General features: G+C 45.9%; 1 pseudogene; it reads left to right on the top strand.

Annotated features, from left to right (window-relative positions):
* The first annotated feature begins 40915 nt into the window (after positions 1–40915).
* On the top strand, positions 40916–53644 carry LOC141258513 (cingulin-like; annotated as a pseudogene).
* The last annotated feature ends 18445 nt before the right edge of the window (positions 53645–72089 follow it).

Below are 72089 nucleotides of genomic sequence, written 5' to 3'. Positions count from 1 at the left end.
CCCTTAGTCATTCTTGGACAATGTCGGTCTACTTCTGGGAAGTCTTGTTGTGGTGGCAGATAATCACAGGGTAGTAGTAAATTCTGATGGACTATTCTGGTTTTCTTGTCTCCTATTTCCAATCGGATTTCATACACTGGGCTGTCATCAGCTTTCCTTCTTACGACCACATACACCTTGTCTTCCCAGTACAAAGTTTTCCTGGACCGCCTTTCTCACGTATGTTCTTGACTAGCACCCGGCTTCCCGTTGCCAATTCTGCTCCATAACATTTTTGATCATAGTACTCCTTACTCTTGGTCTGTCCTTGCGTAACCACTTTGGATGCTATGTTGTATGCCTCTGCCATTCATTCCTTCCATTTCCAAATGTACTCCGGATACGTTCTGTAAGTCTCTGACACCGGAGTATCGAACATGATGTCGATTGGCGATCATCCATATAATAGGAAGAAAGGTGAGTAACCTGTTGCATCGCTCTTTGTACAGTTATAGACATGTACCACTTTTGACAGAGAACTCTTCTAGTCTTTCTTCTCATCAGCTGTTAAAGTGCAACATCGACAATAATGTCCAGTAAAAACGTTCCACTCGTCCATTACCCTCTGGGTGATAGGGCGTTGTGTGGGATCTCTGAATTCTACAGTACTTTCCTAACTTGGCAAAGAGCTGGTTCTCAAATTCTCTTCCTTGTTCATGGTGTAACCTCATAGGGAGCCCAAACCTCAAAGCAAATCATTGAAGATCTTCTCTGCTGTTGTTCGACCCAATTTATTGGTGATGGCATAAGCTTGAGCAAATCGAGTGAAATGGTCCATCACCACCAAGATGTATTCGTAACCACCCTTGCACGTCTCGAGATGTAGAAAGTCTATTGAGACCATGTCAAATGGATACATAGTTTGGATGTTGCCCATAGGTGCCCGGGTTGATGTGTTGGGATGTTTATCTTTCAGACACCCACACTCCCTGGTCACGTACCTCTCAATATCTCTCTGCATGTACGGCCAGAAGAAACGTTCATGGATCAAATTTGTTATCCTTTCCACTCCCAGGTGTCCCATTTTTTCATGGAGTTCTTTGAAGACAAACCTACGGAATACTCTGGGTAGTACCAACTGCCGGTTTTGTCCTCCTTTACGATACAGGATACCATCTTCACTGAGTTAGAGCTTCATCCATTCTTTAATTAAAACAGATACTGCTGGTGACTCATTGTCTTTCTCCTGTTTACTTGGAAACCTATTTTGGTCCACATAAAGTAGTATTATACCAATTATCTGATCTTCCCATTGTGCTCTATGGATTTTCCCTTTTGGTAATTGGTGAATACACCGGGGGTGATCTTGTTCTCTTGCTTTTATGGTGGTTTCCACCATCAACGGACCCCACAATGGTGTGTGTTCCTCCTGATAAGTTTGTAATGCTTGGGTAGTGGTCTCAATTGCTTCCAGACTGACTTCCTCTGAGCATTCTTGCACAAACTCTTAAGACTCTAGTGGCATTCTTGACAATCCGTCAGCATCCGCATTGCATTTTCCTGGCCTGTTCTTGATGCTGAAATTGAAGTAAGCTAGTTCAGCGACCCATCTCTGACCCGTTGCATTCAGCTTGGCTGTAGTAAGGACATAGGTCAAAGGGTTGTTGTCAGTGTATGCCTAAAACTCTTTGTTGAAGTAGATATAATCTCTAAATCGTTCACAGATAGCCCATTTCAGTGCCAGGAACTCCAATTTTCCTTAATGTAGATGGTAATTCTTCTCGGCATCTGTCAATATTTTAGAACCGTAACCGATGACACTCAATTTTCCATCTTGATGCTGATACAGGGCAGCTCCCAGTCCAACTTGAGAAGCATCACAATGAAGAACAAATGGTAAACTGAAATCAGGATATCCCAAGATGGGTGGTTTTACCAGGTAGTCTACTAGTTCTTCCAATACCTCCTGATGGTCTGCTGTCCAGAGAATGGGCTGTTGGGACAAAACGGCGTTGTTTCTTTTAAGCCCGGTCCTACCCACATTCTTCTTTTTCTCCATGGGCGTTGTCGTCTCTGTCTCCCCCCCCAAGAGGAGGTATAGTGGGGCGGCAATCCTGGAGAATTTCCGAATGTAAGTACGAAAGTAGGAGAGGAATCCTAATATCTGCCTCTGCCCCCGACGGTAGAGGGCCGCTTGTCTTTTAAGGCCAGTACTGGAGCGATTTCTGGGGGGTCCATGGTATATCCTTCACCAGACACAATTTTCCCTTGAAATCAGACTTGCCTTTTGAACAGTTCACACTTCTTTGGGGTCAAATTAACTCCGTGTTGTTGATATCGTTGTAATACGGTCCTCACATGTTCAACATGCTCCCAGAAGGTTTTGCTGTGTACCACATTGTCATCCAAATACCGCTGGCAGATATCGTCCCTCTATCCTTCTAAACATGTCTCCATGCTCCTCTGGAATTCTGCTGGAGCTGAACTGAGCCCAAATGGTATGCGGATCCACTCATATAATCCTCACGGTGTAATGAATACTGTCAAGGGTCTACTGGACTCTTCCACAAACCCTTGGTGGTATGCCTTACCCTGATCGAGGACAGAGAACCAGGTGCTTCCTGATAGGCTATCCAGCATATCTTGGATCTTTGGTATGGGGTGTCGATCAGGTACTAATTTCGGTTTAGTTCCCGGTAATCACAACAGAGTCTCAACGTACCGTCCTTCTTCCTAACACAGACAATAGGAGAGGAACAAGACGACTTCGACTTTTGGACCCAACCTCTGTTGATGAGATCTTGTAAATATTCTTTCACTTCACGATGTAATGGTTTTGGCACAGACATGTAACTTCTGGTTACTGGGGTTGTGTCTTTAAAATTGATTTTCAAATGCAAAGATGGGATACAGCCTATATCAGAGTCATCTTTGGAGAACGCATGACACTCTTCTCTCAGCATTTGTTTTGCTACTGCTAGATCTTCAGCACACAGGTGTTCCAGGGGTACTGGGGATCCCATGACCCCAAGATGGGTTGCGCAATTTCCTCCCCTGGGCAACTCCTGTTCCTTGGTGGGGAGACTGAATTCACTGTAAACCCGTGGGCTGGTCTCACACTGGCTGGATATACCATTTTAACGGTTTCAATGTGACCTGACACCATCTTTGGATCCAGTCTAATTTCGTGTTTCATAGTATTCATCATCGGTACTGTCACTCGAGCAAACCTACCAGTAGGAATCGTAAGCACAGTTTCACCTTGAACTAGGCCTTCCGGAAGTTCTGAGGAGTCTTTTGGCAAGAACAGTCTTTTCTGGAGTTTTCTTCCCTGCTCTACCCAGACTCCACACCTCAACCCCACTATTTGGTTTGCAGGGATGATGGTTGGCGCAAGCCTACCTTGACTCTTTTAGGTCCATAGTATTCTGTGCTTTCTTTACTCTATGAATCATGTTTTCCGCCACGGCGTTGGATATGGTGAGCGATGTGGTCATTGCATCCATCACCAACGCCCCTGTCTTGTGCTTCGTGATGACCTCACTATAACCCAGGATAGGATCCTCTGCCATGTTCTGATCACTGATCACGTTGAGTTGGAAAGTCACTTCCACCCAGCCTATGGTTGATGGCTTTGCCGTGGAGTTTCACTGGTGCCAAGAGTTCTTTTAGTGACCAAAGGCAAGTGTGTGGCAGGTAGCGCCTTCTCCATTCTTCATTTAAAAGGCTCGCTTGGGCTCCTGTGTCCCACAGTGCCTTTACTAGGAGTCCATCTAGCTGGCACTGTATAAAGCACCTTTCACCGATTAGGCTGATGAGGCTATCTTTACTGACTGAGGAATCCTCCTCCCAGCAGTACATCGTTTGACCTCCGCACTGGGCATTAAGTAACTGATGCCCCTGTCTCTCTTGCAGCTGTTTTAGACGGGAACACACTTGAGGATAGTACTGACGCAGATGTTTTACCTCATGCGCCATTCTGGGGTTTGGTGAGATTTGTATTTGCTTCTGGGGCCTCCTCTGTGTCGCAATTACCAGTTGCCCTTCACTGGCAACCTCCTGTCTATTAACCCAAACGACCGTGACCATTGGCATTCCTTGGCATAATGTATTTCCTCACCACATCTTAGACAGTGGACACACACCGTATTCTGATTTGATGAACGGCACACTTCACAAGTCGGGTATCTTCTGTTTTGGAACCCACTCCTGGGTCTGAGGGATACCGGTTCTGGCCTGGAACGAATCAACTTTTTCACCTCAGTTAACTCGGCTCGCAGTTCTCCTATTACTTTCTCCCAGTCAGCGCTGGCAGGCCTCTCTTTTGTTGGTGATTTAAGGTTCCCTCTCGGAGGTGGCACTGGAGGATTTTTTATGATGATCCGAGTACGGGCCACCAATGTTACATGCACGCCACTAGGTTCAGATAGGGGCAAGACAGGTTACATAAATTCTTTGGAATACTGGGGGAACCGTTACTCACGGCGACCATAGACCATGTGCTGCAGCTTCTCTCAGGCACACAGGGGTATTGACCATTAGGCACAGACACGTAGGTTGTTTCACTTGCTGACCAGACACACTTGACAAGAGTCATAAACGGTAGAACAGTAGCATTTAATAAGAAGCCGCACAGCCAGTGCAAGTTATGTCTTATAAGCAACAGGCTGCAGTGACAAACAGTACAGTTTCCTTAGCAACACAACAGTTCACAGTCTTCCCAGTAGTACAGGACAGCACAGTCCTAATGCAAAGGCACATTAATGAACACAGCATTCTTTACAGCATAGTGAGATGGAGGAGGGGGGAGGGTTTGCTGAGGGAGAAGATCCCTGTGACACCATTTATTCCAGTCCTTATCTTTCCACCTGACAATTCTCTGCACTGCTAATTCAGGAACTCTACCAGACCTGTGCTTAGCTTCACTCCTCACTTGAATCCTTTTCACTTGCAGGGGCGCTTCTGTGAGATACAAAACACACACGCCACCTTTCTCTTCGGCTCCAGCCAGACAGAAAACAACTTCCCCACAATCCCCTGGGGCTCTGCCAAAACACTCCCCTTCTCCTGTGACTGTGTTAACCCCTCTAGTTGCTGGATGCTTCTGGAGCACAACACTTCCTGTCTCATGTGCTTGTGTTACTTCTAATAGTTGCTGAATGCTTTTAAAGCAACAGCACTACTTCTGCATGTCACACTCTGCAACAGCACTACTTCTGCATGTCACACTTAGTCTGTGCCCGTTCTTTAGGCCACGGCCCCACTATCAGTATTTTGGTCAGTATTCAGTCAGTATTTTTTCTCAGGAGTTGGAGCCAAAACCAGGAGTGGGTGATAAATGCAGAATTGGTGCACTTGTTTCCATTTTACCTTTTCTCTGATTGTTCCTCACCTGGTTTTGGCTCCCACACCTATGAAAAAATACTGACTGGATACTGACCAAATACTGATAGTGGGGCCGTGGCCTTACTTTTATCATGGCCAACTAATACGTTTTAAAGGCTGCATAGGCTAAAATGCTATTTGATACCCACAAAAATTAGACGGTAATTTAATTTCTTTCTTCTACTAATAATTTTACATTTTTGTTACCATATAATTTATGAGATTGCGACCTGGGGGCATCTATGTCATTTACTGAAAGTTTGTAAAACACATAATAAATATGGTGCAAGTCACGAAAGAGGTGGAGTTTTTTTTGCTAACTGATTCAGAATTATGCCACGTTTAAGTTAATTAATCTCTTTATTGTATTGGGAAATTATTCTGGATGCAGTGATTTTGCTTGAAATTTCTTATAAATTTGCAAAATAGATACAAAAGTTTATACAACTGGGAGCTTCCCTATAAATTAATTTTGGGATAATATTACATTGTAAATGTATCAGAGTTAAAGATGATCAATCCCTTCTTGAATTTCTCCAAATTTCTCCAATAATTTCTTTAAAATCCCCAGATTTTCTGCAGTTTTATGAAATTATGCTACTACTCCTGATTCCAAGCATATTTTACAACTGTCCCTCTATTGATACCCTGCGCATATAATTACAGGAAACTGCTTGAGTTAGTTAGCTGTGCTTAACTGTTTTATAAGGTACACACGCCACCCAGTGGAAGAAATGGAAATCTGCATGAAGAAGATGTATAATCTAGGTATTATTCCTTAATACAAATAGAACAGACTGAGATAACTTAAACAGAGTATAAGTAATTTAATAAGTAATTTAAATATTTTGTGTACCACATTGTAAAAATTAGTGGAAAAACGTTCTCATTTGCATTTTTTTTTTTTTTAGAAAAAAATCGCTAATTTCCTGTGTAAGAAATACAATACAAAAAATTATTATTCATAAAATAATTAACTATTAAATTTTTGTATATATTCAATGAAAATTAAAATTATGCCAGAAAAATACGATAATACTAATGACTAGATTTTGTGATGTGTTGCATATATGCCAACACTGCAATTAAAACCTTAAAGGGGTGGTCCACTTTCAGTAAAATGGTCCCAAAACTGTGTATATAAACCAACAAACTCAGTATTCACTCTCCCTGGGTCCAGCGCCAGCTTCCTGCTGCTGTGATCCTGGTGTTGTGACTAGAACGGTGACATCACATCAACCATGCGCATCTCTGCTCTAGCCACTCACTAAGGTCAGTGCTCATTTAGAGATTGACGGCACATGATGCTGAGCTCAGTGTATGCTCCGCTTTGCCCTGAATGGCTATAGAGAAAAAGAGAGGAGGAAATTTGACCATAAAGTCCCAATACATCAAAACTGGTGAGAAATAATCATATTTTATTGGAATAAGGTGACAGCAAATGGACAACAAAACAATGACATTAATATTAGAACAATATAAAAGCAAGGGGCGTACACCCAGGGAGTATATTAACTGATGTCCAGAAGGAAGTGATTAAATCAGACAGAATAATTGAGTCTATATATGTATTGAGCTAATAGAAAATTGCATAATTATGTAAAACACATATAGATTAGACTAACATATGAACAAAAAAATATATATACTATGTAAGATGCTAATGTGGAAATTGTAGCCCCATAATACGCCAAAAGTGTATAAAGTGCTAGTGCATGTTAGTACATACTGTATAGAATCTAGTGTAGGACAAAATTCTTTTAATAAAATATGCTACTGGCTTTATCAAGTATATATCATTATTAGTGATGAGCGAGCATGCTCGATACTACTCGGTACTCGCCCGAGCATCTCAGTACTCGAGATGCTCGGAGCTCGCCGAGTACTTTCGAGATGCTTTTGTGGTAGCTCGGGTCCACGTCCTGCATGTCTGGCAATATTTAGAGCACCAATCATGCAGGGATTGTCAGCCACTCACTGTAATGCCGCAGCCATGGTGGTTGTGGCATTGCAGTGATTGCCCAAATACATGGGAACATTGCTCACAGTGAAACATAAAAAGCCGGCAATTCATCAGGGGCATACACCGGTACCCGACAATTTAGAACAGAAAGAATAGAGCACCTCACATAGATTAGATATATAGAAACATGTCAGTCACATATATAATAAGTACAGTGACAGTGTTGGTTACTGTACTTGTCATTTAGTGTTAAAATAAAGGATTTATTTTAAAAAAAATTGGCGTGGGGTTCCCCATAATTTTAGTCTCTAGCGGAGGTTAAGCAGATGGCTGGGGCAGATGTTTGAAGCATGGGAATACCTAGCCTTTATTAGCTATTAAAATGGAAGACCTAAAAAAAATGACGTGGGGGTCCCCCTTATTTTAATAGCTAGCAAAGGCTAGGCAGACAGCTGGGGGCTGATATTAATAGCCCAGGAAGGGTGCCATGAATATTGGCCCCCTCCCAGGCTAGAAACACCAGCCGTCAGCCGCCCCAGAAATGGCGCATCCATAGGATGTGCCAATTCTGGCACTTAGCCTAGCTCTTCCTACTGCCCTGTAGCGGTGGCAGTGGGGTAATAGGGTTGGGGTTGATGTCAGCTTATAATGCCAGCTGACATCAAGCCCAGGTTAGTAATGGAGAGGCGTCTATAAGACACCCCCATTACTAACCCCATAGTCAAAGTTAAAAAAAACACAACACCCAGAATAAAGTTCTTTAATTGAAATAAAGACACATTCCTTTAATGTTCTAAATTAGACTCTACTTACCGTCACGCCCATTCCAGCTGAAGCCGATGATCTCCTGCAATAAAAATAAAATAATAAACCAACCTCATCTTTACCTTTCCATGGTTCCCAGGACAGCTTCAGCTCTGCTACATTGACATGACAGGCTGGAGCGCAGCAGAACGCTGCCATCCAGCTTGCCATGCCGCAGACCCTGAGAAGCTCCTCAGTGAAGCTCCTCAGTGTCTGGCTGTGACGGCATCCAGATGAGCCAAGTTCATGTCCAATGAACTCAGCTCACCTCATGCACGTCACTGACAGCGTGGGAGAATTCTCCTGCGCTCACCGCTTGAGCAGGAGAATTCTCCCATTCTGGGATGGCATTGAGATGACAGGCTGGATCACAGCAGAGCGCTGCCATCCAGCTTGTCATCCTTCAGAGACACTGCAGAGCACAGGCATGCTTGCGCTCTGCAGTGTCTTTGAAGGATGACAAGCTGGATGGTAGTGCTCTGCTGCAATCCAGCGCTTCAGAGACACTGCAGGTAGCAATTCAGAGACACTGCAGAGCGCAAGCATGCCTGTGCTCTGCAGTGTCTCTGAAGGATGACAAGCTGAGTGGCAGCGCTCTGCCGCGATCCAGCCTGTCATCTCAATGCCATCCCAGCGTGGGAGAATTCTCCTGCTCAAGCGGTGAGCCCAGGAGAATTCTCCCACGCTGTCAGTGATGCGCATGAGGTGAGCTGAGTTCATTGGACATGAACTCAGCTCATCTGGATGCGGTCACAGCCAGACACTGCGGAGCTTCACTTAGGAGCTTCTCAATGTCTGCGGCATGGCAAGCTAGATGGCAGCGTTCTGATGCGCTCCAGCCTGTCATGTCAATGTAGCAGAGCTGAAGCTGTCCTGGGAACCATGAAAGGGTAAGGATGAGGTTGGTTTATTATTTTACTTTTATTGCAGGAAATCGTTGGCTTCAGCTGGAATGGGCGTGACGGTAAGTATGGTTTAATTTAGAACATTAAAGGAATATGTCTTTATTTCAATTAAAGGACTTTATTCTGGGTGTTTGTGTTTTTTTAGCTTCGACTATGGGGTTAGTAATGGGGGTGTCTTATAGATGCCTCTCCATTACTAACCTGGGCTTGATGTCAGCTGGCATTATAAGCTGACATCAACCCCAACCCTATTACCCCACTGCCACCGCTACAGGGCAGTGGGAAGAGCGAGGCTAAGTGCCAGAATTGGCACATCCTATGGATGCGCCATTTCTGGGGTGGCTCACGGCTGGTGTTTCTAGCCTGGGAGGGGGCCAATATTCATGGCACCCTTCCTGGGCTAGCTGTCTGCCTAGCCTTTGCTAGCTATTAATATAGGGGGGACCCCAAATTATTTTTTTTGGGGTCCCCCATTTTAATAGCTAGTAAAGGCTAGGTATTCAGCTGGGGGCTGATATCAGTAGCCTAGGAATCTCCGTGGGTATTACCCCCTTCCCAGGCTTCAAACATCTGCCCCAGCCATCTGCTTAACCTCCGCTAGAGACTAAAATTACGGGGAACCCCAGGCCAATTTTTTTTCTAATAAATCCTTTATTTCAACAATAAATGACAAGTACAGTAACCAACACTGTCACTTTACTTATTATATATGTGACTGGCATGTTTCTATCTATCTAATCTATGTGTGATGCTCTATTCTTTCTGTTCTAAATTGTCGGGTACCGATGATGAATTACCGGCCAGCTTTTTTAAAGAGACCGGTGCATGAAAACACTTTTATTTTTTTTAAATAAATCCTTTATTTTAACTCTAAATGACAAGTACAGTAACCAACACTGTCACTGTACTTAGAAACATGTCAGTCACATAATATCTATCTAATCTATGTGTGATGCTCTTTTCTTTCTGTTCTAAATTGTTGGGTACCGGAGTATGCCGCTGCTGAATTGATGGCTTTTTTAAAGGGAAGGGTGCATGAAAATCGGAGGGCTCTAGCGTGTTCCAAGTGCCCTGCAATTATTTTCATGTACCCTTCTATATACCCAGCCTGCCTGTCTGCCTATATATTCTGCCTGCCTGAACTTTAATTGAGCACTGTTCCCATCGATTTGGGCAATTTTTGACCTTCTGCAGACAGCCGGGAGAGACCGCCAGAAAAATGCTTGAGTTTCCCATAGACTTACATTGGGCTCATTGCTCGGGTCGAGCATCCGAGTATTCCAATGTGCTCGACCTGAGCTTCGAGCACCCGAGCATTTTAGTGCTCGCTCATCACTAATCATTATATATATCATTATATTGCTCAAAAAAATAAAGGGAACACTTAAACAACAGAAGATAACTCCAAGTACATCAAACTTCTGTGAAATCAAACTGTCCACTTACGAAGCAACACTGATTGACAATCAATTTCACATGCTGTTGTACAAATGGAATAGACAATAGATGGAAATTATTGGCAATTATCAAGACACTCTCAATAAAGAAGTGGTTCTGCAGGTGGGGACCACAGACCACATCTCAGTACCAATGCTTTCTGGCTGATGTTTTGGTCACTTTTGAATGTTGCTTGTGCTTTCACACTCGTGGTAGCATGAGACCAACTCTACAATCCACAGACGTTGCTCAGAGAGTGCAGCTCATCCATGATGGCACATCAATGCGAGCTGTGGCAAGAAGGTTTGCTGTGTCTGTTAGCGTAGTGTCCAGAGGCTGGAGACACTACCAGGAGACAGGCCAGTACACCAGGAGACATGGAGGGGGCCTTAGGAGGGCAACAACTCAGCAACAGGACCGCTACCTCCGCCTTTGTGCAAGGAGGAACAGGAGGAGCACTGCCAGAGCCCTGCAAAATGACCTACAGGAGGCCACAAATGTGCATGTGTCTTCACAAATGTTTAGAAACCGACTCCATGAGGGTGGTATGAGGGCCCAACATCCTCAGATGGGGGTTGTGCTCACAGCCCAACACCCTGCAGGACGCTTGGCATTTGCCATAGAACACCAGGATTGGCAAAGTCGCCACTGGCGCCCTGTGCTCTTCACAGATGAAAGCAGGTTCACACTGAGCACATGTGACAGACATGACAGAGTCTGGAGACGCCGTAGAGAGCGATCTGCTGCCTGCAACATCCTTCAACATGACCGGTTTGGCAGTGGGTCAGTAATGGTGTGTGGTGGCATTTCTTTGGAGGGCAGCACAGCCCTCCATGTGCTCGACAGAGGTAGCCTGACTACCATTAGGTACCAAGATGAGATCCTCAGATCCCTTGTGAGACCATATGCTGGTGCGGTTGGCCCTGGGTTCCTCCTAATGCAGGACAATGTCAGATCTCATGTGGCTGGAGTGTGTCAGCAGTTCCTGCAAGATGAAGGCATTGAAGCTATGGACTTTCCCGCCCGTTCCCCAGACCTGAATCCGATTGAGCACATCTTGGACATCATGGATCTCTCCGTCCACCAATGTCAAGTTGCACCACAGACTGTCCAGGAGTCGGCGGATGCTTTAGTCCAGGTCTGGGAGGAGATCCCACAGGAGACCATCCGCAACCTCATCAGGAGCATGCCCAGGCATTGTAGGGAGGTCATACAGGCACATGGTGGCCACACACAATACTGAGCCTCATTTTGACTTGTTTTAAGGACATTACATCAAAGTTTGTTCAGCCTTTAGTGTGTTTTTCCACTTTATTTTTGGGGGTGACTCCAAATCCAGGCCTCCATTGGTTAATAAATTTGATTTCCATTGATGATTTTTGTGTGATTTTGTTGTCAGCACATTCAACTTTGTACAGAACAAAGTATTCAATGAGAATATTTCATTCATTCAGCTCTATGATGTGTTATTTGAGTGTTCCCTTTATTTTTTTGAGCAGTGTATTTCATTATAAAAGTAAGGAAAGCATATGTATAAATATGGCAAGTGGCAAGGGACGGAAAAGTGGACGTGATGGTGATGGTGCTTGCAGAGGTCAAGGCAGAGGCTGTGGGCAAGCTGAAATTGTGCCACAACAAACAACCACATCTCATCACCCGACCTTCCTGTCCCAATTGCTAGGGGACCGTAACACACCACTATTGAAACCAGTGCAATATTAAAAGGTTGTTTGCTGGATAGTAGATAATGCTTCCAGTCACTTTGCCACCACCACTACCACCCTGTCTTCCACATGATCAAGTCTCAGTAGCCGTGAGTCTGGACCGCATATTCCTCACCCTGATACTCCTTCCTCCCACCATGCCGAGTGCCCAGAGACAACTGATCCCACACTTGGACACTCAGAAGAGCTGTTCACTTTTCCATTTGTAGAATCGGGCCTCTCGCCTGGCCAGCTTCAAGCGAGTCAAGAGAACACGTGTAGTGATGCCCAAATATTTGACCAGCCACGGTCATACAAAGGTAATGGTGGGAAAGTGCAATTACTGTCGCAGAGGTGGATGATGATGAGACACAATTATCAGAAGTTCAGGAGGAGGGCTAAGGTGCGGAAGTGGAAGACAAGGGGGTGGACGATGAAGTCACTGACCTAACCTTGCAAAGTGACATGCAGAGTGAGGACAGCAGCACACAGGGGGAGAGAGGCATAGCACCACAATAGGCAAGACCAAGAAGTGTGGTGGCCACAGATATACAGATACAAGGAGGGCAACCTTTCCCGGAACATCAACACGATGGAAGTTGCCAGAACAACTGTTAGCTTTTTCCGAGTCTTGTTGTTTTTTTAAAGACTCTGCAGATAACCCCAAAAAGGCCATTTGCACCATATGCCATGCCAGCATCAGTAGGGGTAGCAAAAATAGCAGCCTGACCACCAGCAGCATGATCAGGCACATGGCAGCAAAGCACCCGACTAAGTGGGCCTAACCCCAGGGTCCAGAAACAGTGACTGCAGTGGACACCACTGCTTGTTCCGCTGTTGTGCGTGCACGTTAATCCCTTTTCCATGGCGCATGCGAAGATACCTCCCGCCCTGCACCTGTCATTGCACACTCTCAACTAGCACGATGAGCAACCACGTCCTTGTCCCAGTGCAGCTTTCAGTTTTCCCTACCCCAGTCCTTGGAATGCAGCGCAAATACACAGGCAACACTACTAAACTCTCACATTTTGAGAATGCTTGAGCTTGAAATGTTGCCTTTTAGGCTTGTGGAGATGGAAGCTTTCTGCAACCTGATGGTGGCGTCCGTCCCTTGTACTCAGTCCCCAGCCACCACTATTTCTCCCGGTGTGCCATACCCGCATTACGCGAACATGTGTCCCAGAACATTAGCCGTGCCCTTAACAACACAGTTACTGGGAAGGTCCACCTAACCACAGACACGTGGACAAGTGCTTGTGGGCAGGGACGGTACATCTCACTGATGGCACACTGGAAGCCGGAACCCAGTCAAACCTTGGGATGGAACACGTCCTCCCGACGCCAAGGATTGTGGGCCCTGGGTCAATCAGGGTTGCCCCCACATTCTACAGCTCCTCCAACTCCACCTCCTCTTCAGCCTCCATCTCCAAAATGACCCCATCAGTCACAAGGTGGAAACACTGCAGCACTGTCTCGGCCAAGCGGCAACAGGCTGTGCTGAAGCTAATATGCTTAGGTCACAAACCGCACAATGCTGAAGAGTTGTGGACAGCTCTGAAAGAGCAGGCAGATCTGTGGCTGACACCACTGAACCTACAGCAAGGAATGGTCGTGGTTGGAACCTGGTGGCATCTTACACACTTACCATGCCTGGCCCATGTGCTTAACCTCGTTGTTCGGTGGTTTCTCAAAACCTACCCGGAACTGCCGGATCTGCTTTTCAAAGTACGCCACATGTGTGCCCATTTTAGAAAGTCAGCTACAGCTTTCGCCTCCCTTGCCCTCCTTCAGCAGCATTTGCAGCTTCCAGCTCACCAACTGGTGTGCGATTATCCCACGCATTGGAACTCAACGTACCTGATGTTGGGAAGGATTTGTGAGCAGCAGAGGGCAGTTATTGACTACCAGCATCAATATGGCTATCGGTATTCAGGTCAGACTTTACACATAAGACCTCAGGAGTGGGCATGGATGTCAGACATCTGTGCCATCCTCCAAAGCTTTGAGGACTCCATCAAGATGGTGAGCTGCGATGATGCCATATATAGCATCACCATCCCGCTTCTCTGTCTTCTGAAACGCTCTCTTCTCACAATTATAGAGGAGGTATTGCAGGCGGAGTATGATGAGATGGAGAAAAGAACTATACAGGGTGATTCTATACAGCCCTGCCTCATCTCATCCCAACGTGGATTGGGTGACAATGAGGAAGAGGGGGAGGAGGAAGATCAAGAGCTAGTTTCCTGCCCTATAGATGGTACTAACCTCACAACTGTAATACAGTCTATTCAGCGCGGATGGCCTGAGGAGAGGGAGGTGGAGGAGGAGTAGGAGGATGAGGAGGAGAGCATGGTCAGTCATCCTCTTGATGAGGACACGGAAGTCTTGCCTGTTAGCAGTCTGGCACACATGTCTGAGTTTATGTTAAGCTTCATTTCCAGTGATCCTCGCGTTCTCCAAATTTTGGGTGACAGTCATTACTGGTTTGCTGACACTTCTAGACCCACGCTACAAGGAGAAATTTCTATATCTTATTCCCACTGTGGACAGGTCTGCTAAAATGGGGCAGTACTAGAAGGCACTTGTTGCGGAATTATTAAAAAAATTCCCATCTGAAAATGCTGGCGACAGAAGTCACCATTCGTTGGGCAACCAAGGAGTAAGACGAGAGAGACACAAATGCAATCCAGCAGAGGCAGGGGAACACTGTCAAAGTTCTGGGACAGTTTTCTCAGACCCTCCCATCGCACAGGCCTTGAGGCGCAGGGTACTCTATCAAGGAGGGAAAAGTTTCAGAAGATTTTGAGGGAGTACCTTGACGACTGTACCAATGTCCTCCGTGATTCCTCTGTACCTTATAATTATTGGGTATCCAAGCTGGACATGTGGCATGAACTGGTTCTCTACGCCTTGGAGGTCATGACCTGCCTTGCCTCTAGCATTTTGTCAGAGCGGGTTTTTAGTGCTGCTGGTGGAATTATAATTGATTGGCACATCTGCCTATCAACTGAAAATGCTATCAGGCTGACTCTTATAAAAATGAACAAGTGCTGGAATGGGCCAGACTTCTCAACATCACCGAATGATAGCAGAATAGCGTAAACTCAAATACAGTGTTTTTTTTTCTGGGAGGTCTGTTCCCATGCACCTTTTCACACCCAGACATGGGTATACGCTTCCTGATTTTGTCTATTTGCTCTCGTCCTCCTCCTCCTCATTCTCATCTTCCACCATTATATCAACAGGGTGACCGTGATGCAACACCCACATAATTTTTTTAAGGATGTTTATTATGCCCTAGGAAATGTTTGTTATACAATATGTTCATGTCTACCCCTCATGGGTAAATGTTTGTAGTTACAAGTATACTGTTACAAGTATAGGAGACCCGCTCCTTTCTCATGGGAACATTTTTTTAATGAAGCCCTCCTCTACATCTCTTCCAAGGGGCATTGGAGTTCCTCCAAATTTGTGGTAGCCCTTGCATTCACTGCATAATCAATGACAGTATAGGACACCCACTTCCTAATAATGGGAACATTGTTTTCATGAGGCCCTCCTCTACGTCTTTTGCAAGAGGCATTGGAGTGCGTCCAAATTTTGGCAACCGTTGCATTCACGGCATACACAAGAACAGTTTGGGAGAACCGCTCCTTGCTAATGGGAACATTTCATTACTGAGGCCCACCTCTATGTGTCTTTAAATTGATATTGGTGTTTTTCCCAAATTTAGGCAGCTGTTGTACTCACTGTAAACGCTATAACTGTACAGCAGAACCGCTCCTCTCTAATGGGAACATGTCGTTACTGAGGCCCACCTTTATGCGTCTTTAAATTGGTATTAGGATTTTTCCCAAATTTAGGCAGCCGTTGAACTCACTGCATACGCTATAACTGTATAGCATAACTGCTCCTTTTCAATGGGAACATTTTGTTACTGAGGTCCACCTCTATGTGTCTTTGAGTTGTGTAATGCAGCGGCTTGCTGCATTACTAAAATGTCCAGGGGGTGTGTTCTGGCTGACCACGTACCTCCTCTTTAGGAGGTACGTGACATCATCACAGTTCCTGTGTGCGCAGAAGGATATATAAATCCTGCTGGTTTTGAAACAGTGGAGAGGCAAGAGGCCTGATCCCTGTGTCTGGGACACCATTAGCCTGAAGAGGCAAGAGGCCTGATCCCTGTGTCTGGGACACCATTAGTCTGGAGAGGCAAGAGGCCTGATCCCTGTGTCTTGGACACCATTAGCCTGGAGAGGCAAGAGGCCTGATCCCTGTGTCTGGGACATCATTAGCCTTGGAGAGTCAAGAGGCCTGATCCCTGTGTCTGGGACTCCATTAGCCCTGGAAGGCACGTGGCCTGGAGACTAGAGATGAGCGTTGTTCTACTCGAACTGTTCGCCAATCTCAAATTCGAGCTGTTTTGGGCGGTGTTCGAGCCGTTCGGCGAACACGAACAATTTGAGAAAAATTCGGCTGTTCGAGGTTATGTTCGATAACTGTTCGTGCACCAAAATCATAACTGGATTTTTTCTCAGTAATGATGAAAATTAATGTTAATACGCAGTTTGAGTGTACAGCGGGGTGGGGGGAGGGGCAGGGGATGGATCTTTGCAGGAACAATGAAGATCTCCATTTTTTTTTCTCTTTCCCACATTTACAGTGGGGAGGTGCAATCTGTCAGCCTATCAGCAGCGCACACACGGAGCGAAGTGCTTTTTTTCACACAAGCAAGGGCATGTGTCATTGGCAGTGTATGTCACATGTCCTTGCCCTATAAGACCAAGCCATTTTCCCCGTCGCCACCATTTTCTCACTGCTGCAGCTGCGTGTTAGACGGCACCGCTGTTGCTGTGTGCGCTATACCTTGTTAATTTCAAGCCAATTTTCGCACAAATATACAGATAGCTTGGGAGTAGGGAATAGTTGTGATTGCAGTCCTTTTAAGGACTAGGTTACAGCATTTCCTACGACTTTTATCAGGGAGGTCTGTGCTCTTAAATAGATCGGTTGTGGGAGTAAAGACTAATTGTAATTGCAGTCCTTTTCAGGACTAGGTTACATGAGTTCCTATCAGTTTTTGCCAGGCAGGTCTGTGCCAGTGCTGTGCAAGTTTTTTTCACAGCATTTGGCTGAATCTAGCAAAGCTAATCCTTTTTGGCCTATTGCAGAGTGTGTTAGTCAGTGGAGTAGCCTATCTGTGTTGCAAGATATACCACCTGTGTATAGAATACCAATTTTTTTACTGCACCTAGTGAAGTAAAATCTTTTGGGCATAGCATCATTTTATTAGTCCATCTATACTGACCTCCATCAGGTTGCAAATTAAAACTAATTTTTATCTGCATCTACAGTACCTCTGAAAAAATATTTGGGCTTCTAGCAGTGTGTGGGACTTGTTCTATTAGTCCATCTATACTGACCTCCATCAGGTTGCAAACTGAATATATTTTTTTCTGCATCTACCTCTGAAAAAATATTGGGCTTTTAGCTGTGTGTGGGTCTTGTTCTATTAATCCATCTATACTGACCTCCATCAGGTTGCAAACTGAATATATTTTTTTCTGCATCTATCTCTGAAAAAATATTTGGCCTTCTAGTAGTGTGTCGGACTTTCTCTATTAGTCCATCTATACTGACCTCCATCAGGTTGCAAATTAAAACTAATTTTTATCTGCATCTACAGTACCTCTGAAAAAATATTTGGGCTTCTAGCAGTGTGTGGGACTTGTTCTATTAGTCCATCTATACTGACTTCCATCAGGTTGCAAACTGAATATATTTTTTTCTGCATCTACCTCTGAAAAAATATTGGGCTTCTAGCTGTGTGTGGGTCTTGTTCTATTAATCCATCTATACTGACCTCCATCAGGTTGCAAACTGAATATATTTTTTTCTGCATCTACCTCTGAAAAAATATTTGGCCTTCTAGTAGTGTGTCGGACTTTCTCTATTAGTCCATCTATACTGACTTCCATCAGGTTGCAAATTAAAACTAATTTTTATCTGCATCTACAGTACCTCTGAAAAAATATTTGGGCTTCTAGCAGTGTGTGGGACTTGTTCTATTAGTCCATCTATACTGACCTCCATCAGGTTGCAAACTGAATATAGTTTTTTCTGCATCTACCTCTGAAAAAATATTGGGCTTCTAGCTGTGTGTGGGTTTTGTTCTATTAATCCATCTATACTGACCTCCATCAGGTTGCAAACTGAATATATTTTTTTCTGCATCTACCTCTGAAAAAATATTTGGCCTTCTAGTAGTGTGTCGGACTTTCTCTATTAGTCCATCTATACTGACCTCCATCAGGTTGCAAACTGAATATAATTTTTTTCTGCATCTAGCTCTGAAAAAATATTTGGCCTTCTAGTAGTGTGTCGGACTTTCTCTATTAGTCCACCTATACTGACCTCCATCAGGTTGCAAATTAAAACTAATTTTTATCTGCATCTACAGTACCTCTGAAAAAATATTTGGGCTTCTAGCAGTGTGTGGGACTTGTTCTATTAGTCCATCTATACTGACCTCCATCAGGTTGCAAATTAAAACTAATTTTTATCTGCATCTACAGTACCTCTGAAAAAATATTTGGGCTTCTAGCTGTGTGTGGGACTTGTTGTATTAGTCCATCTATACTGACCTCCATCAGGTTGCAAACTGAATATATTTTTTTCTGCATCTACCTCTGAAAAAATATTTGGCCTTCTAGTAGTGTGTCGGACTTTCTCTATTAGTCCACCTATACTGACCTCCATCAGGTTGCAAATTAAAAATAATTTTTATCTGCATCTACAGTACCTCTGAAAAAATATTTGGGCTTCTAGCTGTGTGCGGGACTTGTTGTATTAGTCCATCTATACTGACCTCCATCAGGTTGCAAACTGAATATATTTTTTTCTGCATCTACCTCTGAAAAAATATTTGGCCTTCTAGTAGTGTGTCGGACTTTCTCTATTAGTCCATCTATACTGACCTCCATCAGGTTGCAAATTAAAACTAATTTTTATCTGCATCTACAGTACCTCTGAAAAAATATTTGGGCTTCTAGCAGTGTGTGGGACTTGTTCTATTAGTCCATCTATACTGACCTCCATCAGGTTGCAAACTGAATATATTTTTTTCTGCATCTACCTCTGAAAAAATATTGGGCTTCTAGCTGTGTGTGGGTCTTGTTCTATTAATCCATCTATACTGACCTCCATCAGGTTGCAAACTGAATATATTTTTTTCTGCATCTACCTCTGAAAAAATATTTGGCCTTCTAGTAGTGTGTCGGACTTTCTCTATTAGTCCATCTATACTGACCTCCATCAGGTTGCAAATTAAATCTAATTTTTATCTGCATCTACAGTACCTCTGAAAAAATATTGGGCTTCTAGCTGTGTGTGGGTCTTGTTCTATTAATCCATCTATACTGACCTCCATCAGGTTGCAAACTGAATATATTTTTTTCTGCATCTACCTCTGAAAAAATATTTGGCCTTCTAGTAGTGTGTCGGACTTTCTCTATTAGTCCATCTATACTGACCTCCATCAGGTTGCAAATTAAAACTAATTTTTATCTGCATCTACAGTACCTCTGAAAAAATATTTGGGCTTCTAGCAGTGTGTGGGACTTGTTCTATTAGTCCATCTATACTGACCTCCATCAGGTTGCAAACTGAATATAGTTTTTTCTGCATCTACCTCTGAAAAAATATTGGGCTTCTAGCTGTGTGTGGGTCTTGTTCTATTAATCCATCTATACTGACCTCCATCAGGTTGCAAACTGAATATATTTTTTTCTGCATCTACCTCTGAAAAAATATTTGGCCTTCTAGTAGTGTGTCGGACTTTCTCTATTAGTCCATCTATACTGACCTCCATCAGGTTGCAAACTGAATATAATTTTTTTCTGCATCTAGCTCTGAAAAAATATTTGGCCTTCTAGTAGTGTGTCGGACTTTCTCTATTAGTCCATCTATACTGACCTCCATCAGGTTGCAAATTAAAACTAATTTTTATCTGCATCTACAGTACCTCTGAAAAAATATTTGGGCTTCTAGCAGTGTGTGGGACTTGTTCTATTAGTCCATCTATACTGACCTCCATCAGGTTGCAAACTGAATATATTTTTTTCTGCATCTAGCTCTGAAAAAATATTTGGCCTTCTAGTAGTGTGTCGGATTTTTTAGTCCATCTATACTGACCTCCATCAGGTTGCAAATTAAAACTAATTTTTATCTGCATCTACAGTACCTCTGAAAAAATATTTGGGCTTCTAGCTGTGTGTGGGACTTGTTGTATTAGTCCATCTATACTGACCTCCATCAGGTTGCAAACTGAATATATTTTTTTCTGCATCTACCTCTGAAAAAATATTTGGCCTTCTAGTAGTGTGTCGGACTTTCTCTATTAGTCCACCTATACTGACCTCCATCAGGTTGCAAATTAAAAATAATTTTTATCTGCATCTACAGTACCTCTGAAAAAATATTTGGGCTTCTAGCTGTGTGCGGGACTTGTTGTATTAGTCCATCTATACTGACCTCCATCAGGTTGCAAACTGAATATATTTTTTTCTGCATCTACCTCTGAAAAAATATTTGGCCTTCTAGTAGTGTGTCGGACTTTCTCTATTAGTCCATCTATACTGACCTCCATCAGGTTGCAAATTAAAACTAATTTTTATCTGCATCTACAGTACCTCTGAAAAAATATTTGGTCTTCTAGCAGTGTGTGGGACTTGTTCTATTAGTCCATCTATACTGACCTCCATCAGGTTGCAAACTGAATATATTTTTTTCTGCATCTACCTCTGAAAAAATATTGGGCTTCTAGCTGTGTGTGGGTCTTGTTCTATTAATCCATCTATACTGACCTCCATCAGGTTGCAAACTGAATATATTTTTTTCTGCATCTACCTCTGAAAAAATATTTGGCCTTCTAGTAGTGTGTCGGACTTTCTCTATTAGTCCATCTATACTGACCTCCATCAGGTTGCAAATTAAAACTAATTTTTATCTGCATCTACGGTACCTCTGAAAAAATATTTGGGCTTCTAGCAGTGTGTGGGACTTGTTCTATTAGTCCATCTATACTGACCTCCATCAGGTTGCAAACTGAATATAGTTTTTTCTGCATCTACCTCTGAAAAAATATTGGGCTTCTAGCTGTGTGTGGGTCTTGTTCTATTAATCCATCTATACTGACCTCCATCAGGTTGCAAACTGAATATATTTTTTTCTGCATCTACCTCTGAAAAAATATTTGGCCTTCTAGTAGTGTGTCGGACTTTCTCTATTAGTCCATCTATACTGACCTCCATCAGGTTGCAAACTGAATATAATTTTTTTCTGCATCTAGCTCTGAAAAAATATTTGGCCTTCTAGTAGTGTGTCGGACTTTCTCTATTAGTCCATCTATACTGACCTCCATCAGGTTGCAAATTAAAACTAATTTTTATTTGCATCTACAGTACCTCTGAAAAAATATTTGGGCTTCTAGCAGTGTGTGGGACTTGTTCTATTAGTCCATCTATACTGACCTCCATCAGGTTGCAAACTGAATATAGTTTTTTCTGCATCTACCTCTGAAAAAATATTGGGCTTCTAGCTGTGTGTGGGTCTTGTTCTATTAATCCATCTATACTGACCTCCATCAGGTTGCAAACTGAATATAATTTTTTTCTGCATCTAGCTCTGAAAAAATATTTGGCCTTCTAGTATTGTGTCGGACTTTCTCTATTAGTCCATCTATACTGACCTCCATCAGGTTGCAAATTAAAACTAATTTTTATCTGCATCTACAGTACCTCTGAAAAAATATTTGGGCTTCTAGCTGTGTGTGGGACTTGTTGTATTAGTCCATCTATACTGACCTCCATCAGGTTGCAAACTGAATATATTTTTTTCTGCATCTACCTCTGAAAAAATATTTGGCCTTCTAGTAGTGTGTCGGACTTTCTCTATTAGTCCATCTATACTGACCTCCATCAGGTTGCAAATTAAAAATAATTTTTATCTGCATCTACAGTACCTCTGAAAAAATATTTGGGCTTCTAGCTGTGTGCGGGACTTGTATTAGTCCATCTATACTGACCTCCATCAGGTTGCAAACTGAATATATTTTTTTCTGCATCTACCTCTGAAAAAATATTTGGCCTTCTAGTAGTGTGTCGGACTTTCTCTATTAGTCCATCTATACTGACCTCCATCAGGTTGCAAATTAAAACTAATTTTTATCTGCATCTACAGTACCTCTGAAAAAATATTTGGGCTTCTAGCAGTGTGTGGGACTTGTTCTATTAGTCCATCTATACTGACCTCCATCAGGTTGCAAACTGAATATATTTTTTTCTGCATCTACCTCTGAAAAAATATTGGGCTTCTAGCTGTGTGTGGGTCTTGTTCTATTAATCCATCTATACTGACCTCCATCAGGTTGCAAACTGAATATATTTTTTTCTGCATCTACCTCTGAAAAAATATTTGGCCTTCTAGTAGTGTGTCGGACTTTCTCTATTAGTCCATCTATACTGACCTCCATCAGGTTGCAAATTAAAACTAATTTTTATCTGCATCTACAGTACCTCTGAAAAAATATTTGGGCTTCTAGCAGTGTGTGGGACTTGTTCTATTAGTCCATCTATACTGACCTCCATCAGGTTGCAAACTGAATATATTTTTTTCTGCATCTACCTCTGAAAAAATATTGGGCTTCTAGCTGTGTGTGGGTCTTGTTCTATTAATCCATCTATACTGACCTCCATCAGGTTGCAAACTGAATATATTTTTTTCTGCATCTACCTCTGAAAAAATATTTGGCCTTCTAGTAGTGTGTCGGACTTTCTCCATTAGTCCATCTATACTGACCTCCATCAGGTTGCAAATTAAAACTAATTTTTATCTGCATCTACAGTACCTCTGAAAAAATATTTGGGCTTCTAGCAGTGTGTGGGACTTATTCTATTAGTCCATCTATACTGACCTCCATCAGGTTGCAAACTGAATATAGTTTTTTCTGCATCTACCTCTGAAAAAATATTGGGCTTCTAGCTGTGTGTGGGTCTTGTTCTATTAATCCATCTATACTGACCTCCATCAGGTTGCAAACTGAATATATTTTTTCTGCATCTACCTCTGAAAAAATATTTGGCCTTCTAGTAGTGTGTCGGACTTTCTCTATTAGTCCATCTATACTGACCTCCATCAGGTTGCAAATTCAAAATAATTTTTTTCTGCATCTAACCCAGCCAATAGTTTTGGCCTAATACCACAGTTTGGCCACTCAGCTCTGCTCGGTTACCATCCATTGTTTTTTTGTGCAAACAACTCCAGAGTTGGGAATTAGTTAACCACCAAAATGAGTGGAAAAAGGCCTGCTGCTGGTGGAAAGGGGAATAGGCGTGTTGGGAAGGGGAAAAAAGGTTGTGTCCGTGGGGTAGGTGTTAAAGCAACAGTAACATCTGCAGAAGAAAGACCATCTTCCAGCCAAACTAAAATGTCTACTTCTTTTAGCGGACAATGTGATAAGATCCCTTTCTTACGGCCACGCCAATCGCTACAAATTCCAGATGAGGCACAAAAACAGCAGGTGCTTCAACGGATATCAAGTGCTCCTTTAAGTGGGCTCTCCTCCACATCAACTTCAACATCACAAATACTCCAGTCCTCAAAGGTGTCACCCAAATCGCACTTGCTTCCTCACAGCTCCCAAATCTCCAGCTGCCCGTCTGAGTATGAGGTAGAACAGATGGTTGAGTCTGCAGAGCTGTTTACTCATACTATAGCCTGGGAATCAGAGGTCGACTCCAGCGCTTCTGTGAATCCAGACGAGGAAATGATCTGCACTGATGCCCAGAATCTTTATGAGTCGGATCCAGGACCAGACGCAGAAGGTTCTGACCATAATGTAGACCCTCATTCCCAAACTGTAACTCCTGTTGGTGGAGACAATGAGGAAGACGATGATAAGACTCAAATACCTGATTGGAGCGACAACTTTAGTTTTTTGTCAGGGCAGGAACAGGTTGGCTCTGAGGACGACGGGTGTGATAACGCACAGGGTGATGATGATGAGGTCGGAGATCCCACTTACTGTCAACCCACAGTCAGCCAAGAGATGAGGTCAGCAGAGGAGGTGGAGGAAGATGCTAGTGACGACGAGGTCAGGTTGCGCCTTCCTGGACAGAGACGTAGTACTGGAAGCACGTCAACAACTGCATCCTCAAACACAACTCTGCCTCTCACCACAAGTCGTGGTGGCTCTTCAGGTCGCATGGGTGCTAAGCCTTGCATAGCCTGGGCATTTTTTCAGATCGATAAAGATGACCCAACTCGTGTTATCTGTAACATTTGTCAGCAAAAGCTAAGTAGAGGCCAAAAAATACATAGTTTGAGTACTTCATGCATGAACCGGCACATGGACATGAAGCATAAGTTGCAGTGGGAAGCTCAGTGTGCTACAATGCGGCCTAGCCGGCCGGGCCAACCACCGTCTGCCATATCTTGTGCATCCGCGGCCTCTTCATCCTCTGTGACTGGGGGGACAGCAGTCACATCTGTTTTGGGGCACAGACCTGCCACCTCTTTACCCGCAACAGCCAGCGTGATTGTCAGGTCATCATTTTCTTTGGAGGTGGTAACACTAGCTGGTGTTGAGCGCTGTCCGACATTGATAGCACCACCTTTGGATGAAGGCAACCTAACATGTCCGCCTGCATCTTCCTCACAGACCGGCAGTTTGCCGGGGACACCCTTATCAACCCCGTCTAAGCACAATAGCCAGCCCTCGGTCCCTCAGATGTGGACAAGTAAAAGACCATTTCCTCCTAGCCATGAGAAAGCTAAGAGGTTGAATTTCACCATCTGCAAGCTCTTGGCTACAGAAATGCTGCCTTTCCGCCTGGTGGACACAGAGGATTTTCGAGACCTTATGTCCGTCGCAGTGCCCCAGTACCAGATGCCCAGTCGGCACTACTTCTCAAAGAAAGGTGTGCTTGCGCTCCACCAGCATGTCGCACACAACATCACCGCTTCTTTGAGAAACTCTGTGTGTGACAGGGTGCATTTCACCACAGACACTTGGACGAGTAGGCATGGACAGGGGCGTTACATGTCGCTGACTGGGCACTGATTAACTATGGTGACAGCAGGACAAGGGGCTGCTGTCCAAGTCTTGCCATCCCCACGAGTTGTGCGTCAATCCTCTTTATGTCAAAGTTCCTCCACTGCTTCTGCCTCCTCAACCTCCTCTCGGTCTTCCACCTGCACCCAAAGCCTGTCTGGTCATGCCACAAGCTTTCTAACTGCGCAGAAGGGATCCTGCACACCTCCTTACTATGCTGGCAGTAGGGCTCAACGTCATCAGGCGGTTTTTACATTGAAATGTCTGGGAAATGTGAGTCACACAGCTGAGGAGTTGTGGTCAGCTCTGGAGAACCAATTTCATGAATGGTTGTCTCCACTGGACCTGAAACCAGGGAAGGCCGTGTGCGACAATGCTGCAAACCTGGGTGCGGCCCTTCGCCGGGGCAATGTCACACACGTGCCTTGTATGGCTCACGTGTTGAACCTGGTTGTCCAGCAATTCTTAGCCCACTATCCCAGACTAGATGGCCTTCTGCAGAGGGCACGGTCGCTGTGTGCTCACTTCCGCCGTTCGCATCCCGCAGCTCAGCGACTTACATCTCTACAGAAGTCGTTGGGCCTGCCACTTCACCGGCTAAAATGCGATGTGCCTACCCGGTGGAATTCAACTCTGCACATGTTGCAGCGACTGTGGCAGCACCGACAAGCCCTGGTGCAATACGTTCTGACGTATAGCCTGGGCCAACGAGATTCAGAGGTGGGGCAAATCACGCTATAGGAGTGGTCTCAGATCAGGAACCTATGCACCCTTCTGCACAGTTTTGAAATGGCGACGAAGATGTTTAGTGCTGACGATGCCATTATCAGCATGACTATTCCGGTGATTTACATGCTGGAGCACATGTTAAACAGAATTCGGAGTCAGGTGGTGGCACAAGAGGAGGTGGAGGAAGTAGAGGAGGAGGAGTTGTATGCGGAAGGGCTAACATCTGCAAGGTCCAGAAGGTCGGCAGCACCAAGGCGGCAGGCATGTGAGGGTGGGGGAGATGGTTTTACCAGGGCGCATGGTAGCAGCCAAACTAGTGAGGAAGGTGCAGGAGCCCAGGAAGAAGTGGAGGACGAACTGATGGAAGACTCATCAGATGAGGGAGACCTTGATCACATTTCTGTTGTGCGAGGTTGGGGGGAGAGGACAGAGGAAGGAAGCATGATTGTTACCTCGCCACCAACACAACAGGGACTTGGTGCTCCTGGATGCGCAACACACATGAGTGCCTTCTTGCTGCACTACCTGCAACATGACCCTCGAATTGTGAGAATTAGAAATAATCCTGACTACTGGGTTGCCACACTGTTAGATCCCCGGTACAAAAGTAAATTTGCAGAAATTATTCCTGCCATAGAAAGGGATGCACGCATGCAGGAGTATCAGCAGAGACTGTTGCAGAATCTTACATGTGCTTTTCCACAAAATACCAGTGGTGCACGTAGTGAATCTCACAGTTCCAACTTGCCAACCGTGGGACCGTCAAGTGTTCAGCACTCAAACCGTAACAGAACCACAGTATCTGCTGGTAACATCAATTTTGCGGAATCATTTCACCACTTTTTTAGCCCATCATTTGCAAGGCCACAGGAGACAAGAAGTCTGACACATAGTCAACGCCTAGAGACGATGGTACAGGAGTATCTCCAAGTAAACATTGAAGCCACGACTGTGTCACTGGACCCTTGCTCTTTTTGGGCTTCCAATCTGGATAAATGGCCGGAGCTAGCCACTTACGCCTTGGAGATCTTGTCATGCCCCACAGCCAGCGTTCTGTCTGAACGTGTGTTCAGCGCTGCTGGTGGTGTGCTGACAGATAAGCGCACGCGGCTCTCCACTGATAATGTAGACAGACTCACGTTCATAAAGATGAACAAATCATGGATCCGAAACGACTTTTCTATCCCTGTGTCATCCTGGGGAGAGTAAAAGCTTGATGATTGGTTAAAATCACCCTACCAAACGTTTTAAGCTTTCAAATTACTAATCATGTTTATCTGTATCTTGACTGGAAAATAATTTGGGCTTTGTAGCAGTGTGCAGCACTGATCCTATTAGGCCATCTATAATAAGCTCCACCAGATTTAAAATTAAAAATAATTTTTAGCTGCATCTAGCCCGGAAAATAATTTTGGGGCTCCGAGATGCGCAAGACACATAAGTGCCTTCTTGCTGCACTACCTGCAGCATGACCCTCATATTGTCAGAATTCGAAGTAATCATGACTACTGGGTTGCCACACTCTTAGATCCCCCAAACTTTTCGATCAACCTTTTCATTTTAATAAAGACCAAAAAAATGGTCATTTTTGAAATTATAAGCATTAGCAGGTTGTTAGAAACTGAAATCAAACAGTTTTCAACTCAAAACTTTATTCTAGGTGATGTTACATTTTCACATAGGACCCCTTGTTCGAAAGGAGCTTCTGAACTCTCTCGTCCATTGAATTTGTCAGGTTTTGGATGGTTTCTGCTTCAATTGTTTTGCATGAGGACAGAATACCCTCCCAGAGCTGTTGCTTAGATGTGAACTGCCTCCCGCCATCATAGACACTCCTTTTAATGATGCTCCAAAGGTTCTGAATGGGGTAGAGGTCAGGGGAGCATGGGGGTCACACCATAACTTTGTCCCCTTTTATGCCCATATCAGCCAGAGATGCAGATGTTTTATGTGCAGCATGAGATGGTGCATTGTCATGCAGAAAAATGATCTTGCTGTGAAATACACGGTTCTTCTTCTTGAACCATGGCAGGAAGTGCTGTTTGAGAAAATCCACATACATTATGGAGTTCATCTTTAGCGCCTTCAGGGATCCTAAAGGGGCCGACAATCTCTCTCCCCATGATTCCAGCCCAAAACATTACTCCACCTCCTCCTTGTTGGCGCTGTAGCCGTGTTTGCGTGGGGTGTCCATCAACCAGCCATCCTCCACTCCATCCATCTGGACCATCGAGCGCTGCACGGCACTCATCCGTGAACAAAACAGTTTTGAAATCAGTCTTCATGTAATGTTTGGCCCACTGGAGCCGTTTCTGCTTGTGTGAAGTGGATAGAGGAGGTCGACAGGATGGCGTATGCACAGCTGCAAACCTCTGAAGGACCCTGCATCTTGTTGTTCGGGGGACGTTGGAGGCACAAGCAGCTTCAAATACTTGTCTGCTGCTATGACAAGGCTTTTTTGCAGCTGCTCTTTCAACCTGACGTAATTGCCTGTAGGAAAGAGTCCTCAATTTGCCCTTATCAGCACGCACACGTGTGTACTGTGAATCAGCTACATACTTCTTGATTGCCAAGACACTTCATCCTGATCATCGCACAATGTTGATTGTAGTCATGCCTTGACCTAAACACTCCACAATTTGTTGCTTCTCAGCAGCCGACACATCCTTTTTCTTTCCCATTTTGGCAGAAAATGTAGGCTGCTTAATAATGTGAGAGAGCCTTCTTAAGTAGTCTTGCCTTTCATTGGACACACCTGCCAAACTAATTAGCACAGGTGTCTGCAATTGCTTACAGTGATATAAAGAGCCCTGACACACATCACCATCAATGAGTTTAACTGACAAACAAACAAATTCTTCCCTTATCACTCCTAAACACTTTTTGCATAATAATTTGGAACGCGGTGTACATGTGCTTTTCCACAAAACACCAGCGGTTCACGTAGTGAATCTTACAGTTCTAACTTGCCAACCGTGGTCTGTATGGAATTGTTCAATAAAGGGCCCAAAATTAAGATAACATAGATGGGAGAGGTCTCTATGAATAGGAATTCCTAAGTATTTGATACCCTGTGAGGGCCAGGCAAAGGGAAAGTTGGACTGGATGGAATCCTATATGGATTTGGGGAGGGAGACATCGAGGGCCTCAGACTTCGCTGCATTGATTTTAAAATTTTACCATGTAACAAAGTGATCTATTTCAGCCATAACAGCATGGATGGATATATGTGATTGAGTGATATATACTAGGACATCATCAGCAAATAGAGAGCACTTGTACTCGGTGCCTCCCACCTCAATCCACCTAATATTGGGGTTATGGCGAATTGATGAGAGCAGGTGCTCCGTCACTAGGATGTATAAGAGAGGGGACAGAGGACATCCCTGCCTTGTCCCATTGGTGATTGTGAAAGGTGATGAAAATGTTCTGACGCACCCCCTCGGCCTTGGGACACCCGGAGCCGGACCCTTTTTGGTGGATGCTGGTGGTTGTAGTCTTCGTGGCGGCGACCCGGTTCCGTGGCTCAGGGCGGTCAAACCAGTGGCGGAACTATTTATGTGGTTTTGATGTTTAAATGTCCGACTACACCACCCGTGGATTGCGGTCAGAGTGAACCGCCGCTACAGGGCAGACCGCTGAGGCTGGTGTTGTGGGTGCAGCAGAGCGTAGCATAACTCCCCACGGGAGGAGTATAGCCTCAGGGCAGTGTATGCGGAGGATGGGGGTGATGGTGCAGGGCAGCAGCAGTAACGACACGGAGTCAGTGATGCAGTCCAGGGCCTTTACTCACAGTTCTTATTATCCAGACCACGTCTGCAGGTAACGGCTGCCCACGTCGTACTGTGCTCACCAGGTGAGGGGCTCAGACAACTCCCAGATAACTTTGGAGCACTTCACAGGACCCCCTTTGTGTGTACTTTGTCTGGCCTTTCTTACCAACACTTCTGTCCGGCTCCCTCGGGCCTCCTCTTGGTAAACTTGGCGCCAGTTTCCCTGACCCTATGTGGTGCCTTCCTAGCGGGTGTAGCGAGGGGCTGCGCCACATAAAATGTCAGAGCCTCCGGTTTCTAGCTGAGGGTCGTTTCCTGCCTCCACTAGTTCGGGGACCGGTCTCCCCCTTTGGCCTGACCCCTCCACGCAGGTGGATTCGGGCGTGCGGTGGCGACTCGCCCGTCCGCACCCCTGGGATCCCTTCATTCCTCGTTCCTGGAGCCTTCTCCGCTCCTCTTCCTTCCTTCTCCCTCTTCCAGGCCTGGGCCTCTGTTACTAGGCCCGCCTCCGGAGCAGAGCTCATGCAGAGCCCCTGCTCCCTGCCACTTCTGCTCAGACTTCTCTGCACTGAACTAAGATGGTGCCCACCTTTTATACTCCCTTCTCAATGCACCCAGGAACTGCTTCCTCCCTGCTCCTGCACTACAGGGTTCCCCTTCCTCAGTGTTCCCTCCCCCCACTCCAGCCAGGGACAGGGACTGTCGTGCCCATCTCAGGGGCATATTGGTCGCCCTGCCCCACGGCAATGTGGTGTAATGCATGCAGGTGTCGGGTCCTGATCCACACTCCATCCTTACCTGAGAGTGAGATATCACACCTCTGGGTGAGGTGCAATACGTCTGTAGCAACCGAGCCCTCAGGGTGCTACAGTTCCATTTATCTTCAGCCTAGGTGACGTATTGCGATACAGGGACGTGATTTTGGCTATAAAAGGGTCCCCTAGACCCCTACCCCAAGCTTTTTAAGAGAATCATATATGGCGTGCCAGGAGACTCTATGGAATGCTTTCTCAGCATCCAACGAGAGTATCTAATTACAAATTTTTAACTGCATCTAGCCCAGGAAATACTTTGTGCCTAGTAGCAGTGTCTGCTAGTCAGCGGATTATCCCGGCTGTTAAGCAAGCTACACCACCTGTTGTTTAGACACTTAATTTTTTCAAAGGAAATGCTTCGGGACCATGGGATACTCAGTGAAGAGCATCAGGAGGCACCCCAAGGCATAGGGGCTGGGACTGGCAGTAGGATGCCTTGCGGTGGACAGCCGAGCTCGATCCTTATAAAAGCTTTTTAACTGCAGCAGCTTTAGTGGACGCTACTGGAGCTGGAATTACGCGGCTGCTGGCATGAGACTTGCCCTCCAATAGATCCTTGTAAATGGATTTAAAGTGTATTCATTCAAATTAGAGAGACAATTTAAATTAAAAAGCTTAGAGCTGCCTCCACCACAGGGGGGCTCGCTCGACCCACCAGCGGACAGGCACCAGTATTGGGAGAGGGGGGCTGGCCATCAGGGTTCACTGCGGCTCTGGCACAAACCCGGCGACACGGAGGTGGCACGGGCAGGAGCGGACTGGCCGTGTCGGCTTCTCACTTTTTGGATTTTAGAAGGGCATGACATGCCTATATCTGTGTCTCCCCCTCCTTTTACTCCTCCACCTCTTTTATTTTCGCATGACTATATGTACTTGTCACTTTTCCATGTGTTAGTTGTGTCTTCTGAGCAGTTTGTCAGCTTTTGGACACCTTTGAAGGTGTTTTCTATGTGTTTCTATTTGTTTTTGTTTGCCTGCCATTGGTTTTAACGGTGTTCGAAGGTGTTCGACGAACCGAACCGAACTCGAACACTACGGGGGTGGCTCAACACTACTGGAGACCATGTCTGGTGAGCCTTAAACCACAGCTTTGGCAGAACAGAGCTGATAGAAGCAGCCAAGACCCGGCAAAGGTAAAAGCGGTGCGTTATATAGACATTGATGTTGTTGCCTTGCTGAAGTCTGTTTCTGAAGCCAAGCAGGCATAGCTGCCACTGAAAAGGCTCTAGGATATTACATGTGTAACATTCCTGCGAGCCACTGAGATGGACTATGTTATAAGCAGTTTATGATGTGTAATAAACTGCTGGACTTCATATTACCAGAAAACGTTGCATGTCTGCTTTAATTGACCCAGTGAAGTGAGTGCCCCTCAACATGATCAATAGCGCTACCTTACAGTTGGTTGGAGAATGCGGGCAGCTACAGCCTGGTTGTAAGGGGTAATGGCATAGGACAATGGACGTGGATGCAAGCATCTGGCTGTAACTCGCGGGGTTGCGAAATTTTTTGTCGCACTCAAACCTGGTTTGCTGTGGCTCGGCGGGGCCACGAAGATTAAAGCATCTGGGTGCAACTCGGCCGGGTTACGAAAATTGTCGTCGCACTCAAACTTGGTTTGTTGTGGCTTGGTGGGGCCACGAAAATTTTCTGGGGAGAGCGGTGTGAAGTGTCTCGTGACTATGAATGGAGCAGAAATCACCAGACGGAATGGAGAAGTGGTGGGATGATCAGCTGCAAATGTTCTGCAGCAAAATGGAGTATCCTGAAGAAATGCAGGAGCTGATAAAGATGGCTCTGAAGGGAGCAGAAAATGAGACTGAAGCTATTGAGCGATTGAAGGTGACGCGCCCCCAGGGCCGTGGGGTACTCGGCAGCTGGGCCTCTGCTTGCGGGGGGATATCACGGTGGCTGACCCGCTCCATGGCCCAGGGCGGTCACCCAAAACAGGGATTATTTATAGGGGATTTGTAAAGTGTTCGTGACGCCACCTGTGGAATGCAGCTAAAGGGAGCCGCCACTGGAGAGCAGTCCTCTGAGGCAGATGTTAGGGCAGCTTATGATGGAACGGCTCCCCACAGGTGGGGCGGGCCTCAGGGCAGCGTGGGGTAATGGATTGTGGTACAGGGGAGAGACGGTCAGGGCGGTTCAGGAAGAAATGACGGACACTCACACGGGGGTTCGCTTCGGTACCTTTACTGGTGTAGCTGCAGGTATGGTCCAGGGTACTCGGTAGGCAGGGTGCACTTTTGGACTCTCCCCAATGAGCGGGTATAGGGCCTCCTGATCCGTTGCTTCCACTTGCTAAGCTTCTGACCTGCCTGGAGCTAGGCCTGGCTTAATTACTGTCTCTCTCTCTTGCACCTGCTGACCTAGTGGTAGGGCCTTCTCTTGGAGATCACTCTCCCTGGACGCTGGGGCCTCCTTGACTCCTAGCCCTGGTACAGTAGTCAGTGTTGGTCGGCCTGGGACTTCTAGTCCTCCAGGTATCCGGTGGTCCCTACTGGGTATAATGGGTCCCTGTAGGCACGGACCCGGTGTCCGGTGTATATTTCGGGGTGAGCCTGGAACGCTCCTCTGCCCCCTCAGCTCCTCTCTCCTTTCCTCTTTGCCGTCGGCCGCACTCAGGGCCCTCACTACGGCAGCAGCAGACGAGCTGCGTCTTCGCTGCTCTCAGCGTCAGCACGCTCTCTGACTAGACACTAAACTAAACTCAACTAAGCTGCCTGGCTCCATCCTCCATATATATATCCCTAACGGGCTCACTCTTCTGGTGTGAGGTGGTTGGGTGGAGGTGTGTGAATGTGTGAGGGCCTCTTGTGGAGAAGTCCATCCATGCACCCTACTGGGTTCTGTGGCACCTGTGCGTAGCAGGGCGCCACATTCCCCCTTAGTACAATTCAGTACTCCTGGACTGAAGCATTTTTTTCAAAACAGGTAGCAACAATAGCAACAATGAATAACAGCAATAACAATTATAATAACAATAGAGTTACAGTAAGTCCTGTAACCTGGCGTCCATTTCACCGAAGAAAGAACATGAGGGACCCGCCTGAAAACCCTCAACGTAGGCCCTGGGCGTGGCTACAGGGCATAAGTGATCCTGGTGCTGGACCACGTCTTCGGCCACACCAAACAGGTTTTTGTTCTGTGGTCACTGAAGGGGCACTCCAGGGAGTGCAACTATGTATAGGAACAGTTTTTGGGCTGCTCACAGTCCTGAGCCTACGAGTCTTTATACCCTTACGGGTAACTAAATAAACACATGTATTTAATTTCAGTTTACATGATAAACAATAGTAGGCAATACCCAACTGGGTAACTATTTACACTGCAGGTATTTCTAACTTATTCCTTGTACCTGGCATGGACCTGACATTTTGTACTGCGTGTTGACCTACGTAGTACTGGGGTGTTTGTTGATGTTTGTGTTTGCACTGTCTGCTACCCTGTCAGATCTACATGTGGGTAAATTGTAGAACTGTCTTAACCTCTCGATTGAACTGGCAAGTACACTGGCTGCTGGGCCTACTGGCTCTGCTTCTACTGGTGATCCTTCTTCCGGGGATTCTTCCTGAGCAGGCTCTTCTGGGGCACTTACAGGTCTTACTTGCAGTGGAGGGTCTTCTGGCTGCTGGTAGAAGTGCATCACGGGTATTATTACAGCTCCATCCAGTTGAGGCCAATCTGCCGGGAAATCTCCTAAGATAGTATGGAGTACATCTTCTTTGGGTTCTTCAGTCACTATAAGAGGTACTTCTTCCCGTGGCTTCAATAGACCTGGGCACAACTTCAAGTGGTCTCTTGAAACTGTTACAGCTGTCTTATCTCCATCTTTACTGACTAGACAGGTTTTTCTATTATCGAACCTGGAATCCAACACAGTGCAAGGCTCTCTTTCCCACTGGTCGTCAAGCTTGTGGTTTCTTCTCTTTCGCTTCAGCACAACTTCTCCAAGTGTTAAGGGTTCTGCGGGTGCACTCTTGCTGTACTGTGCTTCCTGCTTATCTCTCACCCTATTTAGACTGTCTTCGACACAGGCCTGTACTCTCTTGTACTGCTCCTGTAGAGTCGTATCCCAGTCTTCAGTGGACATATCTGCTTCTGGCTCTACCACTCCAAGCTCCAGGTCCATGGGCAACTTTCTGGGTCTTGCTTTCATGAGGTACGCTGGAGTACAATTGGTGGAACTCACAGGTATGTGATTGTACAGATCTACCAGGTCAGGTAGTCTGTCTGGCCACTGATTCCTTTCTTCTAGAGGTAAGGTCTTCAGCAGGTCTATGATGATATTGTTCATTTTTTCACATAGACCATTAGTTTGAGGATGGTACGGCGTAGTCCGAATCTTCTTACACCCGTACAGATGGCAAAACTCTTTGAACAGCTCAGCTTCAAAGGCAGGGCCTTGATCCGTCAGCACCTTATCCGGGTATCCATGGGGCCTGCAGTAGTATGCTTGGAACGTCCTTGCCGCAGTTTCTGCAGTCAGACCCTTGACGGGTGCTACCACCAGGAACCGGGAGTAGTGATCCACCATGGTCAGAGCATAAGAGTAGCCTGACCTGCTGGGTGACAGCTTGACGTGATCCAGTGCGACGATCTCCAGGGGCTGGGTTGTCTTGATGGACTGCAAGGGTGCTTTCTGGCTGCTGTAGTCTTTTCTTCTGAGGCTACAGGGTCCACAATCCCGGCACCGGCTCTCTATGGAACTCCGTATTCCAACCCAATAAAACCGACTCTTCAGGAGGGTTTCCAGCTTCTTCCAGCCAAAGTGCCCTGCTCGATCGTGGTAGGCCTCCAACACCATCTGGATGTCTGTCCTGGGCACTACGATCTGCCATATCATCTCATGGGTCCTGGGGTTAACATACCTTCGGCACAGCTTCTCTCTATAGATGAACAGCCGGCTTCTCTCATTCCACAGTTGCTTGGCTTGTGGAGAAGCGTCCTTCTCCAGGTAGGAACCTTCCTGCGCTATCAGTTCTTTGATACGGCTTACAACCGGGTCGCTGTCCTGGGTCTCCTTCCAACTGTGATGAGTTAAAGGGTTTAGTGTCTTACCACGATACCTCCTGGAGGTACGCTGCTCGTGGACCATCCCATTTCTATGGAAGGCAGGTAGCTCAATCTCCTCCAGGTCATCCACTTCTTCTTCAGTGTCCGACTGGTGAGGCATTCTGGATAGGGCATCGGCGTTGGCGTTCTTGTGGCCTGCCCGGTGCTTGATGGTAAACTGATAGTTTGACAGTCGGGCCATCCAACGCTGTTCCATGGCTCCCAACTTGGCAGTCTCTAGGTGTGTCAACGGGTTGTTGTCAGTATAGGCCGTGAACTTAATGGAGGCCAGGTAGTGCTTGAATCGTTCAGTGATGGCCCAGACCAAGGCCAGGAGCTCCAACTTGAAGGAGCTATAGTTGTCTGGGTTCCTATCCATAGGACGGAGCTTCCTGCTGGCATAGGCAATCACCTTCTCTTTGCCATACTGCTTCTGGCTTAACACAGCTCCTAGTCCCTCATTGCTGGCATCAGTGTACAGAAGGAAAGGTTGGCTGTAGTGAGGGTAGGCCAGGATTTCTTCTCCGGTCAGAATCTCTTTCATCACTGCAAGGGACTCAGCCTGCTCTTTACCCCACTGAAAGGGGGGGGGTTTGCCTCAGTTGGACTGTCCTACCAGGAGATCTTGCAAAGGCGCTGCCTTCTTCGTGTAGTCCTTTACAAACCTCCAGTAATACCCGACCAGTCCCAGAAACTGACGTACCTCCTTGAGATTGATCGGTTCTGGCAATTTCTGGATGGCAGTGACCTTCTCCGGGTCCGGTGCTACTCCTTCTGGACTGACGATGTGCCCCAGGTACTGAACCTTCTGTTTGAGCAGGTGACACTTGGAAGGCTTCAATTTCATCCCATACCGGGACAATGCTTCAAATACCTCTGCCAGGTGCTGAAAATGGTCCTCATACGTCTTGAAGTACACTATTATGTCATCCAGGTATAGCAGCACGGTCTCGAAGTTACGGTGTCTCAAACAGCACTCCATCAATCTCTGGAACGTTCCAGAGGTGTTGCAGAGTCCGAACGGCATACTGTTGAACTCGCAGAGTCCCATCGGGGTAGTGAAGGCCGTCTTCTCCCGATCCTCCTCAGCAACTGCTACTTGCCAGTACCCACTAGTGAGGTCAAGGGTAGAGAAGTAATTTGCATACTTTAGTGCAGCCAGGGATTCCTCTATATGGGGCAAAGGGTATGCATCTTTATCAGTTATGCGGTTTACCTGTCTGTAATCTACACACATCCTCATGCTTCCATCCTTTTTCCTGACCAGGACCAGGGGAGCTGCCCTGGGGCTACAGCTATCTCTTATTACCCCTGCTTTCTTCATGTCATGCAACATTTCCTTCGCTTTCTGGTAGTGTGCTGGTGGTATGGGCCTGTAACGTTCTTTGATGGGTGGATGGTCACCTGTGGGTATATGGTGTTGTACCCCTTTAATCCTCCCAAAATCAACTGGGTGTTTGCTGAATACCTGTTCGTATTCCTGGACCACCCTGTGTACACCTTGTTTTTGATGGACAGGAGTGGTGTCAGTCCCAACATAGAGCTATTGACACCAATCTCCCACCTGGGTTTCTGAGTCATTATCCTCCACTGTGTCTGATGAGGATAAAGACTCTACTATGTGTATGGCGTCATCGTTCACAGTATACAATCTGGCAACAGTGGCATATCTAGGTAATTTAACTTCCTCCTCCCCACAATTTAGGAGACGTATGGGTACCCTTCCTTTGCGCACATCAACTACCCCTCTAGCAGTTAAGAGTGTAGGTCTGTGCTCTGAGCTAATGGGCTCCGCTACCGCCTGGTAGTTCTGTCCCTTGAGACCTATTGCTGCCCCTCATCAAATCAGCATCTCACTCATTGGGGGAATCACAATGGGTATCGGGTCTGTCACCTGTACATTACCAATCTCACCACCTGTTAGCTTTACCTGTTGCTGGTACAGGAGGGCTCGAATCTCTCTCTGGAGCACCATCCTCTGCCCTGGCTTGGCAGTGTCAGCAATCTGTTGGAGCAAAAACAACATTTCTCCCAAACAGTTACCAACAATATTCGTACCAAGTATCATATACAAGTCTGTATCACCAGGGTTAGCTTCTACTACAATCAGTCCTTGGTCCTTTAGTTCTGCTCTCCCCACCTTCACTGTCACGTCCTTAACCCCGACTAGGTTAAGAGGAAGGCCGTTAGAGGCATACACAGAGAGGTTCAGGGCTGGCAGGCGGAGTTCATCTACTGACCAGTACCTTTTGTAGAGGACATCAGGTATGATGGTTACCTGTGAGCCGGTGTCCAGTAACGCAGGTGTAGCAATGCCGTCCAGCACGATGGACAGAAAAGGCCTCCCTCCTACGAACCGATGGTACCAGCTTGATGGGCCTGGTTGATTTACTCCTGGGTGTTGGCCCTCGGCCCCAGGGTTTGCTCATTTAAAGGACAGTTCCGCGCTGTGTGGCCTGCCTTGTGGCAACGGTAGCAGAAGAAGTCTCCTGGAGGGCAGCGTTGGTCCTCCCACGGGGTGGCGTTGTCCTCCTCTGGGGTGGCGTTGTCCTCCTTCTTCTCCTCATCCAGGGGACATCCTCAGAGCTATCGGCGAGTAGGATCCTTCCTTCCGGCTCGGGCTCCGTCCGTAGCTGTAGGGTGCTCAGGACAGTGGCCAAGGTTTTACTTAACTGGCGCACTTCAGAGTGCAAGCTTTCCACCTCGCTATGGGGCACTGTTTGCATTTTTGTTTCAGCCGTCACTGAAGGAGAAGTGGGTGCTGCGGGCACTGGGGTGGCCCCACCCTGGTAACGCTGGAAAGCAGTCAGTGATGTTTCCATGGGCTTTAGACCCATAATAGCCATGTCCTTGAGGGTGTCAAAGGTGGCGTCTTGAATGATCTAAAGCCCACCACCGTACAGTTCTGCTCTCCTCCTGGGACCTCAACCCCCGGATGAACTGTTCCGTCAGCATTTAATTTTTATCTTGTATGCTGGCTGGACTAACCTGTTTCAGGGCCCGCAGGGCTTCCTGTAGGCGCCAGGCATAGTCCCGGATACTGTCGTCAGGTTTCTGGACACAATGGTAGAACCTCATCCGGAGATCTGTCTCAGTGCGGTTTTCAAACACAGTTTACAGTCTCTTAAAGATAGTGGATACTGATTCCTGGTCTGCGGCTGGCCAGGTTTCAACTTCCCGCTCTGCGGCACCAGTCAATTGTCCCAGCACAACAGCGGCTCTCTGCTTACCAGTCAAAGAATACATGTCCAGTACACCGCATATTTTTCTCTTGAACCCAGACAGGGTGTCTGGTTTGCCATCATACTGGGGAAGCCATTTCGCTCCAGGGATATACGGCAGGGCCATGGGTATCAATGGAGTCACTTGTGCAGCGCCAGGTCAAGTTGAGCATCAGGAAAATTAACCAGTGCTCCGGTGGCTTGCTGGTCATGGGCCATGATTGCGCCCCCCTAGTAGACCGTAGCCCCCCTTCTTCACTTTTTTTTATCAGGTAGGCCACAGCTCCGCGGCGACGGTCTTCTTCCAGGACCTTGTGTCGCTTGCGTCTGACGTCAGAGCGTCCACTGGACTCCTTAGAGGACCTGACGCTTCCTGGTTTGACGTCAAGTGTGGGGCGTGTCCTGGGCTTCGCGCGCTTTTCAGTCATGCCTGTCGGGTTCCCGCGGTTACGCCCCTCTTCTTCCCGTGCGGCGACTGGAAAATGGCGGACAATGGCGGGAAACCTCGGGAATGGGGGGAAATCTTCACCACAGTAAGTGCTACAGTCTTTTAAGGCGCACAGTACCCGGTGGCAACGGGCACGGGATGCTGTTTGTGATGCCAGAAGGATGACGCGCCCCCAGGGCCGTGGGGTACTCGGCAGCCGGGCCTCTGGTTGCTGGGGGACATTACGGTGGCTGACCCGGTCCGTGGCCCAGGGCGGTCACCCAAAAGGGGGATTATTTATAGGGGATTTGTAAAGTGTTCGTGACGCCACCTGTGGAATGCAGCTAAAGGGAGCCGCCGCTGGGGAGCTGTCCTCTGAGGCAGATGTTAGGGCAGCTTATGATGGAACGGCTCCCCACAGGTGGAGCGGGCCTCAGGGCAGCGTGGGGTAATGGATGGTGGTACAGGGGAGAGATGGCCAGGGCGGTTCAGGAAGAAATGACGGACACTCACACGGGGGTTCGCTTCGGTACCTCTACTGGTGTAGCTGCAGGTATGGTCCAGGGTACTCGGTAGGCAGGGTGCACTTCTGGACTCTCCCAAGTGAGCGGGTATAGGGCCTCTTAATCCGTTGCTTCCACTTGCTAAGCTTCTGACCTGCCTGGAGCTAGGCCTGGCTTAATTACTGTCTCTCTCTCTTGCACCTGCTGACCTGGTGGTAGGGCCTTCTCTTGGAGATCACTCTCCCTGGACGCTGGGGCCTCCTTGACTCCTAGCCCTGGTTCAGTAGTCAGCGTTGGTCGGCCTGGGACTTGTAGTCCTCCAGGTATCCGGTGGTCTCTACTGGGTATAAACGGTCCCTGTAGGCGTGGACCCGGTGTCCAGTGTATATTTTGGGGTGAGCCTAGTACGCTCCTCTGCCCCCTCAACTCCTCTCTCCTTTCCTCTTTGCCGTCGGCCGCACTCAGGGCCCTCACTATGGCAGCAGCAGACGAGCTGCGTCTTCGCTGCTCTCAGCGTCAGCATGCTCTCTAACTAGACACTAAACTAAACTCAACTAAGCTGCCTGGCTCCACCCTCCATATATATATCCCTAACGGACTCCCTCTGCTGGTGTGAGGTGGTAGGGTGGAGGTGTGTGAATGTGTGAGGGCCTCGTGTGGAGAAGTCCATCCATGCATCCTACTGGGTTGTGTGGCACCTGTACGTAGCAGAGCGCCACAAAAGTGCTTGTTGCAGCAGCAGCAGGACGTGGTACAGGAACGGCGGGAGATGTTGGCACGTTACAGAATGGTGGCAGCGGATCATTCTTTGAGTTCTCCTGTGGTGCTGGCACTATCGCAGAGTGCCCAGGGAGGTAGAAAGAGATGTTGTGAGCTGGGTCCTTAGACTATCGCGTGTTTTTTTTTTTTAAAACCCCCCTATAGGTGTGGTTATCCAAAGGGGGCGGAGTCTCAAAAGAGAGTGGAGCATAGAAAACCAAGATTGGTTACTGGTCGTGGGTTGGTACCGCCTGAAAATGACAATTCGACTGTTGATAACTGGGTAGCTCCAGTAGAAGGGGTTGACATCAAAGTGGGAGGTGACTTGTTGGTTCACAACACCATGGGGAGTGACACAGACCCCACAGATGACGGTGACAGTACGAAAGTAGAAAAAGATTATAAACAACAGCCAACATATCAAGTAGCCAAAGAACCGGGTTAGAATCCCGGATAACTGGGCCTTACCCAGACAGCCTACTCACAACATATATAAAACCAAAAAGAAACTTGGAGTATAATTGGCTTACAAAAGAAGATTGTTTATTAATACATTAATAGATAAATATACAGTACAGAGATTCATTTTAAATATCATAAGTATAGGAGAGGGGGAAAAAAGTGCAAAGTGCCGAAACCAAGCCCCCCAAAAGTCCACTGCATCCCATCCCAAATACTGAAGAGGTTGCGGCCATCAAAGAATCCACGTCACACATCAGGAATACAAGTATAGAGTGTTCCTAAAGATTTTAAGCCACACTCACCACTACAGTAGTCTGAATGGATGTGGGAAAACCCCACTTACCAAGTGGGAAACAGTATGTACTCACCGAAAAGTGGATGGGAACGCAAGGAGGGCAAGGAAAACCCCTCGGGGCCGCCTTCTCTACCTAGCCCCCCTTCAGAGTGGGGTTGTACCAGAGAGGGTGCGTTATATTTCAAACTATAACAGGCAATGGGGGGAGATGCGGGAAATATTCGCCAAACACTGGGGGGTTCTTGGTACGGAGCCCTCCCTGCGTGACTGCCTTGGAGGATACCCGTTGATGACGGCCCGACGGGCAAAAAACCTCAGTGACCTGCTTGTGTCAAGCCACTATATCCCTCTTCCACAAAATCCTTTTGGGTCCCGTGGACCCACAGTGGGTTGTTATCCATGTGGCCATTGTATGGCCTGCACGAATGTTGTGTGCAGTGCTTCCTTTCTCTCCTCTGATGGCTCCCGTGAATTCAAAATTCTAAAGTATGTTTCGTGTGGTTCGACTCACGTTATATACTATGCAACCTGTGGCTGCCAACTAATTTATGTTGGTTTGACCACAAGAGAGCTCAGGGTGAAAGTTCGGGAGCACGTGCGAGACATTTGTGGTGCAAATAAGGTCGCTGACCCCCCAGGAGCTGAGGACGCTCCCGAGTCATTTTCATAAGTGTCACAGCTGCGACCCCAGTTCTCTGAGGGTAAGCGGCATAGATATTTTACACTTGGGCTCCCAGGGTGGGAATGGCAAAGATTTTGGCCCAAAAAGAGGCCAGATGGATTTCAACCCTAGATACGATGTCTCCACGGGGCCTGAATGAGAGCTTGGTTTTCTCATCATTTCTGTAGTGATGGAATGTTCTCCTACTCCTCTGGGAGCCCCTATACATCTAATGGCTAGCATGATGCTTTTTGTGCTTTTACTGTAACTCCCCCCCCCCCCTTCTTTTGGGTTCTTTTAAATTACATTGGTTTTAAACATGTTTCTCCACTTTCCTTTTTTCCTTATAGAGTTTGCGGGCCCGATGTCTCAATATTCTGGTATTTTCCTCTGCCCCTGGAGGGTTTTCATGTGGACCACATGGGTGCCTTGGATGCTCCGGTGTAGTGTCATTCTGGATGAATATATGGAAATTCCTATGGACACTATAGTTATACACAGTGATATACTTATATATATGTATTATTGAAACGTGTTATTTCTGTATGTATGTTCTGATTATACCTTGGGGGGTAATGGTGGTTAGCCATTCCTACCCTCTGTAGGGCCAGACTGGATGGGCCTTTACATCTAGGAGTACTGATGAGGTGCAGTGACTGCTGCGCGCATGTGCCACGGCTTCCCGGTCCCGGACGTTGATGCCGCTGTCAGCATCCTCCTTGCGCTAACTCCAGACACTTCCATGTTTGGGATGACATGCCGGGGGGCGTGATGGCTGGGGTCCACGCTCAGGATGTCGGCACTACCGCGCATGCGCCACCGCAGGTCCTGCTTGTTCACTCTTGATACCTTCTGGTCACATGACTGGTCATGTGACCAACTTGGGGCATATATATTAAGATCCTACAAACTCCTATGCACACTTCCTCTTGAGAAAGCTGTCCTGTGACAGCGAACGTGTGTCAAGGTGCGCCTGCTACCTTGTGGCTCCCCCCTTCCTTGCGTTCCCATCCACATTACGGTGAGTACATACTGTTTCCCACTTGGTAAGTGGGGTTTTCCCACATCCATTCAGGCCACTACTGTAGTGGTGAGTGTGGCTTGAAATCTTTAGGAACACTCTATACTTGCATTCCTGATGTGTGATGTGGATTCTTTGATGGCCGCAACCTCCTCAGTATTTGGGATGGGATGCAGTGGACTTTTGGGGGCCTTGGTTTAGGCACTTTGCACTTTACCCCCCCTCCTATACTTATAATATTTAAAATGAATCTCTGTACTGTATATTTATCTATTAATAAATAGTGTTGAGCGAGCATGCTCGACACTGCTCGTTACTCGCCCGAGCATCACGCTACTCAGGATGTTCGGCGAGCACTGAGCATTTCAAGTTTACTCGGGCGGGAGCTCGGGTCTCCGCCCTGCACATTTGGCGCTCTTTACAGAGCTAATGAACATGCAGGGATTGCCAGCCAGTCACTGTAATGCCGCAGTCATGTTGTTTGTGGGAATTACAGTGATTGGTTGGCCACACAGCGTCACCCCGAGTATTTAAAACCGGGCGCCGCCATCTTGGACACAGTTGCTCCGGATCAGCCAGTGTAGGCAAAGTGCTGCTGAGTTAGGGAGAGATATATAGTGCGAAATAGGTAGTGTAGGGTCTCTAAAGGCTGCCAAATCAAACAAACAGTCCTTCTCAGGACTAATATCCATCCCAGAAATCAGGCAGGCAGGCTGTATAGGAGCAAACTCTGCATTACAGTCCTGTGTGCTCCTGTTGGTCAAATTGCTAGACTTATCACCCCGGTCTCAGGGGCCAGGAAATTTTTTTTTTTTTCATCTACGTCCTGTATTTTTTTTAATTTCCTCAGTCAGACTGTCCAAATACGCGTCTAATCAACCATTTGGTATTCCCCCCCCCCCACCCCCAAAAAATTGAGTGTGTCTGTGACTGTTCAGACACCAATATATCTGTTTAAAAGAGTCTGGTGTAGGCCAGAAAAATAGAACTGTGGTTTTGCAGTTCCACGGGTCAAATCTCTGTGTTATCCTGTTTTTGGCATTTTTTGCCATAAAAAAACTGTAATAGTGTCTCCCTGACTGGTCAGACACCTATATATCTGTTTAAAAGAGTCTGGTGGATGCCACATAACTATAACTGTGGTTTTGCAGTTCCACGGGTCAAAGCTCTGTATTATCCTGCTTTTGGCATTTTTTGGCGTAAAAAAAATCTGTAATGCTGTCTCCCTGACTGGTCAGACACCAATATATCTGTTTAAAAGATTCTGGTGTACGCCACATAACTATAACTGTGGTTTTGCAGTTCCACGGATCAAATCTCTGTATTATCTTGCTTTTTGCCGGAAAAAAAAACTGTAATAGTGTCTCCCTGACTGGTCAAACACCAATATATCTCTTTAAAAGAGTCTGGTGTATGCCAGAAAAATAAAACTGTGGTTTTGCAGTTCCACGGGTCAAATCTCTGTATTATCCTGTTTTTGGCATTTTTTGCCATAAAAAAAACTGTAATAGTGTCTCCCTGACTGGTCAGACACCAATATATCTGTTTAAAAGAGTCTGGTGTACGCCACATAACTATAACTGTGGTTTTCCAGTTCCACGGGTCAAATCTCTGTATTATCCTGCTTTTGGCATTTTTTGCCATAAAAAAGACTGTAATAGTGTCTCCCTGACTGGTCAGACACCAATATATCTGTTTAAAAGAGTCTGGTGTACGCCACATAACTATAACTGTGGTTTTGCAGTTCCATGGGTCAAAGCTCTGTATTATCCTGCTTTTGGCATTTTTTGCCGTAAAAAAAATCTGTAGTAGTGTCTCCCTGACTGGTCAGACACCAATATATCTCTTTAAAAGAGTCTGGAGTAGGCCAGAAAAATAGAACTGTGGTTTTGCAGTTCCACAGGTCAAATCTCTGTATTATCCTGCTTTTGGCATTTTTTGCCGTAAAAAAAAACTGTAATAGTTTCTCCCTGATTGGTCAGACACCAATATATCTGTTAAAAGAGTCTGGTGTACGCCACATAACTGTAACTGTGGTTTTGCAGTTCCACGGGTCAAATCTCTGCATTATCCTGCTTTTTGGCATTTTTGCCATAAAAAAAAACTGTAATAGTGTCTCCCTATCTGTTCAGACACCAATATATCTGTTTAAAAGAGTCTGGTGTACGCCACATAACTATAACTGTGGTTTTGCAGTTCCATGGGTCAAATCTCTGTATTATCCACTTTTGGGTCTTTTTTACAAAAAAAAAAACAGTGTGTCGCTGACTGTTCAGCCCCAAATATATCTATTTAAAAAAGTCTGGTATACGCCAGTAAATTAGAACTGTGGTTTTGCAGTTCCACGGTTCAAATCTCTGTATTATCCAGCTTTTGGCCTGTTTACGTAAGAAAAAACAGTAATAGTGTCTCCCTGTCTTTTCAGTCACAAATATATCTGTTTAAAAGATTCTGGTGTAGGCCAGACAAATAGAACTGTGGTTTTCCTCTTCCACGGTTCTAATCTACTTTTTATTACCCTTTTTCCATTGATAGTGCGAGTGTAAGCTATTTTACTTCATTTACAATGGGCAAGGCGCGTGGCAAGGGACGTGGAACTAGACGTTCTGGTGATGGTGTGTGTAGAGGACGGGGCCGTGGCCAAGGTGAAAATGTGCCACAACCAACAGCCACATCTTCTCGCTCCCACTTCTTGACCGAATTACTAGGGAAGCACACTACATTTCCAGTATTGCGTAACTGATCAGTGTGGACAGGTTATTAATTGGATAGCAGATAATACTTCCAGTTACCTGGGCACCACCACCTCCGGTCTGTCTTCCACACGGTCAAGTTTTAGTAGCCGTGAGTCTCGACCGCATACTCCTCTTCACCCTGATGCTCCTTTCTCACACCATGCCGAGTGTCGTCAGACAGCAACTGATCCCACATTGGACATTCTGAAGAGCTGTTCACTGGTCCATTTCCATATTTGTGCCCCTCGCCTGCTCCGCTTGAAGTGGTGGAAGAGGAGATCCCATGTAGCGATGCCCAAATATTTGAACAGCCACGGCCACAGAAAGTCGACGCTGGCAATTTGTTACAAGAGGTGGACGATGACGAGACCCAATTGCCACGAAGTGAGGAGGAGGATCGTGATGCGCAAGTGGAAGAGGAGGAGGTGGTGGATGATCTAGTAACTTTCCCAACGTGGCAGGCAGGAGGACACACAGAGCGAGGCCAGCAGCACACAGGGGGAGGGAGGGAGAGTACCCCAACAGGGAGGAATAAGCAGTGTGGTGGCCGCACTCGGAAGGTGGGCAAAAGTTCCCCGTAACACCAACACGAGGGACGTTGCCAGTACAACTTGTAGGTCTTCCAGAGTCTGGAATTTTTTTAAAGACTCTGCTGATAACCCCAAAAAGGCCATTTGTACCACCTGCCATGCAGGCATCAGCAGGGGTGACAAAACTACCAGCCTGACCACAACCAGCATGATCAGGCACATGGCAGTAAAGCACCCGACTTTGTGGGGCGAACCCCAGGGTCCGCGACCAGTGTCAGCGGGTGTCACCACTGCTTCTTTCGCTGATGTGCGTGTGATAGAACCCCCTGTTGTGTGTGCAAGGCAATCCCCAGTCCATACTGCATGCAAAGATGCCCCCTCCTCTCAGTCTTCACTTGTTATGGCAGTTTCTCAAGAAACAGCATCAACGTCCACGTCCCACAGCAGCGTTCAATTGTCCATATCCCAGAGCTTTGAACGAAAGTTCAAATTCGCAGCCAACGGCCCACAGGCCACAGTCCTAAATTCGCACATTTCACGACTGCTTGCGTTGGAAATGCTGCCTTTTAGGCTGGTGAAGACGGAATCCTTCCGCAACCTTATGGCGGTGGCTGTCCCCAGCCGACACTATTTTGCCCGGTGTGTCATCCCCGCACTACACAAGCACGTGTCCCAAAACATCTGCCGTGCCCTCAACAATGCAGTTACTGGGAGTGTCCACCTGACAACAGACACGTGGACAAGTGCTTTTGGCCAGGGACGGTACATCTCCCTGACGGCACACTGGGTAAACATAGTGGAATCCGGGAACCAGTCGGACCTTGGGACGGAACACATCCTCCCCACACCGAGGATTGCGGGCCCTATGTCAGTCAGAGTTGCCCCCACAGTGTACAGCTCCTGTGCATCATCCTCCTCCTCCTCCTCATGTTCAGCCTCCATCTCAGATATCACCATATCAGTTACAAGCTGGAAGCACTGCAGTACTACCTCAGCCAAGCGGCAACAGGCTGTACTGAAACTCATAAGCTTAGGTGATAAACCTCACACTGCTTGTGAGTTGTGGACAGCTGTGAAAGAGCAGGCAGATCTGTGACTGAGACCGCTGAACCTACATCCAGGCATGATCGTGTGTGACAATGGCTGTAACCTGGTGGAGGCTCTGAGGCAAGGCGAGATCATACACGTACCATGCCTGGCTCATGTGCTTTACCTCGTGGTTCAACGATTTCTTAAATCATACCCCGAGTTGCCAGATCTGCTCATCAGAGTACGACTCCTGTCAGTTCATTTTTGCAAGTTGGCTACAGCTTCCGCCGTCCTTGGTGTGTTGCGGCAGCGTTTGCAGCTTCCGGCACACTGACTGGTGTGTGATGTCCCCACACGTTGGAACTCTACTCTCCACATGTTGCAAAGGATTTGTGAGCAGAAGAGAGCAGTTCTGGAGTACCAGCTGCAACAAGGCCGTCGATATTCACTTCAGACTCCACACATAAGACCTCAGGAGTGGACCTGGATTTCTGACATATGTACCATCCTGACAAACTTTGAGGAGTCCACAAAGATTGTGAGTGGCGATGATGCCATCATTAGCATCAGCATCCCACTTGTCTGTCTTTTGCAACACTCTCTGCAGAGAATTAAAGAGGAGGCATTGCAGCCAGAGTATGATGAGATGGATTAAGAAGCCGTAGCAGGCGATTACACACAGCCCAGCCTCATCTCATCCCAATGTGCATTGGACGACAGTGAGGGAGAGGAGGAGGAGGAGGAAGAACAGGAGCTGGTATCATGCACTGTAGACGGTAGTACCTGTACACTGTCATACCGTCGGTTCAGCGTGGGTGGCCTGAGGACAGGGGGGAGGAGGAGGAGGAGAGCATGGTCAGTCGTCATCTTGGTGAGGACACGGAAGTCTTGCCCGTTACCAGTCTGGCACGCATGGCTGACTTTATGTTACGCTGCCTTAACCGTGACCCTCATGTTGTCAAAATGTTGGGTGACAGTCATTACTGGTTGATGACACTTTTAGACCCCTGCTACAAGGAGAACTTTCACTCTCTTATTCCTGAGGTGGAGAGGTCTACAAAAATGGGGCAGTACCAGAAGGCCCTTGCTGCAGAATTGTTAAAAAAATTCCCATCTGAATACGCTAGCAGCAGAGGTCACAGTTCGTTGCCCAACAAAGGTATATGGGCGAGAGAGATGCAACTCCAATCCAGCAGCTGCAGGGGAACACTGTCAATGTTCTGGGACAGTTTTATGAGACCCGCCCAGCTTACAGGCCCTGAGGTGCGGGGTACTCTCACAAGGAGTGGAAAGTTTCAAAAGATGGTGAGGGAGTACCTTGTCGATCATACCAGCGTCCTCCGTGATTCCTCTGTGTCTTTTAATTTTTGGGTATCCAAGCTGGATACTTGGAATGAACTCGCTCTGTATGCCTTGGAGGTCCTGGCCTGCCCAGCCACTAGCGTGTTATCGGAGCATGTTGTTAGTGCCACTGGGGGAATTATAACAGATAAGCGCATTTGCCTGTCAACTGACAATGTTGACCAGCTGACCCTTATCAAAATGAACATGGGCTGGATTGGGCCAGACTTCTCATCACCACCAAATGACAGCAGAGCAACATAAAGTCAAATCCACTGTGTTATTTCGGGAGGTGTATTCCCATGCACCGCTTCACACCCACACATGGGTATACGCTTCCTCATTTCGGCTGCATTTTGCTCTTCTCCTTATCCTCAGCCTCCACCACCACTATACCACTAGGGTGACCTTGGTCCGTGTTGCCAGCATTGCAAGTTCCTCCGTCCTAATTTTTGGCAGCTTTTGCTTGGAAGGCATAGGCAAAGACTATGGGAGACCCACTCCCCAATAATGGGAATAATGTTTTTAAGATGCTGTACTGCATGGCTCTTGTTTGCCAGCATTTCAAGTTCCTCCGTCCTAATTTTTGGCAGCTTTTGCTTGGAAGGCATAGGCAAAGACTATGGGAGGCCCACTCTCCAATAATGGGAATAATGTTTCTAAGATGCTGTACTGCATGGCTCTTCCAAGGGGCATTTAAACCATCTTGTTAAGTTACTGCAACCTCCACATCTCTTCCAAGGGGCATTAAAACCATCTTGTTAAGCTACTGCGACCTCCACCACTTTTCCCAGGGGCATTGAAGTTGTCTTTTTATTCCACTACTACCTCCACGTCTCTTCCAAGGGGCATTAAGACTGTCTTGTTAAGTTACTGCGGCCTCCACCACTTTTCCAAGGGGCATTGATATTGTCTTTTTATTCCACTGCGACCTCCACCATTCTTCCAACGGGCATTGCATTTCCTCCTAATTTTAGTCAGCTCTTGCTTTTCAATGCATAGGCGAACACTAAGGCAGACCCACTCCCCAATAATGGGTAGAAGGTTTTTAGCATGCTGTAATCCACGTCTGTTTCAAGGGGCATTGCAGTTCCTCATAATTTTTGGAAAGCCTTCCATTCACTGCTTAGGTCAACAGTGCACAGGAGACCTAGTTGCTATAAATGGAAGAAACGGTTTAGTTAAGGCCCTCTGACCTCCATGTCACTTCCAAGGGGCATTAGAGTGCCTCGAAATTTTTGGTAGGCATTGCACTCACTGCATGCCCTATAACTGTGTAGCTGAACCGCTCCTTTTGGTACAGAAACATATCCTACAAGACATGTGTGGTTGACTGGCCTGATATTGATGTGAATGGTCCCTTTTCCTCCTGCGCTTTCTCCTTTGCCACCACCTCATCCTTCATTCATCACCTGAAGCTTTGTTTTAACAGGAGTCATAGAACTGGGATAGTAGCAGGAAAACATCCAGCAATCCTCGGAGGAGGTAGGATATGCACCAAAACGCCTAGCCACTACTACATACATGCGCTTGCATTCCAAGAAAACAAAGCAGACGCTAACTTCCATCATCATCATCATGCTCCTCACCTTGGCACTCTCAACTACCCTGATGGAGAAGCCAGGGCCCACCGGAGGAGTCTGGTTCTCTGGTGGGCTCGTCCAATGCTGCCCTAAAGCAGGCCAGGCTAAGAAAAGTGTGGGGGAAGTTCTGTGAAGAAATAGGGGCGGCTTGGGACCGTGCGTGGACACTTGGCCACCCCCTGGCAGCTGGGGACCGAGCGGGCGGCTGGGGACTGAGTATGGATACCAGGCCGCCGATGCAGCTATGACATGGTGGCTGGCGTCTGCCTCCACATGCCTAAAAGACCCAATTTCAAGTGCAAGCAAGCTAGCAGTATTGTATTGCAGCCTGGGGGTGGGTGGGTGGCAGGCTGCATACTTGCGCTTGCATTGCAAGGAATGGGGGAGGTACAATTGAACGCTGCTCTGGGAGAAGGACTTTCACGGGGATAGTTGCAAGTCTGCATCTTCTGACGTGGCAAGGATCACTTCTGATGGGCACACTTTTAGGCAGTGACCTGGGTGTCAGAGATGCTTCCAGGGGTCTTCCCCATTCTGTTCCCATGTCTTTTCAGCACTGTATGCATGTGTCACACAGCACATGGCCAGATAAGATTGTAAAATGTTAAAATGACATTTCCTGGTGAATGCATTTGTCACGGTTGAAAGAAATACAAAAGTGCAAAAACACATAAAAAATGCTACTTGTGAACATAGCCCAAAGTGTGGAGGAGTATTTTTGTTTTTAGTTATTTATTTTACCTTATACACAAGTCTTTACCCTGGAAAGGAAGTTCCTTAACATATTTCACAGGAAAGCACTTTCAGTTTCGTTTTTGAACGTTTTCTTGTGAGCCCGTAAAAGTGGCTTAATACCTCTGACCACGTTGCTGACAACAGTGACCTGGGGGTCATAAATGCTTCCTGGGGCGATCCCCATGCTGTCCCCATGTCTTTTGAGCACTGTCACTATTGTTTTGGGCACTTTTTAAGCTTTCTATAGACTGCCGGGGGTGCCGCTGCAAAAATGCTCGGGTCTCCCATAGACTAACATTGGGCTCGTTGCTCGGGTCGAGCACCCAAGTATCACGGTGAGCTCGGCCCGAGCTTCGAGCGCCCGAGCATTTTAGTGCTCGCTCAACACTAATAATAAACAATCTTCTTTTGTAAGCCAATTATACTCCTAGTTTCTTTTTGAAAGTAGAAAGACAGTTCAGTCAAGAGGAGCTAAACGAGGTGAGAAAGTCCCCCTTTCGTTGTCGAAGGCGCATGGGCCACAAAAAAAGGTCCTCCTGTAGCCTTTGTGGAAAGGGTAAATAAAGAAAATGCAATGCTGTGTGCCTTTATTCCGTGTGTGGATCCTCCTTTAGAAGCAGAGGAAATCAGGAGGGAAGAGGAGGTGACGTTGCCAGTAACAACCTCCGGTACAGAATCAGACGACAATGAAGATCAGGTGGAAGAGTTGGATGCAGTTCTGCAGATTCATTACAAGCAGGATGATCTACTGAGACAAAAGGATCAGGAACCGACAGCCCTGAAGGGGGCGCTGAAAGAGGAGGTGGCCAATCCTGACCAAGAGCTGGAGCCTATCAGGCAGCAGTGTCAGAGTGACGTGCAGCAACTAAGGAAAAACATGGAGAACGAGTCCCAGAACCAGCTGAGCCTGGAGTCTGAATGGCAGAAAATAAACCAGGTTGTGAGGAACTTGCAGCGAAAATTGGAGGAAAGCAGCGAGGATATCAACAAATGGAAGGAAATGTTCCAGAAAAATAAAGAAGACCTCCGCAAAACCAAAGAGGAGGTTTTTCAGTTAAAGCTTGAGAAAGTGGAGTATGAAGATGAGCTGTACAAGATGAAACATCGTCTCTCCCTGGTGCAGTCAGAGGTGACGCAGGAGAAGCAAAGGCAGGATGAGGGTCTACACCAGAGGGATAGGGAGCTATCTGCCTTAAAAGGGGCACTGAAGGATGAAGCTTCTGGATGTGATCAAAACCTAGAACAACTGCGCGAACAATTCAACCGGGAACTGAGTGAATCCAAGAAGGAGTATGATGAACACATGAGGGAGCTGCAGCTATTCCAAGACCAAGTAAAGTCTCTAATGCAGTAGAAGGAGCGGCTGGAAGACTCTCTGTACCAGTGAGACCGGGAGCTATCCGCGCTGAAAGGGGCATTAAAAGATGAAGTGTCTGGTCACGTCCGTGAGGCAGAAAAGATGCATGAAATGTTCAATAGGGAACTGCAACAAACCAAGAGAGACTATGAGGATCTCCTCAAGGTTAATAAAAAACAAGAGGATGAAAAGGCGGATGAAGAGCACATGCGCCAAGTGATTGAGACCACTCTACAGGACACCAGTGAGGAGAATGATGATCTCCGCAGAAAGATCCTAGGATTGGAAGCTCAGGTGAAGGAGCTGAAGATGTTCTGTGATGATCTCCAGAGGGCAGAGACTTGACTTAAGGATAGAATCGGCAGGGAGGAAGCTGAGCGGAAAAAGATGGAGGAGTCTATCGGAGAAGGGAGGTATGAAGCAAATGCCTCCTCGAATATTGCGAGCTTGGATGATTCGGTGGATGTAAGAGCTGAGATCAAGGAGCTCAAGGAGACGCTACAGGCCCATTTGAAGCAAGGGAAACTTGAGAGACTGGCTGTCGAGAGCCGAGTGGGCACATTGGAGCCAGAGATGTCTGAGAGAACTCTGCTGATAAAGGAGCAGTTGAAGCAGGAAGAGCTTCAGAGATGGGCTGCTGAGACGTGAGTAGCTGAGCTAGAGGAAAAAGTTTCCAAGTTCAAGGGTCGCCTCGCAAAGTACCATTTAGTGAACGAGTTCTCCTTGGAGAAGGAAAAGGGCAAACAAGTTACGCTTAATCCTTTATACCATGAGAAGGTGGACATGAGGAGAGCTGAGAGAGTGTTAAAAGAAGATAAGTATGGAATGGATGTTGTCAAGTCGAGAATTCTCGAGTTCATAGCTGAGAGTCAGCTCAGGGGAAGCATACAGGGTGAAGAAGCTGAAAGTCCATTGTCCCTGAAACCTGAGCCAGATGATCATTTGGAGACCACTGGTGAGACAGAAATGTCTCGGTACATATGCCTCATAGATGTACCCGAAGATTTGAGAGAAGAATGCACCAGAGAGTCAGTGCATGAGGAGTTTAAGAAGGCCGTGGGAGCCTGTAAGGTATACTCAACCTCAAATGCTAAACAGCTGGTGGTCCTGTCCACAACCGAAGTCACAGTGAAGAGGGTGGCTGTCCTAAGTGACATGCACTGGCGATGTGTTCGCACAAAGCGCATTGTCCGGTTGAAGACGGAACAAGTCATTAGACAACTGGAACTTATGAGAAAAGCTCAAAATCTGCGGAAAGAGGTCTTCCGGGTGCCTCATACTCTGGAAAGAAAGCTCATTGGGAGAAATGGCCAAGCCATGTAAATGACAGTAAAGAAGTCTGGTGTGATGAAAGTAAGCCGTCCACGTGATCATCAGGACTGGATACCGGATGAAGACGGCATGGTGTCATTCTCCGCTGTAGGAACAGAAGAAAATCTTGCATATATATGAATGCTGATGGAGTACCGAGTGACCTATCTGCGAGAGGTAGAACAGTTGAATCTTTCCAGACTGCGAATGGAAAGACAGAGGCGCCTGAGCAGTAGAAGATAGCAGCCGTCTATAAATTGTGACACTAGACAGAGAAAGGGCCCTCCAAATAATAGAACGGCTACAGTAGAAGTTAGAGACCTTTTAAGATGTCCTGAGGGTAGTGGGAGTCGGTTTAAAGCTAGTGAGACCTCCATTAACTCAGGTCTGAGAGGCCCATGCAAACGTCCCAATAGAGTACGAGACAGTATGGAGTCGGACCGGACCTTAGATACAAGCGCAAGTGAGTCGCACTGCTGTACTGACCGCTGGGAGCGGGGGAGGTCTGACAAGGTTACGACCAGGAAATGTGACTTGACGAAGTTGGAGACAATGACAGATAGTAGGTCCCGAAGGAATGGGCTAATGTTGGTGACTAATGTTCCAGGGGCTGAGCAGCGCAAGTGTCAAGTACATGGTCTCTGTGGGTTATAATGTGATTGTGTATTTTATGTGTTCAACCCCACAAGTTTGAACAGAGGGGGGGGGTATGTAATGCAGCGGCTTGCTGCATTACTTAAATGTCCAGGGGGTGTGTTCTGGCTAACCACGTACCTCCCCTTCAGGTGACTGATCACATGACTGTGACATCATCACAGGTCCTGTGCGCACAGAAGGATATATAAATCCTGGTGGTTTTGAAACAGTGGAGAGGCAAGAGGCCTGATCCCTGTGTCTGGGACACCATTAGCCTGGAGAGGCAAGAGGCCTGATCCCTGTGTCTGGGACACCATTAGCCTGTAGATGCAAGAGGCCTGATCCCTGTGTCTGGGACACCATTAGCCTGGAGAGGCAAGAGGCCTGATCCCTGTGTCTGGGACTCCATTAGCCCTGGAAGGCACGTGGCCTGGAGACCACGTCTGGTGAGCCTTAAACCACAGCTTTGGCAGAACAGAGCTGATAGAAGCAGCCAAGACCCGGCAAAGGTAAAAGTGGTGCGTTATATGGGCATTGATGTTGTTACCATGCTGAAATCTGTATCTGAAGCCAAGCGGGCATAGCTACCACTGAAAAGGCTCTTGGAAATTACATGTGTAACATTCCTGCGAGCCACTGAGATGGACTATGTTATAAGCAGTTTATGATGTCTAATAAACTGCTGGATTTCACATTACCAGAAAACGTTGCATGTGTGCTTTAATTGACCCAGTGAAGTGAGCGCCCCTCAACATGATCAATAGCGCTACCTTACAGTTGGTACTATTTTTTTCCCCAGATTTATGCAGCCATTGTATTCACTGCATACGCTATAACTGTATAGCAGAACCACTCCTTTCTAATGGGTACATGTCGTTACTGAGGCTCACCTCTATGTGTCTTTAAATTGATATTGGGGTATTTCCCAAATTTAGGCAACCTTTGTAGTCACTGAATGGGCATTACCACTATAGCTGACCCACTGTTTTATAACAGAAAACATTTTTTTACTGAGGCCCTCCTCTATGTCTCTTCAAAGGGGTATTGGGGTGCGTCCAAATTTTTGGCAGCCTTTGCAGTCACTGCATATGCAATAACAGTATAGGAGACCCACTCTTAAATAATAGGAACAACAAATATGGCTCTCTAACAATAGTGAGGGCCAACTGCTGGCCCTTTAAAAATAGTAAGGGCCGCCTGATGGCCCTTTAAAAATAGGCTTTGTGACTTTCAGAGTCCCGCCTTCATAAATGAAACACGATATGTCTGATGATATCTCACACACCACATGGCCAGATAAGGTTGTAAAATGTTAAAATGACATTTCCTGGTGAATGCATTTGTCACGGTTGAAAGCAATGCAAAAGTGAAAAAAACACATCAAAAGCGCTACGTGTGAACATAGCCAGCCAAGGTGTGGAGGAGCATTTTTGTTTTTGGTTATTTATTTTGCCTTATATACAGGTTATTACTCTCGAAAGGATGTTCCTTTTTTGTATGTTTTATTGTGAGTCTGAAAAAATGACATAATACTTTGACAACATTGTTGACAGCAGTGACCTGGGATGCTTCCAGGGGTCTTCCCCATGCTGTTCCCATGTCATTTGAGCAGAGTCCCCATCGATTTCAGCAATTTTTACGCCCTGTGCAGACCTCCTGGGTGGGCCGCCGGAAAAATGCTTGAGATTCCCATAGACTTACATTGGGCTCGATATTTGGATCGAGCACTCGAGCATTCCAATTTGCTCTACTCAAGCAACTAGTTCCCGAGCATTTTAGTGCTCATGCATGACTAGTGCTGATCTCTGTCCTGAGACCCCCACGAATTGCTCAATAGATCTCTTAGAAGTGCACAGCTCAGGAGACAGGACTATAATTTTCTACTGCATCCACTCTCCACTACGTGAGCTCTTGTTTCCTGGCCTGAACTTTTCTCAGAGGTCTTCTGAGCAATTGTTGGGGGTCTCATAACTAGGTTTCCCGCTGATCTGCTCAGAAGGAGTAAGCCTAAAACATAAAAAATGTAACAATTTAGTTACTCTTTAAGGTGAATTTACACTGTGGCCGATAATAAAAAAAACACTATAGGTCTATCATCCGATGCACAAGAAAAATGTTTATTCATCAGATGAAATCATTTTTAAGCTTGTTATACCATTACACTCTAATATTTGCATATTAAAGCCAGTCCTTTTTCTTGATTGACAGCACTCACGTGGTAAGAGTGAGTGCTGTCTAAAATGACTTGCAGTATCTGCGCTTGTGAATTAACACTGGAGGGGTGTAGCAGCACACTCTGAATATCAATGCAAATGCGCACACAATGTGGCTTTGGGCACGTTGTTACATATAAATCTAGCCTGGCTATGGCCGCCACTAAATGCTAGTGTACAACCCCTGGCAAAACTTATGGAATCACTGGGCTCGGAGGATGTTCATTCAGTTGTTTAATGTTGTTGAAAAATAGCAGATCACAGATATGGCACAAAACTAAACTCATTTTAAATAGCAACTTTAGGGCTTTAAGAAACAGTAAAAGAAATCAAGATTAAAAATGTGGTACTCAGTAAGGGTCATTTTTTTCAGACCAAGCAGAGGGAAAAAATTATGGAATCACTCATAGTTACATAGTTACATAGTTACATAGTTTATAAGGCCGAAAAAAGACAAGCGTCCATCCAGTTCAGCCTATTTCTTGTGCACTGCAGCTATTCCGCAGCGTTGATCCAGGGGAAGGCAACAAAAAAACATGCGGTGTAGGCCAATTTACATCATTGAGGAAAAATTCACTTCCCGACATCAATCTGGCAGTCAGATTAAATCCCTGGATTAATTAACTAAGCATAAGATGTAATTTTATTGTTCTCAAGAAAGGCGTCCAGGCCTCTCTTGAACTCATTAAGTGAGTTGGACATCACCACTTCCTCTCCCAGAGAGTTCCAGAGTCTCACGGCTCTGACCGTAAAAAATCCCCTTCTATGCTGGTGCAGGAACCTCCTTTCCTCCAGACGCATAGTGTGCCCCCTCGTCTTTGTCACCATCCTTGGTATAAACAGGTCATGGGAGAGATCTCTGTACTGCCCCCTGATGTATTTATACATGTTTATGAGGTCTCCCCTAAGCCTTCTCTTTTCCAACGTAAATAGGCCTAATTTTGACAACCTCTCTGGGTATTCTAGGCCCTCCATTCCCTTTATTACCTTAGTCGCCCTCCTTTGTACCCCCTCTAGCTCCAATATGTCTTTCCTGAGCACCGGAGCCCAGAACTGTGCACAATATTCTAAGTGCGGCCTTACCAGCGCTTTATACAGAGGAAGAACAATGTTCTCATCATATGCCCCTATTCCTCTTCTGATGCATGCCATGACTCTATTTGCCTTCGCAGCTGCTGCCTAACACTGGGCACTCCAATTTAATTTGCTATTAACCAAGACGCCCAGGTCCTTCTCCATGTCAGATTTCCCCAACGGTTTCCCATTTAATATGTATGGGTGACTGCTGTTTTTCTTTCCCATGTGCATGACCTTACATTTATCGGCATTGAACCCCATTTGCCATTTTTTGGCCCAACTCCCCAATTTATCTAAATCCTCCTGTAGCTGTGCCCTATCCTCATCTGTATTAACTACTTTACAAAGTTTAGTATCATCTGCAAATATTGCTATTTTACTATGCAACCCTTCCACTAGATCATTAATAAATATATTAAATAATATAGGGCCCAAGACAGACCCTTGAGGCACCCCACTAGTAACCCTGACACACCCTGAGCTTACTCCATTGATAACCACCCTCTGCTTTCTATCACTCAGCCAGCTATTTACCCACTTGCACACATTATCCCCCAGACCAAGCATTCTCATTTTATAAACCAACCTTATGTGTGGCACAGTATCAAACGCTTTGGAGAAGTCAAGGTATACAACATCCACTGACTCTCCCCTGTCCAGCTGTGAGCTCACCTCCTCGTAGAAGGCGATCAGGTTTGTTTGGCAGGAGCGATCCCTCATGAATCCATGTTGATATGGAGTTAGACAGTTATTATCATTAAGATATTCTACAATAGCATCTCTAAGAAATCCTTCAAACAATTTACCCACAACAGACGTTAAGCTGACTGGTCTATAGTTCCCAGGGTCACTTTTAGACCCCTTTTTGAATATTGGTACCACATTTGCTTGGCGCCAGTCTAGTGGGACAGTCCCTGTCCATAAAGAGTGCTTGAATATAAGATACAGCGGTCTGTCTATCACATTACTTAATTCTTTTAGTACCCGGGGGTGTATGCCATCTGGGCCTGGTGACTTGTCTATTTTGATATTATTTAGGTGTTTCTGAACTTCCTCCTGGGTTAGGTGGGTGATATTTAGCGGAGGGTTTACTTTATCACTCTGCATTTCCTCCGATAAATTGTTTTCTTTTGGGAAAACAGTGGAGAAGAAGCTATTGAGTAGGTTTGCTTTACCCTCATCGCCCTCTATGATTTTACCCAGGTTATTTTTCAATGGGCCAACTCCATCAGTTTTAATCCTTTTACTGTTTATATAGTTAAAGAACAGTTTGGGATTCGTTTTACTTTCCTTGGCAATTAGTCTCTCTGTCTCCTCTTTTGCTATTCTTATTTGTTTCTTACAGATTTAGTTTTTTTCCCTATAAGATATTAGCGCTACCTCGCTGCCTTCATGTTTAAGTTTACCGAAAGCCCTTTTTTTGTTTTTCATTGCCCTCTTGACTTCCTTATTTAGCCACATTGGCTTCCTCCTATTCCTAGCCCTTTGATTCCCATAAGGTATGTACCTTCTACAGTGACTATGTAGGACTGTTTTGAAAATTTCCCATTTTCTATCCGTGCTCCTATTACTAAAGATACTATCCCAGTCTATAAGGTGAAGGGCATCTCTTAGCTGATCAAACTTTGCCCTCCTGAAGTTCAATGTTTTTGTGACTCCCTTGCTGGGCACCCTACTGAAGCACATGTGGAATTGTATAATGTTGTGGTCACTATTTCCCAGGTGCCCCCCGACCTGCACCTCAGTTATTCTGTCTGGCCTGTTAGTTAATATTAAGTCTAAAAGGGCCGTCCCTCTAGTTGGTTCCTGCACAAGTTGTGACAAATAATTGTCTTTGATAATTGACAGAAACCTGTTTCCTTTCTGAGATCTACAGCTTTCAGTTTCCCAGTCTATGTCGGGGTAGTTGAAGTCCCCAATAATAATCACCTCGTCATTTTTTGCTACTTCATCTATTTGTCTCATTAATAGACTTTCCGTGGCTTCTGCTATATTTGGTGGTTTATAACAGACTCCTATGATAATTTTATTATTGTTTTTTGCCCCATGTATCTCCACCCATAAGGACTCGACCTCCTCATTTCCCTCCCATACATCCTCCCGTATTGTAGGCTTTAGACACGTCTTTACATATAGACAGACTCCACCCCCTTTCCGACTTCTTCGATCCCTTCTAAACAGACTTTAACCATGTAAGTTAACTGCCCAGTCATAGCTTTCATCTAACCATGTCTCGGTTATTCCCACTATGTCATAGTTACCTGTAGATATTTCTGCTTCCAGTTCATCCATCTTGTTTGTCAGGCTCCTGGCATTTGCTAGAATGCAGTTTACACGATTTTGTTTTGTTCCAATCTTCTCCCTGTGGATTGTATAAGAAATTTTCTTACCTCCCTTCCAAGTATCTTGTCTTGGACCTTCTTTGTCGCACTTCATATCTTTCATTAGTATGTTCTCTGGTTGCATGTTCGTGTCCGGCATTTTTCTTCCCATCCCCTCTTCTTCTAGTTTAACGCCCTACTGATGAGTGTTGCGAGTCTCCTGGCGAATGTGTGTTTCCCGGGTTTGTTGAGGTGTAGTCCGTCTCTGGCAAGGAGTCCGTCATAGAGGTAATTCACACCGTGGTCCAGGAATCCAAATCCTTGTTGTCTGCACCATCGTCTCAGCCAGTTGTTCACATCAAGGATCCTGTTCCATCTCCTGACGCCATGCCTGTCTACTGGAAGGATAGAAGAAAAAACTACCTGCGCATCCAGTTCTTTTACTTTCTTCCCCAATGCTTCAAAGTCCTTGCAGATTGTCATTAGGTCCTTCTTTGCCGTGTCATTGGTGCCAACATGTATCAGAAGAAATGGGTGGACATCCTTGGAACTGATGAGCTTCGGTATTCTATCGGTAACATCCTTGATCTTCGCCCCTGGGAGGCAGCATACCACTCAATTCTGAGGAAAAAAATATGGAATCACCCTGTAAATTTTCATTTCCAAAACTAACACCTTCATCAAATTAGATCTGCTCGTTAGTCTGCATCTAAAAAGGAGTGATCACACCTTGGAGAGCTGTTGCACCAAGTGGACTGACATGAATCATTGCTCCAACACTAGAGATGTCAATTGAAACAAAGGAGAGGATTATCAAACTCTTAAAAGAAGGTAAATCATCACACAATGTTGCAAAAGATGTTGGTTGTTCACAGTCAGCTGTGTCTAAAATCTGGACCAAATACAAACAACATGGGAAGGTTGTTAAAGGCAAACATACCGGTAGACCAAGGAAGACATCAAAGCGTCAAGACCAGAAACTTAAAGCAATATGTCTCCAAAACAGGAAATGCACAACAAAACAAATGAGGAACGAATGGGAGGAAACTGGAGTCAATATCTGTGACCAAACTGTAAGAAAGTGCCTAAAGGAAATGGGATTTACATACAGAAAAGCTAAACATAAGCCATCATTAACACCTATACAGAAAAAAACAAGGTTACAATGGCTAAGGAAAAGCAATCGTGGACTGTGGATGACTGGATGAAAGTCATATTGAGTGATGAATCGCGAATCTGCATTGGGCAAGGTGATGATGCCGGAACTTTTGTTTGGTGCCGTTCCAATGAGATTTATAAAGATGACTGCATGAAGGGAACATGCAAATTTCCACAGTCATTGATGATATGGGGCTGCATGTCAGGTAAAGGCACTGGGGAGATGGCTGTCATTACATCTTCAATAAACGCCCAAGTTTACATTGATATTTTTGGACAATTTTCTTATCCCATCAATTGAAAGGATGTTTGGGGATGATGACATCATTTTTCAAGATGATAATGCATCCTGCTATAGAGCAAAAACTGTGAAAACATTCCTCGAAAGAAGACACATAAGATCAATGTCATGTCCTGCAAATAGTCCGGATCTCAATCCAATTGAAAATCTTTGGTGGAAGTTGAAGAAAATGGTCCGTGACAAGACTCCAACCTGCAAAGCTGATCTGGCAACAGCAATCAGAGAAAGTTGGAGCCAGATTGATGAAGAGTACTGTTTGTCACGCATTATGTTCATGCCTCAGAGACTGCAAACTGTTATTAAAGCCAGAGGTGCTGCAACAAAATACTAGTGATGTATTGGAGTGTTCTTTTGTGTGTTTGTTTTTCATGATTCCATAATTTTTTCCTCAGAATTGAGTGATTCCATAATTTTTCCCTCTGCTTGGTCTGAAAAAAATTACCCTTAATGAGTACCACATTTTTTATCTTGATTTCTTTTACAATTTCTTAAAGCTCTAAAGTTGCCATTTGAAATGACTTTAGTTTTGTGCCATGTCAATGATCTGCTTTTTTTAAACAACTTAATGAACATCCTCCGAGCCCGGTGATTCCATAATTTTTGCCAGGTGTTTTAGTAGGTGAGTGGCTTCAGTGAGGAGGAGAGGGCTTTGTGAAGAGGAGGGTGTATTTACAGATATAACACTGAGGTTGCTTGAGTGGCAGCCCATGACAGTCAGAAATCAAGCATCAGAACAAGCTGACAGCCTCATTATGTGTGCACCCAGATTGACACTTGGATTGTACAGCTTAAAAACTGATTTTAGATTCCATGTTCATTCTTACCAATAGAGTGTAGTCAATCAAGATAAGGCACTGTCTTTAATATGCAAATAGGAGTGTGTAGCCATGCACCAAGCCAAATGCGGTTGGTCTGAGGATGTAGTCATGCACTGATGGTGGCTCTGGTGATGTATTCGTGTACTGATGATGGTTCTGGTGATGTATTCATGCACTGACGGTGGTTCTTGTGATATATTCATGTACTGATGGTGGTTCTGGTGATATAATCATGTCTCTCCGATTGAGACTCTTCTGATAACTCTGCATGCTGTGTGATCTGGAAGTGGCTTTTACAATGTAAGCCTATGGAGCTTCAGATCAAGGCTCTGAAGGAATACATTGTAAAATAGATTTCCGACTCACATGTAGAGTGCAGTATAATCCGGAGAGTCTGAATCGCCGACAAGTGACTCGGAAGAAGAGAGGAACAGTCAGTACTGGAAACCAGGGAATATGGCGATCTGTGAGTATATATACACACTGACACTACATTATAATTTATACAGATTTAGATAATAAAAACAAGAATTGCTTGTTTAAGTTAAACTGTATATTTATATTGGGGTATGATTTATATGGTGGCTACATCCCAAATAGAAAGATTTTTGCATTTTAATTGGAATTTTAGGGGTTAAAGACCTCCTTTATTATCATCATTCTCAGGATCATATTGTTTTGTGTACAGTGTGTTCCTGAGAACGATGATATTTTCTGCGCACAGAGCACTCATATTATCAATCGGTCTATGCATGTGAAAGTGAGGTTACAGCCTTCCAATAGTTTAAAAAATCTTTATTGGAAAATCTTTAAAACCAGTGAATCCATCTGAAAACAATGTTAAAACCTGACATGTTTCTGACAGTGAATGCCTTTAATCATAGGAAACAACAATTAATCACGTGAGACATTTTTGAACATACGGGAACCAAACAAAAACACAACCTGAGATGACTTCCTATAACATATACAGTTGGAAAAAAACCCACTTTACTTAATGTAAAATAAATCAGTTTTAAGATTCATTCCATTAGGGAATTTAGTGTTTAGGATCCAGAAAGCCTCAGGTAAAGTGAATTGTTTCTGCCAATAAAGAATTTTTAAATTATGGTTGTGCCGCACGACTTACTCTTCAATTCCATGGTTTGCTGCACTTCACCAGTGGGATTTAGCACCCACTGAAGACAGGTCTTTAAGCTCCTCATTGTCAGGCAAGCATGGCGAGTTTTATTCCCTTGTCTGAGGTCACAACCTGTCTAAACACGCTATTAAGCTTCCTTCTTTCTTGGTCTTCTGCAGCGCATAATGACATGGTGCATTTAAAAATAACAATGTCTTTAAAATATAGCCCCTAATTGCCCCCAGATTCAACGGGACTGTCCTGCTGTCCATGGAAGTCAGGTCTATGTGCCACCTTTCACTCTCGTTGTCTACACTGAGACCTGCAGTGAAGGCTTCATTTGTCTTTACTGTCAGTGTTTCTTCCTACTTCTCCTCTGGGTATCTAGCTACTCTGTTTATACTTACAGTCAATTAAATAACTCCTAAGTTACCTGTACTTAGTCTTATATTCTCCACCCGCCATCTTCAGCTCTTCCTCATACCGCGCCATCCCGCACTGCCATTTTGTGACAGCAACTTCACACTGACTGGAAGTCAGTGGAAACGGTCACAAGCTCTCAATGCAGGTCTATGAGAGTTTCGTTCTGACTCTTATGGATTTACATTGAATTGTGACTTCCGGATTTCCCATCAAATGCTGGAGTGTTGATAAAAAATGAAGACGGCAGCTGGTGAGTATGAGACTAAGTGCAGGGAATTTAGATTAGTGGTACCACTCCAGGTCTACACTGAAAAAATGCTGGAGTGGTGTTTTAACGAAAAACTTGGCTGTAATGGCACTTTGAAGTTAATTAAAGTGATACCTTTTTTGAAGAAATCCATGTTGTCATTCTTCTGTTATCAGCCAATAAAATTTTTATTCCAATGAAGAGCATTTGCAGCAGTATACTGCAATTGGCCTTCTCATGCCTGTTCGAGTAGTATACGCATATCTGTCTGCCTTCGGTCTATGACTGACAGGGCACTGCTTTTTCGTGACCTGCATTCTCTAGCCGAAATCTTATGCAGGCGCTGTCATTGCCAGGGGTTGGGCATGTGCAGATTGATTTCTCAGCTAAGTGATGTAATTTGGAATTTACTGATCATGATATGTACCTGTATATGTATTTATATATCTGTAGAGTATACTGTATGTGTGTGTTTGCGCTTGAAAAAGGCTGTATTCAGCCGAAATGTTGCCACAGCTATTGCTGAGCTAATAAATCATCTATTTTTGGAGTGTTGTTTCTACTATTTTTTTCATGTATTTGTGCTTAGATATGTTGTACAATTCTCATTTACTATTCTGATTAACTCTCATTTTTGCTCTTCATTTAACTCAGTGGTCCCCAACCTTTTTTGCACCAGGGACCGGCTTGAAGCAAGATCATTTTTCCATGGCCCAGCAAGGAGGGGGTGGGGTGGGCGGGGCTTTGGTCATATGGGGGCGGGGTAATGGAGGGATTTGGAGTTTAGTGCATACTTATCATATAGTGTAGACCAGGTCCCCGCCAGGAGCCCCACATAATGTGCTGTGCCAGGAGCCGCATCACTGAGGCCCCATCACGCCCTGCAGCAGGACAGGGCAGCTGTCCTGACAGCTGCTGTTCAGCTGCATTTACTTCATCCCAGGGGCGGACACAGACTGTAGTGGGCCCCTGTGCAAGAAATTTTTGGGGGCCCCCCCCGCCCTTCATAAGGCAACAAAGTTATGTAAACATAACCCCCCCATGTGCATCTCTCACCCCCCCATGTGCAGCTCACCCCCGTGCATCTCTCATCCCCCTCCGTGCATCTCTCATCCACCCTCCGTGCATCTCTCATCCACCCCCCGTGCATCTCTCATCCCCTCCGTGCATCTCTCATCCCCCCCGTGCATCTCTCACCCCCCCGTGCATCTCTCATCCACCCCCCGTGCATCTCTCATCCCCCCCGTGCATCTCTCACCCCCCCGTGCATCTCTCATCCACCCCCCGTGCATCTCTCATCCCCCCCATGCATCTCTCATCCCCCCCGTGCATCTCTCACCCCCCCGTGCATCTCTCATCCCCCCCGTGCATCTCTCACCCCCCGTGCATCTCTCACCCCCCCGTGCATCTCTCATCTCTCCCCTCCCTCCCATGTGCATCTCTCATCTCTCCCCTCCCCCCATGTGCATCTCTCATCTCTCCCCTCCCCCATGTGCATCTCTCATCTCTCCCCTCCCCCCCATGTGGATCTCTCATCTCTCCCCTCCCCCATGTGCATCTCTCATCTCTCCCCTCCCCCCCATGTGGATCTCTCATCTCTCCCCTCCCCCATGTGCATCTCTCATCTCTCCCCTCCCCCCCATGTGGATCTCTCATCTCTCCCCTCCCCCATGTGCATCTCTCATCTCTCCCCTCCCCCCATGTGCATCTCCCATTCCCCCCACTCCTAGTTAATTGTATTTAAAAAAAAATAAAACTTGTTATACTTACCCCCATGCGATCCCTGCAGAATCCTGGCGCTCGTCCAAATCGCTGACACCAGGTTCTCCTGACTTCCGGCCATGTGACGGCGCCGTCACATGACCGGAAGTCAGGGGAATCATGAAGGTGCTGCCGCAGCAGCGCAGCGCTAAGATGTCCCGGACCTGGCGCTTAGCATGGGGCCGGGGGCCCCATGAGGAGAGAGGCGCACAAGAGGGGGGCTCCGAGGGGGCTCCTACCGGCCGGGCCCCATACTGGAGTCAGGGCAGTCATGCCCTGATGGCGGCCCTGCTGGAGGCTGGAGGGGCCCCCTCTCCCCGCGGACCGGCTGAAAAACCCCAACGGCCCGGTCCTGGTCCGCGGACCGGCGGTTGGGGACCTCTGATTTAACTCATATGTTTAATTTATAAACTAAATAAAACTGATTGAAAAAACCCTGCTTCAGCAGTTAGGGTTGTGACGGGCATGGATTCATACAGTATATGTTGTGAGACACTTGTGGTGTGCAGTTTATTGTACATAACCATTGTATTAGGCAGAGGTATAGTTATGGGTTTGGCATGGGGGGATATCACTTCTAAGTGGGCCCTAACCTAGATAAACTTGTTTACAGCTATGAAGGTGCTCCCAAATTGTAGTGGATATTAGTGGGTACCTCAGTAGATAACATTGCTGTTACGGAATAAATTCCCTATGGAAAGACCAAAAGTGATATTACCATCTTACAATGATTGCATAGTGGTAGATTCCATTTCTGTAGAACATATTAAATAATTACGGTACAGTTATAGATAGGGACTTACAGATGACATTCTTTCTGATGAAGTCATTTACTTTTCAACATGTTTTGACTGCCTTGACAACTTCTTCCAGCCATGAATTGTCTGCAGAGTTTACAACAAAAATACATTTGACTTCTTACATTTCCAATACTGTCCCTAAGAAGAATATAGGGGAATTTAATGGCAGATTACAATCCTCCTTCAGCATGTGTAGGTGAAGCAGGTGACTCAGTAGTTGGTCCAGCCACACCAGCTTCAAAGTGAAAACTCACACCCCTACCAGCTTAGCTACTATCCACAGGGGGTCATCCTGTGTAAATACTTTATAATACCCTGAGTGTCCATATAATATAATAATGTGCCTTAAATGACCACTATATTATTCCCTTAGTGTCCTTTAAAAGTAATATTGCCCCTGAATGTCTCCTTAACAAGTAATAATGCACCAAGTACCCCCAAAGAGTAATCATAACTTTTCAGTGCCTAACAAAAAGTTATTCTGCTTATGTTCCCTTTTATGACAATGTCCAGAGTGCGTCTCCAAAAGTAAAATTGTCCACTGAGTTTTCTACATATAGTAACATTGCCCCCTGAGTTCCCAACGTGTAATAAATAATATTGCCACCCGAGTCTCCCCACATATAGTAATAATGCACACTTATTCCCACCATATACAGTATAGTAATAATGTTGCCCAAATGCCTCTATGCATAGTAAATATAGTAAATATGTAAATATGCCTCCCGGAATTCATCTGCAAAACATAATAATGCAGCAGAAGATAAAATTAAAAATAGACACACATACTGTATACTTACCTATCTCACGGATGCAGAATAGTCCGTCAGCGCAGTAAGTGTTCGGGCACTGGCAGAGCAACACAGTGACATCATTGCATCGCTTGTGCCAGGACACTGATGTCCTGCGTGTGTGTCACTACCTTTCTGTTGGTCGCAGGACTAAACTGGCCTGTGGCCTACAAAACTGAGTGGCAGGGCTCTAACAAGGTTTAACCAAACCAAGGTGAGTTAAGAGAAATGGTTGCTTTGAATGGGAACCGACTGTGTAGGTGCATCCAGAGTGACTGCTCCCCTTGTTCCTTCCCTGTAACTATACTACTGGTGATTAGTATGTAACTGGGTTGACCACCCGGTTAACTATTGTTAAACAACAGTAGCAAGCAGTGTAGAACTGGGTTGGCAAAGGCCCACCAGTAACTTTGATTCTTGGGGCCCACTGTTTAGCTACATCAAAAAGTTACCTGACCCTAGTACACAAACTTACTCTTGCTTCTATGTAATATGAATTTGGCTAGCTTATTTAATGAATAATAATATTATAACTTTTTCTGCAAATTGTAAATCAAGTTTAATTACTCATTAGCACTACTTCACAGGGGCCTACCGGAGGATTCTCCTGTTCTCTTGTGGGCCAGTCCAAGCCTGGTAACAAGTTTCTAATTAACGTTGAAACAACAGGCCAATGACTGGGAAATGGTCATTGTGGTACCGGACAGCGAAAGTAATTGCAGCTTGTGCATTTTTTTTCCCTCCTTCCGTCTCTCCCTCATAAAAGAAGCAAATCTAAGGTTTACCCTCAGTTTGTGAAATCATGACAACCCTGACAGTATGGTGAAATACGCCTAACTCAGTCTTTTGGGGGCCTAGTTTTCTCCTAAATATCCTGTATTGAGAATAACTGGACTCTTCTCTACTGCACTTAATACACTGACATCAATATTGGTGCAAATGAGTTAATGCTCTATATGCTTCACAATGATTACACTAAGGACATATTCTAGAAAACAATATCAGTAATATGTAATAAGTAATTATGTACAAATAATAATCTAGAAAATATTTAAAAATAATAAGTTTAATAGATTGACTTTTTTTCACCAGATGTTATTTCACACATGTTGCTCAAAGATAAGAAGCAAAAGAAAGGTTGGCTGATTGGGACTGGTCAAACATCTGGTAATACTGATAAAACCGTAGAACTAATTGAGGTAAAAAAATATGACTCAGATAGAAGTTGCTCAAAATAATTTGCCAGAAGATGCATATGTAATGAGCACAGATAGCAAAAAACATGAGAAAAATTGCTGTTTTAACATTATATGAGAAGCCTAGTATAGCATGCATTACCTTTGGTCAAATTGCTGCAATGGGAAAAGAGATTGTGCAATCCTTGTAATAGAACAAGACATAGAAGAGTGGAGAGTTTTTCCACAAAATGTCATGACTACAAATTGTAGGAGAGTCAGCCAAACTATGAACGTAAAACCTCTTGGAGGCATCATTCTTTCAGTTCCTACTCTAGTGAGTGGTAATCTATTTTAAAATTAAAGGGATTTTTCACTACGCGGACAACTTCTTCTCAATCCCTATTTTTGCCCCCAAGTAAAATAATAAGATCTATAATCACCTTCGATGCTTGTGCCATTCCAGCAGGGTCGGCACAGGCTCTCCCGGAGATTAAGTGATATGCAGCATCTGAAACAACGTATACTGGAAGCCTGTGCTAGCATTTCTTCTGCGGTGTTTCTATCAGTATGTCAAGAGTGGGAGAAGAGGGTTGCATTGACAGTACAACACAATGGGCAGCACTTTGAACACATTTGATAAGTGGTCATAAACTTGTAAAAAACTCATGAAAGCATACAGTTAAGTTAAAACCAAGCACACCATTGTTTTTTCTCATGAAATTCTCAATAAGCTTGATGTGTCACATGACCCTCTTCCCATTGAAAAAAATAAAGTTGGATCCAAAATGTCCGACTTCAAAATGGCTGCCATCTTTACCACCCATCTGGAAAAGTTTTCCCCCTCCCATATACTAATGTGCCACAAACAGGACGTTGATATCACCAACCATTCCCATTTAATTTAGGTGTATCCATATAAATGGCCCACCCTATATATATCTTGTGTAATTCTATGGGTATGCCATCGGGTCCCGGTGCTTTCCCATTAGATAGAGACATGGCTGCTTCCCTTATTTCTTCCAAAGTGATATCTCTATCTGATTTTCACATGGGAGTTGAGGGAATTCTATTTGATTTAGGTATTCATCAATTTCCTCTATATTGTGGTTGGATTGGGAGTTATAAAGTTCTCTATAGTATTCTTCAATCTCCAAGGTATATTAATTTGAAGACTGCCTGATTATGATGAGCCCTGACTGCACAGTATGGAGGTGGAGCTTGGAACGTGTGTCTCGTTAAGGCAGAGGTTGAGTGCGCAGGTGTAGGCCCTAGAGGAGGTGGAGGACGCAGAAGCAGTGGAGGAAGTGGGAAATACAGAGGTTTCTTCTGCAAGCCTTGGGGATTCCAAGATTTGTGGAGCCGCCACTTCCCCGCCTGCCCCCACAGCCACCAGAGTCACCCAGTGCCCAGTCAGCGAGATGTAATGCCCTTGGCCATGCTTACTCGTCTAGGTGTCTGTGGTGAAATGCACCCTGGCATACGTAGATTTATACAAGAAATGGGTGATGTTGTCTGCGACATGCTGGTGTAGCGCAGGCACAGCTTTCTTAGAGAAGTAATGGTGACTGGGCAACTGGTACTGGGGGACGGCGATGACTATCAGTTTTTGGAAACCGTCTGTATCTACCAGGCGGAACGGCAGCATTTCCGTCGCCAAAAGATTGGAGATGGTGGAGTTCAACCTCCTATCTTTGTCATGCGCAGGATGAAACAATATTTTATGTGACCACAACTGCGGGACCGAGGGCTGGCTAAGGTGCTGAAAGAGGGTGGAGTATAGTGAACCAGAAAAACTGGTGGAGCGTAAGTGAGGTGCAGATGTTACAGTGGATTGAGAAACATGCGGTGTGCTCGGTGAAACAAACACAGCAGGCGTGTCCGTTTCCATTACAGCTGACTGGCTGTCACTCAGCCTGACTGGAGCCGGTAAAGAACCCGAGTTTCTGCGATGAGAGACTTACGTGACAATACTTGGCACAGTAACAGAGGAGGAGGAAGAAGCAGCTGATGCGTTTGATGGGGCAGCTGATGGTTGTTGAGGTGCGCTGGTCCGCATTTCAGCGCGCTAAGATTCCCAGCGTAAAGAATGTTGTTTGAGCATGTGAACGTTCATGCATTTAGTAGTCAAATTATTGCAGTTTTTCCCTCTACTGAGTTTTTTATCGCAAAGTTTGCAGATAGCGTGAGTTGGCTCATCCTTTGCAGTGACAAAATAGGCCCATGCTAGGCAACCCTTGCTGCCCCTGCAAGCTGCAGACCCGTGACCGCTGCTGGCCACCATCACGGTTGTGGCTAAGGATGCAGTGCTCCCCGTGCTTGCATCACTCCGTGTCTGCGCCGTAGGGTGAAATGTAACCTTCTTATCTTCCTCCTCCACCTCCTCAGATGAGCTACTCGGCTGCATGACTCTGGGTTCACACCAAGTAGCATCTTCAACCTCGTCATCATCAAATGTGTTATCCCATTTCTCGCCCTCAGAGTGACCCCTCTCCTCTTGTTGCCCTGACAGCACAATACAGTCCGCATGAGCCTCAGGTATCTGAGTCTCATCGGGATCACCTCTCTCATCTGCGGTTAACATCTGGTGACGAGGGTCAGGAACCTGCTCGGACCCTAATTTGTCCTGCCCGAATCCAACTAAATAAATTTTGGGCATCGGTGCAGATGCTTTCCTCTCCTTGACTTTGTGACTGTTTGGAGTACACTTCTGATGCCTATGGTGTAGAATGGGTGAAGAGTTCTACAGACTCGCCCATCTGTGGTTCGCTACAGTCAGTTGCGCAGTTGGCCAGTTGTGACGCGGGGGGAATCATGGGTAATTGGGGTGCCACCTCTATGGACTGTACTGTGTGTGATGTTGAGGTGGAGGAAGTAGAGGAAAGGCCACTGGAAGCAGAGCTTGCCATCCACTGGAGCACTTGCTCTTCCTGGGCCTTATCAACAAGGCGTATCGCTGTGCGGCTGCCAATGGAAGGGAGTGCAGTAGGTCGTCCACTAACATAAGTTGTCAGTTGTCTTTGGGTAGGACCTGTTTGTGTTGGTTCACTAGCGCTTTCACTAACATTACCACGTAACACGCGTACACCTTGAACACCAAGCCTATTTCCCCTTCCACCACGCCCTCTTTTTCCCACTCATGTTGGTCAGATACAGTGGTAGGAGCATGCAATTAACTAAAGAAAAATTCATTTTTTTCCTGTGCACTAGCTCAACACATACCTGAATTTCAGTGACACTAAATGACAAGGTAAGATATGGCCTGCCGTATAACATTACTAACAGACAAAAGAAATTTGTTAGTGTGCATGAGGCCGATAAAATCTACGAGATATTCTCCAAACTATTTCAAACTGAGATGTACCCTACTATATTACTTTAAGAACAGAAGAAATTTTTTTTTTGAATGTGGATGAGGCCAGTATGACATAGAATATATGCTCCAAAATATTTCAAACTCAGATCTAGCCAGCTGTATCACTTTACTCAGAGCAAAAAATATTTTTGGGTTACTCTGCATAAGCTCTGCGTCCAGCTGACTTTGACCGCCACTGACGTAGTAGCTGGCTTATAGCACTGTATGACTTTTGGCACAGGAAAAAATATTTTTTGGACT

Source organism: Phyllobates terribilis, unplaced genomic scaffold (genome assembly GCF_046119375.1).
Source record: "Phyllobates terribilis strain yellow unplaced genomic scaffold, ASM4611937v1 Scaffold_3__8_contigs__length_932513732, whole genome shotgun sequence".
Taxonomy (NCBI): domain Eukaryota; kingdom Metazoa; phylum Chordata; class Amphibia; order Anura; family Dendrobatidae; genus Phyllobates; species Phyllobates terribilis.
This window is presented reverse-complemented; position numbering and strand designations above follow the sequence as displayed.